Genomic DNA, 72,089 nt, shown 5'->3' with positions numbered 1-72,089 from the left:
ATTGGTTAAAAAACAGTGTAACTATATAAATATGTCCTCACAATTTGTTACATCTTATTGATTCTTCGATAAAGGCATTACACCATTCTATGTGATGTGATAAATAAGACATTATAGACCTTACATTGTACCAATGGAGAGAAATGGTTATTAATAATATAATTGGAGGACTGTATTATTTAATTGTACAATTGCATTATTTAATTATAATTATCATAAATTCTTTGATGGAGAGGAAATCAGAATCAGATCTAAGAAGACTTCAGCATTCCAAGGATGATGTCAAATGATCCCCTTCATAGTGGATTATGCACTAATTTACTATGAGATATATTTCTTCTCCAGAGATTCCTTGTTTGTATATCAATTGTAGATTTTTGGTATGATATAAGAGTCTATATGTATATGAGATTGTTTTAAGTTGTTGTTCTCTTAATTGCAAGTTCATCTCCAGTGTCCTGCATTTGTACCCACCTCTTCTCATGATTTCTGATTTTGGTGGTATAATTGTGCATGGATGATTTCATATCTTTACTGTATTTATACCTTTATTGGTGAGCCTTGTCATTTGTGGAATTTTCGTTTCCTGTTGCTGTGTTTTCTTTTCTGCCTAGAGAAGTTCCTTTAGTATTTGCTGTAAGGCTGGTTTAGTATTTCTGAATTCTCTCAACTTTTGCTTATCTGTGAAGGTTTCGATTTCTCCTTCACATCTGAATGAGAGCCTTGCTGGGTAAAGCAATCTTGGTTGGAGGTTTTTTCCCTTCATCACATTAAGTATATCATGCCACTCCCTTCTGGCCCATAGGTATAGGTCTTATACATCTTTTGTCACATTTATTCTTAGCTATTTGATGTTCTTTATGCTATTTTAAGTATTTTTAAATTTTCATTTTCCAATTCGTTACTAGTGTATAGAAATATATTGAGAACATTCTACCTAAATAATCATGTGAAGAGATGAAGAAACTGAGTTTTGCTTTTTCTTTACAATCATATGTCCTTTATTTCTTTCTCTTTCCTTAAGACTTCCAGTGCTACTTGCATAGAAGTGATGGGGTTAGCTTTCTCAGTGTTCGAGAGAAGAGATCCAGTGATTCACCATTGAACATGAAGTTAGCTTTAGAATATGCAGGCTTTTAGAATATGCAGACATAGATTAGGTAAGAGAGTGCCCTATTTTCACTTTACTGGAAGGTTTATTTTGTTTCTAAATGATGAATGAGTGTTGAATTATGTCAGATATTTTCCTGCCTCTAATAAATGATCATATGGTTACTGTCGTTTTTTGACCTGTTGATGTGGCGAATTACATTGATTTTTAAAAATATTAAACTGGCCTCATATTCCTGGGATAAATTTCACTTGGTCATGATATGTCATTCTTTTTATGTTTCACTGAACTTCAACTTGTTAATGTTTTATTAAGGATTCTTGCATCCATGCTCATGAGAGATATTGGGTCTATAATTGTCTTTAGTTGTCATGTTTTTGTCAGGTTCTCACATCAGATACAGAGCTTCATCATAAAATGAGTTGGGTATTTGCTTCTATATTCTTCTCTAATGATCTCCATTGCCTTAGAAATACATCTTTATAAATTTTGTTTATTTGCTTTTTGTTGCTTTAAGGCAGTAACTCTCAAACCACCTAGAGATTTTGTTAAAACAAAAACAAGGGGAGGGGAGGTTACCTGAGTTTCTGATTCAGTGATTTTATGTAGAGATAAATAATTTGTATTTTTCGCAAATTCTTAGGTGATGCTGATATGGTTAAGCCTGCCAACCAAACTTTGAGGACTGTTTTCTAGGGATTAAAACATGTATCTTTAATTTGTCATAATTTACTTAGAGTTAATATTGTAGCATTTCACATAAAATGTATCAAATTTTCAACCAAAGTCTTTAGTCACTATTTTTTGTGCTATTGTTGTCAGGCGTCTTGTAGGTACTTAAGTAATAAAAATGAAATGTGATTTTATCATTACATAAAGAGTGAACTGTTTTTCAGTAAAATGAAGAGAGGAAAATATGTATCTTTTATATTTATCTCATATTTACCATTTTAGATTCTCTTCATTCCCTCTTATAGATCCATGTTTTTTTTTTACTGGTGTTATTTCATTTGGATTGAGAAACTTCCTTCAGGGTATCTTATAGTGCCCGATGTTGGAGCTCTATCAACTTTCCTTTATGTGAAAAATGCCTTCATTTCACCCTCATTTTTTTCTCTCTTTTTTTTTTAAGGGTCACACCTGTGGCGTATGGAGGTTCCCAGGCTAGGGGTTGAAGCAGAGCTGCAGCTGCTGGCCTACACCACAGCCACAGCAACACCAGATTTGAGCTGTGTCTGTGAGCTACACCACAGCTCAGGGCAATGCCAGATCCTTAACCCACAGAGCAAGACCAGGGATCAAACCTGTGTCCTCATGGGTACTAATCAGATTCATTTCCACCGAGCCATGATGGGAACTCCAAATTCACCCTCATTTTTTTTATTTTATTGCTCAAATGAATTTATCACATCTGTAGTTGTATAATGATCATAACAATCTGATTTCACAGGATTTCCATCCCACCACCCTCATTTTTAAAGATTATTTTTATTACATATAGACTTCCAGTAGAGAGTTGTAGCTATTATTGTTTCTACCACATGCCATTTCATTGTATTTCATTGCAGCTTTACCTCAGTTGTCTCTGGGAAGAAATCATTCATTTTTACATTGTTTTCTTGTGTATGTGGGAAAGGTGAGCTCGTCCCCCTACTCCTTCCACCATCTTGCCTCCAATCCCACATTATTTTCTTGTATGTAGTATATCTTCTTGTTTCCTCTGGCTGCATTTAAGATTTGCTCTTAATTTATGTTTTCAGTAGTTGTCTATGATATTCCTACATGATCTTTTTTAAAATTATTTTTCTTGGGTTTGTCAAGCTTCTTGAATTTATGAACTGATATTTTTATACAAATTGAGGAACATTTTGGCATTGATTATTTATTTATTTCTTCATGTACATGCAGTTTTCTTCATCCTCTCTCCTTTCCTTTTGCATCTCCAATTACGCATATATTAGCCTATATGACATTGTCCTACAAATCAATAAGTCTTTGTTAATTTTTCCCCTCTGTTTTTCGATTGGATCATTTTTCTTGACATGTCTTCATATCCACTAACTCTTTCTTCTATAGTTTACAATATTTCAACTGTTAAGCCTGTCCTGTGTATTTTTCATTATAGAGTTTGTACTTTTCAGTTCTAGTTTATTCATCCTTTTTATAGTTTCCATTTCTCTGTTGATATTTCTCATCTGTTCATTTATGGCTGTCTTTTCCTTAGCCTTTGAACATATTTATAATAGCTGCTTTCATGTTTGCATCTGTCTCATCTAGGATATCTAGAGATCTGTTTTGTTTTTTTTTTTAGTTACTTTTGTTACGTGCTATAGTTGCCTTTTCCGACCTCTTTTCATATTTCTTATTTTTGTATTGTGTGATGAACCTTGTGGTTGATTTGTTGTAGGGACCTAAATTATGTCATCTTCTTTTAAAGAATGTTGAGTTTTGTTCTGGGAAAGAATTAAATAATTAGGAGATCTTTTAGGTTCTGTTAGGCTTTGTTCAATTCCTTTCTAAGGAGAGGTCTATTTTGGTTTTCACTTTAATCTTATGGTATGGCCTTAATCTCAGATGATTCTTACTCTAGAAGTGTGGCCTTTCCGGGTTCTCAGCTGAACGCCCAAGTACCCAATGAGGTTTCCCCACTCTGCATGCACCAGAGCTTTCGTGTTTCTCAGCACTACACAACTTCCTATTTCTCCAGTCAGTTCTCAGCCTTGCAGCTTCTCTCTACAAGACTTTCATGAGTCTTGCCCTTGCTAAATCCCAGGCTAGTCTTTAGCCGAGGACGCATGGTGAATTCTACACAGACTTTTGGAGCTCCCTCCTTCCAAGTACCCTAAAACATTCTAAAGACTTCCACAGTCTGGAATTCTGATCTCTATCTTTTCAACTCAGCAAAATTGCCACTCTAGTTGAGCTCCAGTTTTCTACACTCCAGCAGGAAAATACCCCCAGCAGAAATTCATGGAGGTTCACCTTGTGTGTTTCTCTTATCTTGGGTATCACACTCTTTCACTGCCTATTGTTAATGTTTAAAAACGGATACTTTGGAGTTCCTGTTGTGGCTCAGAGGAAAAGAATCTGACTAGTATCCGTGAGGATGCAGGTTCAATCCCTGGCCTTGATCAGTGGGTTAAGGATTCGGCATCGCCCTGAGCTGTGATATAGCTCACAGATGTGGCTTGGGTCTGGTGTTGCTGTGGCTGTGGTGTAGGCTGGTGGCTACAGCTCCCATTCGACCCCTAGCTTGGGAACCTCCATATGCCACAGGTGCAGCCCTAAAAAGACAAAAAATAAAATAAAAAATAAAAACAGATACTTCATATATGTTGACCATCTTAATACTTGTTTATGGTGGGAGGGCAAATCTGGTACCAGTTAATCCATTATAGTTGGGAGCAGAAGTTTGAAAGTTGTTTATAGCCTTAAGTGAAGATTTTATGGAGTTGCCATTGTGGTTTAGTGGTTAACGAATCCGACTAGGAACCATGAGGTTGCAGGTTCGATCTCTGGCCTCGCTCAGTGGGTTAAGGATCTGGTGTTGCCTTGAGCTGTGGTGTAGGTCACAGACGCAGCTTGGATCTGGTGTTGCTGTGGCTCTGGCATAGGTTGGTGGCTACAGCTCCAATTAGACCCCTAGCCTGGGAACCTCCATACACCAAGGAAGCAGCCCTAGAAAAGACAAAAAGACAAAAAAAAAAAGAAAGAAAGAAAAGATTTTATGACTAACTACAAATGTGTCTGATGGAAACAATGCAGTAGCAACTGAAGTCTTTCTCACTGGCCCCTTCCCTCATACACACACACATACACCAATCATCTGCAGATTCTGAGCTCTGATTACCACTGGGTATGCCAGTGTGGCTAAGCCCTTGTTTCTGATGGCCTTTTAAATATTTTCATGAATTGCCAGTAATGAAAAATTTTAGAAGACTAACATAAAAATCCACTGTTTCTACTTCTTTCTAAAAATGAAGATCTATGGAGTTCCCATTGTGGTGCAGCGGAAACGAATCCGACTAGGAGCCATGAGGTTGTGGGTTCGATCCCTGGCCTCTCTCAGTGGGTTAAGGATCCGGCGTTGCCACGAGCTGTGGTGTAGGTCACAGACGCGGCTCAGATCCCACGTTGCTGTGGCTGTGGTGTAGGCCAGCAGCTACAGCTCCGATTCGACCCCTAGCCTAAACTCCATATGCTGCAGTGCGGCCCTCAAAAGACCAAAAAATGAAAATAAAAATAAAAATGAAGATCTGGGGTGGCTCAGCGGGTTAAGAATCCAGCGTTGTCACTGCTGTGGCATGGGTTGGACCCCAGGTCAGGGAACTTCCTCATGGTGTGGCCAATAAAGTAAAATAAAATAAAATAGATCTGGAAGCACTAAATGAGCAGGGCAACAATAGCTTGGCACAGAGTCGTGCTTGCCTTCTCTGGAGAGGATATGTGTTTTTGTCTCCAGCCAGTACCATTTCACTCAGTTATGTTGTCTGCCTGATCCCTGTAGCTATTTATATATGTGATCCTGGCATGTGGGCAGATAATCTTACACATAAGTAGCATGCCCACGATATCCAGTGTGATCCACCCCCATCACTGCCACATTCTCCATGAAATCTTTATTCCATGAATCACCCAGTTTGCCCAAGCTCCTTCTGGGGGTGTAAATCTCCCATTAGAGAAAAGAAATAAAGGGACAGGGAGCAGAAGCATGGAGTGACGTTCAATTTGGCCAGTGTACCCTGGTCTTCATGCAGGTGGAAGTTCATCAATAAGCGGTCAGGGGCCAGCCATACTGTCTGCACCCATTCTGATTCCAAGATTAAGATGTGTTTATGCCTTTCAGCCAGCAAACCTCTCTCTTGCTTAAAAGCTTCTCAGATATTACTTTCCTGGAAATTCAATTTGGCCCTGCTCTGAATTTTATACCCATAGTTTTGCTTGAAACTCAAAGAAATGAAAAACCATAATTGTTTTGCTTATGCAATAGGGAAATGGTCTTTGTGTTTTATAATCAAAACATTGTTTTTCTTGAATTTATTGTGTGTATGTGTTTTGAGGGATAATCATATTAACCAACATGTTTTGGATACTTACTGTGTACTAGGAACTCTGCTAAGCATTTTCTATGAAAGATGAAATTTTATCTTCAACAACATTCTCGTGAGGTAGGAAGGAATGTTCTCTTCTTCCTGCAGATGAGAAAGTGAGGCACAAAGAGGTTTTAAATACCTTGCCTGAGATCAAATGGCAAGTAAGTGGGGATGCTGGAATTTGAAATCTCTGAATTGAAAGTGAAACCTCTGAACCAGGTGCCCACCAGGTTGTGCCCTTTGACCCCCCGAGTGTAGTGGTTACCAGCAAGTGCACCCAAGCCCCTCTTGCAGTGCAGATTCCCCACCCACCACTCTAGCAAGCCCCTGGTTTGCACAATCCAGAGGGGTCTTTCATACCTAGCGTTATATTCAAGTACTCACTGTGCCAAAGGAACCCCTTAAAGTGCATGCCTCTTTTGTGTAGAAGTCAGCAAAACTCCAGAGCGAACCACAAAAGGTCACAATGAAATGTGCAAATCACGTAGGAAGTGAATTCCACCCACCACGCTCCACACTGACTTTACAGCTCATCCCCTTGTATTGACCTCATGGCTCAGAAAGCAGCGGGGACAGAGGGATAAAGAAAACCTCTTTTAGCGTTCTCAGGGCCAAAAGGCATAGAAAGCCTTGGCTGAGGAAACCAGGTAAATCCTGAGGGCAAGTCCTGCATTCTTCTCATGCAGAGTCATGAAACGTGATATTGGGAAGGCCCCAGGGAGATATTTCTCTCCAGACCTCTTATTTTACAGACTGGGGAACTGAGGCCCAGAGATGAGGACTGACTCCCTGGCTACTAAGGAACAGTAGAAGCCAGCACCCAGGCCTTGTGACTCCCCAGTGTGGTGCTCTCTGCACAGTATCAACAAACAGTGCCTCTGCTCCGCAAGACTGAAGGGTCGGCTCCGAAGGGGACTCGGCTCCATCTTCTGGCTGCAGGAGCAGAGGGAGAACCCTGTATATGCAAAGAAGGAGCTGGCAGGGGAAGAACAGTGATGATTCAATCAAGAGCCAAAATACCAAGTTATTAAAAATAGAGCTAACTTTTCCCCTTCTATCGCCACCCAGACTTTCATAGACATTTCCAAGCTGTCTCCCGATAGATGCGAAGTGAAAGGAAACAGAGGATATTGTTTTCTTTTACTGGTTCCTTCTCTGATGATGAGTGCCAAGAAGCAGAGAAATTGCAATGGTGAGGGTCCTGAGGAAGACCCACTGCCAAGTAGCCCCTCACTGTTTCAGTACTTTGACATGGGGCTTGATCTCCTTTACATGTAGTGTAGTGTCCCATTGTCGTAAATGAAGAAAATGGGTTAGCAGAAGTCAAGAGATTTTCCAAAATTCACATATCTGCCAAGTTCAGAGGCAGGTCCTAGAACCTGTGCATTTCTTCTTTCTGTTAGATGTGAAACCATCAACTAGAACATGATAAACTTTAAGGGCGTCATCAGCCTTTGCCTAGTAGACAGAGCTGGGATATTGTCCAGCCATGGACAGATGTAGGCTCCCTAGTTGCATGACTATGCTCAGCCACTCGACTGCTCTAAGCTTTCATTAGCTCATCTGCAAAGTAACAAAAATAATAGCTGCCTTATGGGACTAATATAAGGATTACGTGGGTATCCTTATATTATGTAAAGTGGTTGTCGTGTGATAAATGTTCAAGATGTGAGAGCATGTTCTGTCCAGTATGCTCTGTCAACACTCAAAATATTCAAGAATAACCAGGACGAAAGGTCTATAACGAGTTAAAGTTAAATCAAGAATCAACAGAAAGGAGTTCCCGTCATGGCTCAGTGGTTAACGAACCCAGCTAGTATCCATGAGGACTCGAGTCCGATCCCTGGCTTTGCTCAGTGGGTTAAGGATCCAACGTTGCCGTGAGCTGTGCTGTAGGTTGTAGACAGAGCTCAGATCCCACACTGCTGTGGCCGTGGTGTAGGCCGGCAGGTATAGCTCCGATTCGACCCCCAAACTGGGAACTTCCATGTGCCGTGCATGTGGCCCTAAAAAGACAAAAAAAAAAAAAAAGAATCAACAGAAATACCAAACCATGACTGCAGTATGACCTCTGATCAGACTTTTCCACGGCACAGATACTTATTCCCCTCCTTTTATGACTTTTCAGATATTCCTCTCAGCATGCGATAAGGCAGAAAATGGTTTTTAATCTTTTCCAAGCCTCCCTTGTTTAATTCCTTCACAGAACTTTGCTTCTCCTAACTTTGATATGCTGATTTAGTGTGTGCATGGGTTTTAAAGAGAGAAGAGTTGAAAATAGCAAAGACCATAGAAGGGCCTTCTCCTGAGGCTGTAGACTTTGATACACACTGTGTTGGTCCTGCTCTCAGGTTTTGGAAATGGGAAACACAGTTCCAAATGGTTGAGTTCTACGTGTCAATGACTCATCGAAAACTCTAGTTAAGGATAAGCTCATCTTTCATGGGCTTGTAACCACAGAAAGGACCATAAATAAAACTATTTAGTCAACTGCCCAAACTAATATAACAACTTGCAACTAGCTTTCTTTTTTTTTTGTCTTTTTGCTATTTCTTGAGCCGCTCCCGTGGCATATGGAGGTTCCCAGGCTAGGGGTCTATCGGAGCTGTAGCCACTGGCCTACGCCAGGGCCACAGCAACGTGGGATCCGAGCCACGTCTGTGACCTACACCACTGCTCATGGCAACACCGGATCCTTAACCCACTGAGCAAGGCCAGGGATCGAACCTGCAACCTCGAGGTTCCTAGTCGGATTCGTTTACCACTGAGCCACGACGGGAATTCTGTAACTAGCTTTTGTAGTAGAAGACCTTTTGGTATAACCTAAGTAGAAGATCCTAAAGGAAATCTAAGTAGGCATTTCAGTTTTCAGAAGAAAATTGAAGCTTAAGGAGGTAAAGTGACTTTCCTGACATATTAAAGGAAACCACAAAACCTGAGTTTTGAATCCAGATCATAAAGATACCTTTTAGTATCTTTAAAGACATCTTACAGAGAAATACTTTTCAAAATCCTTCCCTATGGAATTCTATGTTTATAAACGACTGAACAGAACAAAGAAGGTCATTTAAAAAATTAACGATCAAGTCTTTTAATTCTAAATGTCGTATATCATGTCTGCCTCGCCGCAATTCCGTCATTCTTCTAAGAGCCGTCCACTCACTGAAACGGTTGGGCTTCTATGACTGTATGTGTCCTGACTGACACTTTTACTGGACATAGCTGATTGGGTCAGAGATGAACAGAGGACCCAATCTGGGTTGATGAGAGTCTTCCCAAGGATTTCAGACCTAGGGTGGTAATCAGTTTGTTGGAAGCCTTGATTCCAAGGGAGGTACTATGCTTCTAGGGCTGGGCCTGCGATGTTCCACCATGTACAAAAGGAGCTGGTGCGAAGAAAGAAACAAATAAAACAGGCACTTGGAGAGAAGTAGAGGCAAGTGACCTGATGCTCACAGAAAGATTGGCAACAGTCCCCTTAGTTCTTATGGATTGTCTAATCCCTATTTCCTTTTTTCCTGGAGCCTAAGGGTTGTTGAGTTCTATGAGATGCACAAGGATCCTTTCCATAAATTCTTATTTTCACACATCTGAGGTTGTTACTTGTACTAAAAATCTCTTCACTGAAGCAGTATGTATGATGATTAAGTAGCCAAGGTTGTTATCGAGCTACCCCGGACCAGAAGTGTCTGGTTGGGAAGGATGAGTTTCTCATGCAGCAATCCAAGAGAGCAGAACCTCTGCCAGAATAGAGCCACAACAATCGCTTTGTTCAAGTTCACCTGCCGTGTAGTTCTATTTTTCCTTCCATGTATACGTATTCTCTCCACCCAAACTGGAAGCTTTTTTAGGGAGATGACTCCCCTTATTCATCTTTTCATCCCCTGTGGCACCTGGACTGTGATGCTATTGAATTTGCTGATGGTGTTCACGTAAAAAGAAAAAGGAAAAAAAAAAATGAAGACACTTTCTACTTCAACAGTTTTCCATTTGGGCAAAACTCCTCTTCCCTCGATTTAGGAAATAATCACATTTCTTTCTCTTTTTTTTTGTTGTAACCCATCTCTCTTCTCAGCTTGTGTCAATGAGGAGATAGGTTTATTTAGCCAGTAATTTCCACTGCAGAAAATCTTGGTCCCAGATTGCCCTGCAAAAGCAATATGTTCTGTTTTATTTTTATATTACATTATATTTATTTTAATTGCATTCTCCATCTGGTCAAAGATAGCATTAGGCACCCTAGATGGAGAAGAGAAACAAAGAGATCGCTAACCATGATAATAACTGGAATTAATATTTTAAAAAACTATCCAGGGGGACTGTAACCTCCAGGCATGAGGCAAAAAACAATAGCCCTCTTGTCAGAGAGCTCTAGAAGGATTCCGGAAGGGAAGAGAGATGAGAGATGGACCAAATCAGGACTCCCTCGTGTCCTGTGAGTGGCCCAGAGTGGACTCCTGCGATGAGCCCTCACCCGGAACCAGTGACAGGACAGTGTGGGCCACAGGGTGAAACGATACGTACAAGCCCTAAGCTATCTTGAGCATTTTACTATTTCCAAAGCAGTTTCGGCAGGACGTGAATGCACACTTTCAATCGCATGTTTTATTAATAAACTTTAGAAGAGACCCCCATGGGGGAGGTCATTTTCTTCTCATTTCAGATGTTTCTGCTAAACTCTGCTAGCAATTGGAGGTCTTCCAAATGCAGCTAATATTAGGTCAATGGTTCTGTGCACTAGAAACCAAATCCTAAAACTGGATGCCTGCCGTGGATGGCTGGGTGCTTGACTCCCAGGTTAGGATGTTGGAAGGGGGGGGTTATCAGAGATGCTGAATCATCCGTTCCTGCTTTTAAATCTCAAAATGATGAGACTTGAGGGGAGGGTTTCCACATGAAAGGTGGCCAAAAAACTGAGTGGTGACAGTCCCTGACTAGAATCCATTTCCCCTCCCACTCCCTGCCGTCTACCACTTAGGATAGTTTATGTTTCAGAAAACAAAAACCCATTTGAAACTGGCTTAGGCACATAATGGCATTTGTTGGTTCACAGACGGACAATTCAGGGGTGTCCAGCCTCTGGTGTCGTTTGATGCAGAGATTCACCAGATTCTCAGGGGCTCCATTGATTTGAAAGCCTTTTGTCCACTTATAGTGTCAGATCTTTTCTTCAGTCTGGTCCCGGGGTCAGGCTGCAGAAATGGTTGCACAGCTTTGAACATTACATCCTTTCTCTGTGCCAGGTAGAAGAGAAAGCATCTTTCCTCATCTTTAATAAAAGCAGGCAGGCTTTTCCCTCTGCAGCCTCAAGGTAAAGGCTCTTTGTATTCGATTGGTCCAGTTGGGTCCTGTGCTCATCTCTAAGGCAATCCTTATCCCTGGAGAAGAGGTGGATGGATTTTACAGATTAACTTAAGCTTATCTGAGCTCGTCGCTGGGTTACTTCCACTAGGAGCAGGACGTTTCCCCAGTGGAAATCTGGAATGCTATCATTATGAAGAAGGAGGAAATGGATACAGGAGCAAAATCCCAGGGACCTCCTAAAATCCTCAGAGTCACAACCAGTACCCCTGCCCACCCCCTGCCCTAAAGGTCCCCTTTCACCTGACGGCTACTACTCTGGATGCCAATTTTGGCATATTTTGCAGAAAAATGAAAGAATACCTATAACAGCAAAAGGTAGAAACGGAGAGCTGGTATTTTTCAGGCGGGGTACTTGGTGTCCTGGGAGGGTCTGATGGGAACTACCCGTGAAAGAGCCTGCTAGAACAAGGAGGATGGGTTTAATAATTAGAATGATTAGAAGGCTGTCATGGACACAATTGGTGCCCCACCCAGATCCCTTTCACCAGGCTCAGGGGGCCTTCCCCAGTTGCTCTGAGTGGTGGCTGCTGACAGCTTGGACTCATCCTGTCCTACAGGGATATGCTGTTGGCTGATGGGAATTGCTTTGCTGAGAAAGTTAACCCCGTCTCCCTCCTGCCCCAGCAACCAGTCAGTGACTAACTGGGTACCAAAGCCCCGCCCCCCCCCTTCCTCAAGCTGAGGCAAATGCAGTAGAGCAGTTTGTCTCCTGAGCCCCCTCCCAGGGGTAGGTGTTGGCCAAGACCACTGTTCCCAGCTCTTTTCCCTTCCTCTGATGCCCTCGCCTCCTTACAGCTTCTTCTGGAAGAACAGCACCTCAATAAATTACACCATCTGATCTCTGTCACAGGCTCTGGTTCTAGAGAACCTGACTTAACGCAGAGGCCACTTGGTGTAGAGGAGGAAAAAACAAAATGCAGACTAACAAACAAATGGAAGTCAGGGGTCTTGGTTCCAGGCAGGTTTGATGAGCTAATGGGTTATGAAAATGAAAAGGAGCCTGATCCACTCCTGGGCATCCATCCAGAGAAAACCATGAACTGAAAAGATACATGTACTCCAATGTTCATTGCAGCACTCTCTACAATAGCCAAGACATGGAAACAACGTAAATGTCCATCGACAGAGGAGTGGATAAAGAAGATGTGGTATATATACACAATGGAATATTACTCAGCCATTAAAAGGAAAGAAATAAAGGCATTTGCAGCAACATGGTTGGACCTAGAAATTATCGTGCTAAGTGAAGTCAGCCAGTCGGTGAGACACTAACATCAAATACTATCACTTACACGTGGAATCCAGAAAAAGGACACAATAAACTTCTTTGCAGAACAGATACTGACTCGCAGACTTTGAAAAACTTAATGGTTTCCAAATGAGACAGGCTGGGGGTTGGGGAAATGCACTGAAGGTTTGGGACGGACTTGCTGTAAAATTTGGTTGTGATGATTGCTGTACAACTGTAAACGAAATAAAATTCACTGAATAATAAAAATAAAAATAAAAAAAAAAGGTGCCTGAAATCATTTAGAACCTTGCTGTTTCCAAGTGACAGACCCCCTCCTCCACCCAGAGTGACTCAAATGTCACAGGGAGGATGCACTACAGAGCATCAAGGTGCCACAGAGGGTCTCAGGGCTGCAGGCAAGACTCAGTAGAAGTCAGCCCTTTGAATTATTGGCCCCAGCTGCTCCTCTCTTCCCCTCTCTCATCTCTGCATCTGCTTCACTGTTTCCTTCTCTACTCCCTAGGCCATAAGAGGGGAAATCACAGCCATGCCAGAGTTCTGGATAGTTCTGTCTTGTACCTAGGATTGGACGGGACTCTACTGTCCCGATGTCTTGCTCCAAGAGAAGGATTTTAACTGGCCCACTGTATCACTTAACTGCTGAACCAATCAAGGATGGGGCTGCTGGAGGCTTGATCTGTCCCATGCTTGCATGATCATGAGGGAGCAGGCAGAGGTCGTGGCAAATTGTGCACTGACTCTTGGAACTTCTGCCTGGAAGTGACACAGGTCCCTTCTACTCACACTTCTTTGGCCAACACATGGTCAACACCTAACTTCAGAAAAAGGGAAGAAATGCAATTATATCACAAAGCCCAGAGGTGGAAAGTCATACCGATTTGGGTTGGCACTAATGAGTTCCACAATGGGATTTCTATAACAGTAAATATTAAAGGTTGATATTAAGTTGACACAAAGTAACTATGATAATTAGGAATTCTACACTGAAGGTAGTATAGAATTCAGTCCTTCAAAATTTGGGACATAATAAATTAAGTATAATCATCTGAAATTGCCAGAAGATAAGTCATTGGTGGTTTCATTCTGGGCCATGAGTAAAATGCTAAAATGCCTCTGATGCTTCCATAGGAGGTTAGGGGTGGAGTTCCTGTCGTGGCTCATCAGTTAACGAATCTGACTAGCTTCCATGAGGACTCAGGTTTTGATCCCTGACCTTGCTCAGTGGGTTAAGGATCCGATGTTGCGGTGAGCTGTGGTGTAGTTTGCAGACGAGGCTTGGATTCTGTGTTCCTGTGGCTATGGCATAGGCCCAGCAGTTACAGCTCTGATTTAACCCCTAGCCTGGGAATCTCCATATGCCACAGGCAAGGCCCAGGGGGGAAAAAAAAGCATAAGAGGTTAGGGATGGGGTTCTGGTGTCCCCTCCTTTTCTCTCTTCAACTATTTTCATCTGTTTTATCTGGGGGGAATGTGTGTGTTTGATGGATTTTGCTTCTCATCATGTGTTCCTCCTTCCTAGCAGCATCCCAATTTGCATCTGTATTACTTCCTTTATACTGTATGCAAAATGTCCTGCCCATCAGCCACAGAGATTCCTGGCTTCTTCTACCAGAAGCTCTCACCACTTGGTGCAGCTAAGCGTGTGACCCAAGTTTCATCAGACTCTCCTAGATTTTGACCCTTAGACCAGACTTTTGACTACAAAGGCAAAAGGAATGGTTGGCATTTATCCAATGCCACTCCAGTTCCTGCTACTTTGCATCATCTCAGCCTCATGCTTCCAATCACCTCCAGTCATATGAAAGCACTAATACCTTTCTAGCACTTTTCCTTACGCTTTAATTAGCTTATTAATTTCTATTGCCTACAATCAAACAACCCTGGGCAAATAATGTTTCACTAAGATTTGTTTTCATTTGTTTATTCTACTTTATTTTTTTTTCAGAGCTCCCCTGCTAAAGTATTAGAGTTTGGACCGGATGATGTTAGATGTTGTACCTAGTCCTGCTACGGAAGAGAACGCTTATTGCAGATCTGGCAGCTGACTCAATGCAAATGTTACCACCAACAGGAACCACAAAGAAACCTAGGTCAGTAATATGCTCTTGTACAAGATGTCTCAATAGCTTTCCCACCAATCATCCTGTGCTGGTCTCTGAAATTTAACCCTTTCTAACATCCAAATATTGAAAAGCTGCAGACTTGCACATCTGGAACTGAGTGATCTGAGTTTTGCTTGTGAATCTCACTCTATCCTTCTCTCTGTGTTGGAGGAGAAAGAGCATTGTCTCCTGCACCTGCCACCTTTGAGTGAGGTTTGTGCCATTTCTGTAAAATAGAGACACCATTTTTGGTGAGTGATGTGTATAATCCTGGCACCACCTCCTCAGTCTTCCTGGCTGATATTTACAAGTTTAAATATGGCTAATGATATAACAATCCTGCCAGATGGTCAATAGGCATTACATGGATTCAGATATTTGAGTATCAGACAAATGCTCGATGCCTTTGATTGAGACTCAAACGCAAAGTCTTTTTTGGAAAACACTTTAGGATGCATAAACATTCTAAGAAGTACGTAGAAGGATCCAGCACAGATAAATGTACCAAGAATGGATATGGACCATGTATTTTTCTCACCAGGCTTGGTAAGTGCTGTCTTACCAGGGCTGGGCCATGTCTAAGGGCTCTGTTGGTGTGTTCTATCTAGAACACCAGCTCTCACATAGGTTGCAGGGAGTTAATGTGCATGGCCTCCGTGATCTACCTAATTTCACCTATTTTGTTTATATGATGCTGCCTCCCACTATAAAGGTTTATAGGTCTTCCTGATCTTTTTCATTGTATCCATGGTCCACTGCATTCCTCCTATAAAGCATTCTTTGGCGGTGGTCGGAACATCCCACTGCCCGGGGGGAGTCTCCACTCCTGCTCTCTGTTGAGTCTCCATCTGTTTTGAGGTCCCCTCACCCTCCTTCTCCCTGCCTCCCTCAGTTGATTATGGATAATGCTCCTTGAACTGACATCACCCACACTAAACAGCCCTTTCTGTACTGCATGCATTTTTTCTCACTCCCTGCAAACTGGGCACGTCTTCCAACCCACCCAGAAAGCAGCTTGATTTTCTCTAGGAAAGACTGGCCTCTTGGAAGGACATGGCACCAGTGCGCAACACCACATTTTACCTGTGAATTTTGGTTTATTGGCTTTGTTTTCTGACTTTTAAAGCATTGCCTGGCTGGGCTAAAGTACGCACATTTCAAGTGCTGTCGGCAGAGCAGAAACACTGCCATGGTTTTATTTATTGTCTACTCTTGACAGGCTCTAAGTGAGGATTATTCTTAGCATTGGGTAAGAGGGTGCAATAAAGAGTTTCATGGAAGAGAGGATTTTCAGAGAATATAGGACAGAATTCCAGCAGAAGAGGGTTAAGAAAAACAGAAAGCAGCTAGTCTTGTACAAGAACGAAAAGGAAGCCACACACAGACTCTGGAGGGGTTCAAAGCCATTTAAAGACTGGCTTCTTTTCCTTTAAGTATTCTATCCTTCACACCAATTTCCCAAGCAATCCCCCTGGCTGATCCCACTGCTCTCTCACCCATATGGAAGTCTCTGGCAAAGTCCAAGGAGCTATAAACCAAAAAATGCAAAGAAGAGCCCTAGAAATAAAGATTCAAATCCCAAGCTATGAACACAGCAAGTAAATTATGTAACATTACTGAAGAGTCATTGCCGTCCTCCTGGCCCTGATCTTATCAGGCTCATTCATTCCCATAAGTGTTTTGGGGCAAACCAGCACCTCAGCCAACAGTCTCTTGCAGGGGAAAGGTGTATTTGTCTACCCTCCCTCTCATTCCTCTGTCTCCAGGTCTGTCCGGAGATGTCAGGTCCTGGGAATTACAGGATCTGTCTGCCTCACCAATGACACAGTCGGTGTGAGTAGCTTTTGTACATGTACATCAGACACGGCAATGCTGTCAACGACTGGCATTCTCTGTCCCCCCCCCCCATCCTCCCCATCACCCCCCTGCTGCTGTTCCCCTAATTTGTCTGGAATCTGGGGTCAGCCTTGGGAATAGCCCTGCTCCCCGGCCCTCACCCCCTTCCCCCCCAGCCCGCCCTGGGGAGAGACTGATTTGCTTGCTATGCTATTCACCCTGGACAAGGAGAGCTTTCATTTCCAAAGGGAAGATGTTTTATTTCTTCCTGAATTACAATAATGAAATATTTCTGGTAAACCTGGAAATTAAAATGCAGACAATACATGTCCTTCAATTTGCTTTTATTGGTCTTCGGAGGTGAGCCCAGGAACAGGTGTAAATATGTATCAGGGTAGCTCCTGGCCTGGAGATATTGAAACGCCACCGACAGCTACGTCAAGTGTCGCTGTCTGGTGTCTCCAAGAGCCCCCTCCCATCTCTCCCCACCCTCCATCTCCCTTCCATCTCTCTACCCTGTTTACAGTGACTTTGAGGCTGGTAAGAAGCATTTTGAGGTGACACTCGAGCAGCTGTGTGGTCCAGAATGCATTATAATGTTATGTCTCAATTACAATATTCTGTGGTTGATGCGGCGGGGAGGCAGGCACAGCCGGGATCCAGCCTTAGAGAGCACTGCCATCTCCTGGAAAGCCCTCTACACTCGGGGCCTGCTGTCACCGCTCCTCCAGTGCCACCAGTTGGAAAACAAAGCCTTCGTCATGGTCTTCTGTCTTTGCAACCAAAGACCTGGATCCACCAGAGCCATCTTCTCCTGCCTCTTCCAATTGGAAGATTCCAGTTCCCTGAAGGACACGAAAAGGTGTTGTATTGTCATCTTAATTAAAAACAAGTAACTAGGTTGGGGAGGCCACTGGTGATCATGACTCCTGCCTTCTGCTCCCAAGGCTGGTAACAGACGCTGCTTCCTGTAAATGAGTGCCTGGCACTAGTACAACCCTGCCCTCGGGAGCTTCGGCAGAAGCGGTAACCTTATTTGTACCATTAAGGACACGCCGAGGACAGAAGTCACCTGCTCAGGCAGAGCGTCAGAGAGGAGCCAGCCCTGACTTCGGTCGTGTGCTCCATGGCAATTGCTTATTGAGATGCCACCTTGCAAGCGCATTGGGATAACTAATGAGATATTTTCAGAAAGCACTTTAGACACAGAAAAGCACCTATGTGTTTCCATTTAAACTCACAGCATATGAAAGCCAGCACACATGGCTGTGTCTTAGAAGTACAGTGGATCTTCTAAGACACTGCTTTATTGATTAGAGCTGGTTCATTGTCAGGTTTGGGCTAGAAGAACAAAATGCATTTGAGAAGACATCAGCCCTATCATCAAGAACAAGAATAGGGTAACGGACTTCTCTACCAATAGCTTTCCCTTTGAAATAACAAATAAGCGATTATCTGCATAAAGGCAAATAAGAAAATATTCTCATTAACTGAATTAATTGATTTCAGTTAATTAACTGAATGGTCTAAATTCAACTAGTGTCCATCTGAATCAGTCATTCTTATCTTTTGGAAGACCCTTTGAAAACTGTGAAAACGCCTGTATCCTTTCCACAGAAAAGTGCATACACGGTCTGCATATGATTTAATAAACTTCATCACCACCGTTGACAAAGGCAGGGTGACCTTTTTTTTTTTTTAACGATTTTTATTTTTTCCATTATAGCTGGTTTACAATGTTCGGCAGAGTGATATTAACGGCACTCAATTTAAAGATGCCCTTTGTAGCTAGACTTCTTTGCAAGCTCAGGTTTAAGTTTTGGGCTCCCTGGTTATTTTAGGGAGAAGTAGGAGCCACAGGAATATTTGTAAATGAACTGACCCCTGGGTTGGTGCCTGCAAGAAAAGGTATCCCCTTCTCTTCCATTTCTTGGCCTCATACTAAAGTAGGTTTGAATGTTCATCCTTGGAAAATCCTGGGCTTGCAGAAGCACACATCTGAAAAGCCCTGACAACACCTTTCTCCAGCCTGGCTCCAGGAAAGCAAAGTTGAATCCAGGGCTCTGCCCTGGAGCCTATGTAGACACGTGTCCTTTTTCTCCACCCCTGGAGAGAAGCCCTAAAGAAAGTGATTTGGGAATACAACCTTCCATGTGGCAGGAGGGTACGACACCACCTCTTCTGACAAGGTCATGGTTGTAGCCCCACAACCCTCCCAGACCTGTTGTGTATAAAACAAAGACAAAATCCATGGCACAAAGGTGGGATGAAGTAGAAGAACTCCACTGAAATAGCAGTAAAATATGGACACTCAGGATTCATTTCAGGGATTCAGGCTTCTAACCCAAGGCCTGTATCTTTGGTTCTTTGTTTTTCTCTTTATCATCAGTTCCTGGAAGGAAGCTTTTTCCCTTCCCTTCCTGATCTGTTGGCAGAGGCCGTGTGGTCACCTGGGTAGTTTACCATTTGAGCTTTCAGTGAAGTTTCACCCTCCAGCTTCTCCTCTGCAGGTCACTGGGAACCACCTTTGTCTCTGTTCCTGAAAACTATCCTTTAAGTGTCTCTCATACTTACACAGAACTTTTAATTCTTTTGGAATTTCACCAGTTTAAACCTCATCTCTCTCCACTTGGCAGGTGGGAGACCTGAAGCCCACGTGGATAAGAATAATGAACATAGGAGTTCCCATCGTGGTGCAGTGGTTAACGAATCCGACTAGGAACCTTGAGGTTGTGGGTTCGATCCCTGCCCTTGCTCAGTGGGTTAACGATCCGGCGTTGCCGTGAGCTGTGGTGTAGGTTGCAGATGCGGCTCGGATCCTGCGTTGCTGTGGCTCTGGCGTAGGCCAGTGGCTACAGCTCCGATTAGACCCCTAGCTTGGGAACCTCCATTTGCCGCGGGAGCAGCCCAAGAAATGGCAAAAAGACAAAAAAAAAAAAAAAAGAATAATGAACATAAACTCCTGGCACATGGTAATGATAGGAACAGGTAAGTACTCACTGGTTCTTGTGTATCAGGCAGTTTAATTAGCACTTCATATGCATGGGTTCATTTATCCTCCTCAGCAACCCTATAAAAGGTCCACTTCTGATTTCTTCTTTTCAAATTATTTGAGAGGACCTTAAGACACTGAGAGAAGATTCAGTTAGCTATTGTTGTCATAATGCTGTGTAACAAACGACTACAGGTTCTCTGCAGCAGAGAGCAGGAAGCACCGAGTTAGGCTATGCACCTCTGGGTTTACAGGAGGCTGGCTGCCCTAATGAGCTGGATTCAACTAGGGTGGTTCTGTTCCTTGTATTTTTCATCCCTTTGGGACCAGTGCCCTGGCTGGGGTATGTGCTTTTCATAGTGATGGTAGAGATAAAAATAACAAAGTAACATATTTGGCCTCTTAAGACTCATAGCACTGGGACATCTCTCCACCTACATAAAACTTAGCCAGAGCAAGTCACATGGGTGAGCTTAAGGTCAAGCAATGGGAAGTATATGCTGCCCTAGACACAACCATGGCAAGTGGACGTAGAAAAGGGTCAAGAACTAGAACCCAAACTGGCTATGGAGCAGGGTTAGAATTTGAACTGAGGAAGCCTGGCTGTAAAACCTAAGTTCTTAGCAAAAGGCCACTGTTGCTTTCTTAAAAACTTCAGTTTGTCCCTCCCCAGTCTGGTTGGATTAATGTAGACAAACAAATGCAAATAAGCGAGGAAAGCTATTAATGAGAGGAAATGGTGGAGTTCCCGTAGTAGCTCAATGGTCAAGGAACCCAACTAGTATCCATGAGGATGAGGGTTCAATCCCTGCTGTCACTCAGTAGGTTAAGGATCCTGTGTTTCTGTGAGCTGTGGTGTAGGTCGAAGATGCAGCTCGGATCCCGAGTAGCTGTGGTTGTGGTGTAAGCCGGCATCTATACCTCTGATTCAACCCCTAGCCTGGGAACCTCCATATGCCGTGAGTGTGGCCCTAAAAAGACAAAAAGAAAAAAAAAGAAGAAAAGAAAAGAAAGAAATGATGGAAGAGTAAGAAATGGGACAGAGAAGGAGGATGTGACTATAGCGCTCAATCACAATTATCAGTATTCACTATTTATTGAATACTTGCTCAGATCTTACATCACCATTTCAGAGCCAACAAAATGTCCCATTGTATCTCCTGATTGTCTATCTTGGTGTATGTCAAATGTTTTGAGGATCAAAGTCATGTTGAAACAGTATTCGGGAGATGTATCCCATCTTAGTAGCAAGCCTCACTTTGGACAGGTCAGAGGCACTAGGCTCCTTTTGGAAAGGATGCGGGGCCAGAAACAGCAGGATCTGACCAACGAGAAACAGCAAGCGCAAAGCCAAGAGTCGGGAACCAGATGCAGACAAATTGAGGGGACCAGTATGATTGGAAGAAGATAAAAGACAGTGGATAAAGAGTAGATGACTGAACACATAAGAAGTCTTTGCCTACCAGGGGCAGACAATCGCATTTCTCTAAATTTGGACCTCAACTCAGAATAGATTACAGGTGGCAACTGCAAAAAATCTCACGAGAGAGCAACCCTTGCCAAGACCAGGCATCAAAACACCACCCTCCAGCAAGAAGCCAGTGAAGCCTGGAGAAAAGGTCAGGGCGAAAAGAGGTCAGACCTACTCCCCAGGCATCCAGTACTTTCCCACTGGGTTTATGACATTCTCCTTTTCATCCCTTCTTGGAAAGCAATCTATTTGGATAACCTTAGACAGTGATCCTTTGGTCTCCATTTCATTATCCTCATAACCGAAATATTTAAGAAGCTGCTGACCCCCACTCTTTGCTCCTCAGTGGATATGTGTGTGTCTCATCTCTGTGACACAGAAACCATCTTATCGAAGGAAAGGGGAAAAGAACCCAGATGGCCCACGGAGGACCAGAAGTGAACTGGGTCAGTCCAAGATAAAGGCAATAGGAGGGAGAGGAAAGAAAGTTCTTGCAAGAAAGAGACAAACTCTTTCTTCCTAGTAATATCAGGGAGGCTTGGGTCTCTGAGTAAGTGCAGTGGCCCAGGAGGCTTCCGAGAAGTGGATGTGTTTTGGAAAGAGTCACTCGTCTGTACTCTGCCTCCCTCCCCCCTCCTCCACCCCAGACTTCCAGGCCAGGTGTCTTTTTGTTTGTTTGTTTGTTTGTTTAATGGCTGCACCTGCAATGGAAGTTCCCAGGCTAGGGTTCTAATTGGAGCTGTAGCTGTTGGCCTATGCCACAGCCACAGCCACAGCAACACTAGATCTGAGCTGCATCTACGACCTATGCTATGGCTTCCAGATCCTTAAGCACAGGGCGAGACCAGGGATCGAACCCACATCCTCACAGAGACCGACCGTGTTGTGTTCTTATCCTGCTGAACCGCAGTGGGAACTTCCCAGCTGTCTTTCTTAAGGGACAAACTCCTCTTCAGCGATGCCCCTGGGAAACATCTTACTGATCCCAGAGTGACAGGATGCTGAGAAACCAGAAGCTAAAAGAGAGAGTACTGGGACTATCTGACATACCCTACACACGGGGGAGGGCAGCTCCAGCTCAATATACTCACAAGTGCTTTACTTTTGATTGTTACTCTATGGTAAGTGGAGCTCCCTTTCTGTGTTTTGGAATTTCCCATGAGAGCAGGGCTGGGGTAGTAAAAGTAATAGTCTTAACTCCTAACATTCGCTGAGCATTTGCTCTCTATCTGGGGAAGATGGTCGAGGGTGGACACGTGACTTTGTCCTGGAAAACCAACCTCATTCAAAGTGCTTTACAGGAGTTCCCATCGTGGCGCAGTGGTTAACGAATCTGACTAAGAACCATGAGGTTGCGGGTTCGATCCCTGGCCTTGCTCAGTGGGTTAAGGATTTGGTGTTGCTGTGAGCTGTGGTGTAGGTCACAGACGCAGCTCGGATCTGGCTTTGCTGTGGCTCTGGCGTAGGCCGGTGGCTACAGCTCCGATTAGATCCCTAGCCTGGGAACGTCCATATGCTGCCAGTGAGGCCATAGAACAGACAAAAAGACAAAATAAAATAAAATAAAATAAAATATGGAAAATTACTATTCCTGATAATATCTTTGGAGTTCCCATATCCTTCTCTTCATGAAATCCCTCTATATATTTCTATTAGACAGATCAATAAATTCCCACTTTTTACATGTAGAACAGACTCGTGGTTGCCAAGGGGAAGGGGGAGGAGTGGCATGGATGGGGAGTTTGGGGTTAGTAGATGCAAAATTATTACATTTAGAATGGATAAGCAATGGGTCTTACGGTACAGCACAGGGAACTCTGTCCAGTCTCTTGGAATAGACCGTGATGGAAGATAATATAAGAAAGGAAAGGTATAAATATGTATGACTGGGTCATTTTGCTGTACAGCGGAAATTGGTACAACATTGTAAATCAACTATAGTTTAATTTTTTTAAAAAATTCTATTTTTGGTTTAAAGCCAGCCAGGCTCTTTGGGGTTCCGGTGCCTTGTATCTGAAGAAAAATCTGCCTAAAACACCTGGGTTCCTTGGAAGCAGGCACACCCCTCAGCCCTAGAGCTTGAGACCTCCATTTGTTCAAGAGCAGGATTCTGGGGATTTCCTCCAATTGCCAGGGATGGCGGCCAACATCAGATGCTTGACTTTTTATTTTACGAGGCAAAGATCCAGAGACAACCAGGTGTTTCTTGACTGGGAATTTTTTCCCAGCCTCTTCATCCCCACTCTGAGAATTGGTTAGGTCAGGCTTGTCCCTGACTCCACTGCTCCCCTACAAGCCCCTGGCTCCCAACTGGGCACCTCCACCCCATCCCACCCTGTGCCATTCTGCCTCAATACTTTGAGGATGTTTTTAATCGCTAAAGCATAACTGAATGGGAAATCCATGGCTATTATCAGGATCTCCAATGAAAGAATGTGTCTTGCATAGAGCACAGATAATTTAAGCAATCAGAAACCCCAGACAAGATGGCAAAGTAAAAGGACTTAAGCTTACCCTCTCTCATGAAAACACTCCAATTACAGCTAACCGCTGAACAACCATCAATAAAATAGACTGGAAACTACCAAAAAAGATATCCTATATCCAAAGACAAAGAAAATAATTTAAGCAATCAGACCATTTGCAAGTACTGCTCCAGCTTTAAGACAAGTAGGTGAAACCTTCCTAGCCCCTACACCTGACGTGGCTCCTGAATTCACAGTTCTTCTGTTCTCAGCTCTGTGCTCGGGGCCTTGTGTGAAGCGTTTATTTACTCTTCTTTATTTTGAACTAGACTCTAAGATCCTTGATGGAATAGATTTTTGTCTTTTTACCTTTTACCCCCTTTTACCCAAGAAAATAAGTCAAGGTACTCCCTGCCTACCCAGTAGCATCTTTATCTTAACAATAAGCCAACTGCTCCAGTTTAGTGGTTTCCAAAAAGTGTTTCCTGGCGTTGCAACATCACCATCACCTGAAAAGTTGGTAGCAATGCAAATTCTTGGGCCCCACTTGCTGACACAGAAACTGAGCTGAAGCCCGGCAAGCCACGTTTCACAAGCCTTCCAGATGATTCTGATGCTTGCCAGCACTACTGAGAACAGCTGCCCTAGTCTTTTGCTCTTCAGTGTGTCCTAGTCCAAGTACCAGTAAGCAGCAGCCTTGCCTGGGAGCTGGTTAAACACACAAAATTTCATGCTCCATCACATATCTACTGCTAGTGGCCTGAGAATCTGTGTTTGAACCCGCTTTCCAGGCGATCGGTGTACGTTAAAGTTTCAAGAGCATCAGATTACCTGGGGATCTTGTTAAATCCAAGGTCTGATGCCTGAGAATTGGAATTTTTAACAAGTTCCCAAGTGAGACTGACGCTGCTGGTCCGTGGACCACACTCTGAGTAGTGAGGGCCCAGAGAGAAAACAGAAAGTGCTCCATGACTGCAGGGAAATTCGGGGCGGGGGGGTGGTTAGGGCAGAGAAACATCCAGATCCACTCACTGTTCATGCCTCTCCCCAGAGTAGGCTGAACAGTGCTGTTTTGATCTGATTTTTATATCATGCTTTAAGGAAAAATTTTAATTTGAAATAAGAATTCTGCTGCAAAACAAATTTAAGCAACTGCATTACAGGAAATAGTCAACCTTTAAAGTGATAGACTTGTAAACCTAATTCTAAATTAAATGTCATAGGGTAAATTAGTGTGTGTGCAGGAAGAAGCTGGTGGATATTATTTTTTTCAACTTTTTTAAAGCTTTACTGAGTTTCTATTTTAAATTAAGACTTCAAATGTGAAATTGAAATGAAGGGTGGCTTGTTCCTGAAGACTTGATTTTTTTTTCCCCCCCCATTGGTCAAGATTTATTTTTTGCAACCTAAGGGTATGATCATACTAGTTTCTGTCTTATACCATGTTTCTTGGCCCTGGAGACCTGATTTAAAGTTGGGAAACAAACCTTACGTTTCCACTGACACTTCTACGCCACAATTTTGCATTTCCTACTCTCTGCCTGAAGTGTGATGACTCATCATTTTTCCATTTTGCTTCCCTTTGGGCTCCAGGGATCTGTAGGTCTGTATTCAGCATTGCTCTGTTATACCTTTTTTGATAGGGATGAGATTAAGTTACTTAAGACAAATTCTCATGTTCTTATCATACCACATTTTTTCTGTTCAGCCACTCACCGTAATTTCAACCCTTCTTTTCCCACGTCTCCATACTCAAATAGACCCCATATGGAATCTTTCTGAACAACCTTTCAGATTTCTATCTCTTTGTTTCCTGTTTTATGGCCACCAACTCAACCGAAGTCTTCTTCAATTACATGGGCACGATATATTTTCTGAATTGTTTGCCTTAGATGTTTTCCCTCCAACCCTCTCATTCTAATTCATCCTTCCAGACTAATCTTTACACAACAGGTGTTTACCATCCCTGTGCATGGGTGCTCCCTGCAGCCTATAGGAATAAGGTCAAAACTCCTGTCTAGCATTCAGGACCTTCATCCAACTGATTGTGACTTGACTTTCCACCTCTCCTTCTCAGGACTCTCTCTACCTCATCAACTGGATTTTTTTTGGTGGGGGGGGGGGAGGTTCAACAGTGAATACATATTCCTTCTTGCCTCCTCTTTGTTTATGTGGTTGCTTTTGCTCCATTTATGGAAAGAGAGACAATTGTTCTCTCTCTCTTTTTCTTTTTTTTTTCTTTTTCTTTTTCTTTTTTTGCTTTTTGGGGCCATACCCGCAGCATATGGAGGTTCCCAGGCTAGGGGTCAGATAGGTGCCGTACCTGCCAGTCTACACCACAGCCACAGCAATGCAGGATCTGAGCCGAGTCTGTGATCTGCACCTCAGCTCATGGCAATGCCAAATCCTCAACCCACTAAGCTAGGCCAAGGATTGAACCCACATCCTCATTGGTGCCAGTCAGACTCACTAACCACTGAGCCAAGACAGGAACTCCAGATTGTTCATTTTTTATTTACACCATTTTTAGAGTTGACTTGCACCAATATATGTTTTTTAAAAGAATATATTCTCAGGAAAAAAACCTATTAAGAGGTCCAGGGGAAAGGAACACACAGGTAGGAAAGGAGTTAATACACTCACCATTTAAGCTCTTTGCAGCCTTATTTTTTATTGTTATTATTTTAAATGAATGACTCCTTAGAAAGAAATAAAATTTCTTTTTCAGAGTAGCTAAGAAAAAGACTACGCAGTCTGATTATGGCAGAGTAGAAAACTGTTGTAAGTGGCTATTATTTTCTCATAAAATCTTACAATAACACCAGATACTTCAAAATTTACAAGTCCGTAACGCCTAATCTTTTTTTACTGTGCCTTTAATACAGATCAGACTGGAAATGCCTATGTTTTCCTAAAGCGAAAGTCTTTTATGGAACAAGATTCCACATGTTCCAGAATGATAACACCTTCAAAATAAAAATATTTTTGTGGAGTTCCCGTCTTGACGCTGTGGTTAACGAATCCGACTAGGAACCATGAGGTTGCGGGTTTGGTCCCTGCCCTTGCTCAGTGGGTTGACGATCCGGCGTTGCCGTGAGCTGTGGTGTAGGTTGCAGACGCAGCTCGGATCCCGCACTGCTGTGGCTCTGGCGTAGGCTGGCGGCTACAGCTCCGATTGGACCCCTAGCCTGGGAACCTCCATATGCCACGGGAGCGGCCCAAAGAAATAGCAAAAAGACAAAAAAAAAATTTTTTTTGTCCACATAATGTCATCCCCAGGCATATTCTGAATATTAAATAATAGCAATACTTTTGTTAAAGATCATTTTAGGAAATTAAGAATGTATTATATTTTGGTAACAATTCCCAAGGGAGTTGTCCTATGTTGGATTCCTCAAAGGTAGACACAGAAGTGAGGATTCATGTACAAGTGACTTATTCAGGAGGTTCTGTCAAGAGAAACTGACTCAGGACAAGGAGAGGCAGGAAGCCAAGCATGGGTATAACCTCAGAGAAATTTCTTTGGAAGGTGACGTCAACCTATCCTATAGTATCTCTGGGACATGAGTTACACTTTGGAGTTTTCCCCAACCTGTTGCAAGAGACTGTGCTTTCATACTCCTGGACCCATCAGTTACCATCCAGGCAAGGGCTGGGAGTTTCTGGTGGTGGGTGGAACTCCCATCTAACTCTCTGAGGCTACAGGCAACCTATATGCCACAGCCCAAGGGCTGTCATTGGAAAAGATCACACAGGTGTGAGCTGCTGGAGGCAAGCAGAAGGGACATTAAGAGATGCACGAAAAGGGACCTGAAGGGATATGGATGAAGTACCATCAGTGGCCACTAGTCAGTACTTCTAACATTCTAGAACTAGAAGATTCCTATCCCAAGAAATTATTTCATCAGTGAACAATGATTAAGAAGAGGATGGGAACTAGAGACTCTCCTACTAAGTGAAGTAAGTCAGAAAGAGAAAGACAAATACCATATGATATCACTTATATCTGGAATCTAATATGCGGCACAAATGAACCTTTCCACAGAAAAGAAAATCATGGACTTGGAGAAGAGACTTGTGGTTGCCAAGGGGGAGAGGGAGGGAGCGGAATGGATTGGGAACTTGGGGTTAATAGATGCAGACTATTGCCTTTGGAATGGACAAGCAATGAGATCCTGCTGTATAGCACTGGGAATTATATCTAGTCACTTATGATAGAGCATGATAATGCGAGAAAAAAGAATCTATACATGTATGTGTAACTGCGTCACCATGCTGTTAGTAGAAAATTGACAGAACACCGTAAGCCAGCTATAATGAAAAAAAATTGTATATTAAAAAATATATATATGGGAGTTCCAGTCATGGCTCAGTGGAAATGAATTTGACTATCATTCATGAGGATGCAGATTCGATCCCTGGCCTAGATCAGTGGGTTAAGGATCCGGCATTGCTGTGAGCTGTGGCGTAGGTCAGAGATTCAGCTAGATCTGGTGTTGCTGTGGCTGAGGCATAGGCTGGCAGATGCAACTCCGATTCGACCCCTAGCCTCGGAACCTCCATATGCCATGGGTGCAATCCTAAAAAGCCAAAAAAAAAAAAAACCAACCAAACAAAAAAAAACCCAGTGTGACCATAGGCATGCCTCTTACTTTCTCTTTATCTCAGCTTGTTCATCAAATTAATAAAAGTACCTAACTGAGGATTCTTATGAGTGTTACACAAAGTAATACACATAAAGGATCCTAATCACAGAATTAGTATCAAATTCATAATTATTAATTTAATATTTTAAACTCTTTTGTATTTAGTATTACAATTTTATATGTTCTTGGGCAGTGGGCTTCTCTTAGTACCATGGTAACTTTCTACCAGATTCAAATTATATGTAGAAGGTAAAAATAATACCAGGTGATATGAAGAATATATTTTCAGTAATGTACAAGGAGATTGCTAAATTGCATAAGAAAAAGAAAGGAAACAGGAGCTTGGTCATACATAATGGAAACAAAGATAAATTTAGGCACTGATATAGAAAAAAAAGTTAGAGCCAGAAGCTTGGATCCCACCTGAATTTATCATCTTGCATTATTTTAAACTCTAAATTCACCTATAAGTCAAGAAGATGTCACTCCTTTGTAGGAATGGTTACAGGGGGGAAAAAGCATCAACCAAATTTGGTGGAAATTTCTTTCCAACTGAGAATGAGTAACGAGTAACCAACTGAGTAACCAACTGAGAATGCAACATCTTCAAACTTGGGAGCAAGGGAAACCCGAGTAATCCTGCTGTTCATGGTGTTTCCTGGGTTGCAGGTGTTTATAGCCTGTCTCCAACTCAGGGCTTTCATGTCTTCTAACACTTATGAAACAGCCACAGCTAACTTCCTAGCTTTAAATTAGGATAAAATCAAACCCCTGACCCAACAGAACCTCAGTGCAGGATACTTTCAGGACTGCATCGGTTGCATCAGTTGTGACGTTTTCCCAAATTATTTCCATTTAAGACCCAAAAGTGGACAGCATCCTTGAGAAAGATCAGTGTGACCATGCATCACTGTTCTAGCCTTGCCCTTAGCCTTTCACAAAGAAGTAGCCTTTCACGGAGTTCCCGTCATGGCTCAGTGGTCAACAAATCTGACTAGGAACCATGAGGTTGCAGGTTTGATCCCTGGCCTCGCTCAATGAGTTCAGGATCTGGCATTGCCATGAGCTGTGGTGTAGGCTGCAGACACAGCTTGGATCCCGGCATTGCTGTGCCAGTGGCGTAGCCTACAGCTCCGATTAGACCCCTAGCCTGGGAACCTCCATATACCACGGATGCAGCCCTAAAAAGACAAAACAAAACAAAACAAAACAAATAGCCTTTCACTTCGGAAGAAACAAACGTGTCATGGCCCTCAGTTTTGCATACCCTCAGAGCCATGTGAAGACCCCCGAGAAAGCTATGATTGTGTCTTAGACTTCTGGAAGGATCCCTGTGGGAGGTTTCAGGCATGCTGAGAGCTTACATTTCCATCTGTTCCCTTCCAACCTTATTGGGCTGTGGAATCAATCTTTAGACATGAATTAAGCTTTGCAGATCAGAGCTCCTATAGTACGCAGAGGTCCAAATTGCTAACAGACCGCCTTAGGAAGTAAAATGAGGGCGAGATTAAAGCTGATAACCTGAGTCTCAAGCCACAGCTACTCAGCTTTCATCCTGAACATGGCAGTGGTGGCCATGCTAGTTTTCTTTCCGCCCAGGCTGACCACTGAGGAAACCCAACCGTTTTCTCCTGACAATGCCACAATTGTGGAGCTGGCATTTTTATGTAAATAGCTGTGCTCTGATTCATTAAGCCCCAGGGCCCCTGACATTTTCCTTTCTGACCCTTATCAGCCACACACGGGCAAAACATGAAGAAATAAAGAGGACAAAGAAAGGCAATAAAAGGGTTACAACCAAGAAGTATATTGTGACCACGACCAACAAGGAAATTCGGAAATGGGTGTCTGAACACCAAAGGATGCCCTGTCAGCCGGTCACAGCGACAACATTTGTTCAAAGCCTGACAAGTGCTTAGTGCCATTTCAAGGTGTCACTTAGAGGTACATGGGCAGTGACAGCCATGGATGCTACCAGAAGAGCACATAGAGTAAAACAGACAAGACGGGGAGTTCCTGTCGTGGCGCAGTAGTTAACGAATCCGACTAGGAACCATGAGGTTGCGGGTTCGATCCCTGACCTTGCTCAGTGGGTTAAGGATCTGGCGTTGCCATGAGCTGTGGTGTAGGTTGCAGACGCAGCTCAGATCCCGCATTGCTGTGGCTCTGGCGTAGGCCCGAGGCTACAGCTCCGATTCGACCCCTAGCCTGGGAACCTCCATATGCCGAGGGAGCGGCCCAAAGAAATAGCAAAAAGACACCCCCCCCAAAAATAAATAAAAAATAAAAAATAAATAAATAAAACAGACAAGACGGTCCAATTAAGTCTGAGTATCTGTAAACACACGATCTGGCCCTTGCTTACCTCTCTGCTTACTTTTCATTTCTCTTATGGCACCTGTCACCAGCTGCACTATTTAGTTTATGTATTTGGGTTCTTGACTATCACAGCTCCTCTGCGTTGAGATTTGTCTGGTGTGTGGCTGTGTCCATTCCAATCAGTCTCACCCCCAGAACAGAAATTCCAGGAGCACAAGGACCATGTCCACCTTATTCACCACTGTAACCCCAGAGCCTAGCAAAAGGTACCTTGTAGAGTTTCAAAAAATGTTCTCGAATAAATAAATACCATACTAAACACGTAAATAAAACCAGCATCAGCTATCTAGAGAGATCATATAACTCTGTCTTCTGAATCCTGCTGCTAACACAATTACATGAAATTAAGTACGAACTTGGGTTAAAGGCACGAGCAAAATTTTCAAAGAATTTAGATGGAGGGGAAAACAAACAAACAAACAAACAAAACCACCTCTCTAGACCCCAGGGCAGCTACCCTGAAACTGACCACAGATAGAAAAGTGAGCACAGCCAAGATCAGCAGAACTTCCTAGCCAACCTATAGGTTTGTGAGCCACTGAATTATGGAGGGGTTTGGTTTGTAGCGTTATTGTAGCAATCACAAATATTACACTCTTTTAAAATAATAAAAATTCATTACCAGCAGAACAAACATTAAAATGCAAAGATAATTCATCTTTATTGAAATAGAAGTTATTTCTAGCTATTTGGTTCCTCCAGAGCCACAAACACCCTTCATGCAGCCGTCCCCACATCACGTGGGCTGAGGGGACCCGAGGAGGATGCACTTAGAGGAGAGACGTGAAGGACATTAGCAAGCTCAGCACCACAGCAGTAGTCGTCACCTTTTCAGCCTTGCTTGCGGACCAGTATTTCTCGTATACATCATCCAGGACTGAAAGCACAGCCTCCATGGTTTCCTCACAGGTGGCCTGGATCTGAGCCTCTGGCAGGACAAATCCATAGGTCCCATTGTCCCTCAGCTCAAATGTGTATGAGAAGGGGATCCCGATGTCCCGGGCCCAGTCTCTTGAAGACCCGGAGGAGGCATCTACAAATGAAAACATGAAGGCCGAGTTACACGCTGTCCTGTGAAAGGACAGCTTTCTATGGCCATTTCATGGAATAAAGGTTCAATCCAGCAAAATAAATCCACTCTTTCATATTAGGATTTATGGAGAGCTGTCTTCTCCCTCTCCTTGATATTAAGCCCCTGTAGGGTAGGAATTACATCTTGTTCAGCTTCTGTCTCCACTCGCCACCCCCACAATACCTGGCATTATGCCTGGTACATGGCAGAGGTTTGGTTAAAGTTTCTCAGCTGAATCAAAGACAAGATAATCTAATATTGGAAGGTAAGGGTGAAGTGACATGTAAAGGAACAGAAACAAAATGTCCAATAGGAAAGATATTAGGAAAATATCATCTTGCTGGTCTTCCAGGGGCTGGAGGAAGTGGAGGTTGGGGATGCAGAAAGCCGTGCACTCTCCTTTCAACTACATTCTTTTTTTTTTTTTTTTTTAAGTCTTCACTCCAGCCCCACCTGCTTTGCTTTCTTAGCCTGATGGTCCTCTGGGAACTGAATCAACTGACCAAGGGTCCCTGGAAAATGTCTTTCCCGTTAACTCCTTTGCCTTCTCACCGCCAGCTCCTTTTAACTGAAGCCAGAACAAGTTCTGGTCTGAGCCAGTTTATTAATTTTTGCTTTTAGCTCACACCTTATCCCTAGAGAGCACAATTCTGGATCTGTACAGACTCCCTTTTATCCTTGGTCATTTTGATTTGCACAATTTCCTGTTGATCCAAGGAACTCTTCTATCCTGTTCACCCCACTCCCCAAAGTCCACTGACTTCTTTTGTGCCTTAGATACTATTGAAGAGGTGAAAAAAAAAGATACTTACATAAAATATCTGCACTTGATCCAACTCTATAATTGGTTCCATGCTTTGCTTTCAATGCATTTGCTGCCTTCTGTCCAACTTGGAGCTGTAGGTGGGAAATGCAGAGACAGATATCTGGTGTTAAAAATAAATCCAACAATCCAGAGGGTTTGCTATTCTGTCCAACTCCATCCTCAGAGTTCCAGACCATCTTTCTTATTTCCCATTGAACATCTATACCTAGGTAGCTTGCTGGTACTTTAGACTCAACATACTCAAGACCAATTCCATCCTCTCCCCCACTAAAAAGGCTGCTTTGATTTTCATAGTTCCGGTCTATCATGTACCCCCAACATGTGAAAATCCTATAGTCATCTTTGACTCTTTTCTCCTATAGTTACCAAGTTGTATTTCCAGGACCATCACTCTCTTTCAGTCTTATTACCTCTGAAATGGACTATCGTCATCTTCTAACAAGTTTTCCTTCCTCTTGCCAATCATTAATCCCAGTGGATCTCCCCTGACTTCCAGGAGAACCTTTGTAGAGCAGGACGATATCATGGTGCTGCTGAAAAACCTTCAGTAGCTCTCAGTTGCCCAGTGCATTTATGCACACTTCTCAGTCTAGTATTTGAGATCTTGTACAATATGGACCTAACTCACTTTCCCAGCATCATATTCTCTAGATCCCACCCTAGAATATAATCAAAGTCAAGTTCTCCCATAGGTCCCCTGACATGTCCCATGTTCCTCAGCATCTCTGACTTTTCTCAGAATATTCCCTCTACCTGGTATGCCTTGCCTCTTGCCTTTCACCTCTTATCTCTGTCTCTTGAGATTCTATGCAACCTCAAAGGAACTTCTCAAATGCTAACTTCTCTGTGGGCTTTTCTTGATTGCCCCGACTGGATTCTCTCTCCTCAGTTTTTTCCTCCCATAGCCTTTTTTTTTCATACTTCTCATATTACAACCCTCTTATTTTTCCTTTAAGGTGTTTGATACTTTCTCTTGGGCTCATAGAATTTCAGAACAGGAAACGACGCCCTTTCCCACACCTACTACCATGTTGCCTTATGGCCCTGGAAATTCCTCCGAGCTAGATGATTTCTAAAGTCTCAGCCTTGCTCTCTGCAGACCCTTTCCTGAGGTCAGAGTCACTCACTGAGGTCCTAGTATATTGATTGTGTTTATTGGCCTTCTGATAAATGTCCTTGCATACCCTTTTGACAGTCTAAGTAATCCCCACTCTAGACTCCCTAATGCTATATCCCACCCACCTGATGGTATATTACACTACTTCCCATTAGGTTCTACCCAAACACCAAAATCTCCTCGGCCACTCCCTGCCTGGACTATGATCCGCCATTGCCCTTTAGTGTAGCCTGAGTTCTGACTAGTTACAGGTCTAGTTTTAGATTCTGTGCCTCCTTTCCTGGTCCTATGCTGTCCAACTGAATCCAAAGGTGTGACAGGGTGGTACCTGGGTAGAGTGGGGTTAGGCACCAGGAAATTCAAAAGGAAGAGTAGAAGAGGCAGTTAAGTTGGGGTGGGGTGGGGAGAGGTCATTTGCTGCAGTGGTAGGACTCAGAACGTTCTGTGTGTACTAAGATACAACATTACACAGATTTTTGCCTCCTTTCTACTCACTACTAAGAATTTTACCTCCTCTCTCTTTTTGTGAAGATTCTAATCTGCCTTAGTACTTGGGCTTGCATTGTCCAGAACTGAGATGATGGGTAGGAAAGGCTAAAGAGGTACAAAGAATAAAGCTGGTTTTAATCATTTACATTGGGAAGAGGTAGACGAACTGTTTGTAGAAAGAAGAGGAAGTTATAAGAAGGAGAAGAGAGTCAGAAAGGGGATTTCTGGAGAGAAAAATTCTAGTACAGAAATAAGGATGAAGAGTGGAGAGAAAGGATTCAGGGTAGCTGCTACGTGTGAGTGAAAATTAAGAGCATGAAGCCTGGGGCAAGAGTTGCTAGGATTTACCAGCTATAATCCTTTCAGAAGTTCTTCAAGAGTCTCTGGTAGAGCTATGACTTGCTTTTCTTTATTTCTAATTCCCATGTGTTTCTGTGTTTCTTTGAATGAAACTCCATGCTAGCTGGTCCATGTGGGGTCTTAACTGTTATTTGGGTTACATGGAGCAGCTCCAGGCTACATTTTGTATTCACATGATTCCTTGCATTCTTTTTTTCCTTTCCTGCACCTCACCCCAGACCATGACTTTCTTCCCATTCCCAGCCTGTACTTATTTTAACCTATAGAGTTCCCTTTCCTCAAATCCTGGCTGTGGAGTGGGAACAAGTCTTGCCAGTTTCCTCTTCTTTATTGAGAAAAGAGTCTTTGTTTTTTTTTTTATTTTTATTTTTTAATGATTCCATCAATAATTACTATGGGCAAGAAAATAGGGTTAAGAAACATAACATATATGGGAAGCACACAGTTGTGATCCTTAGCTCATGGGCTTGGTCCTTTCTGATAAGATGAAATGGAGAGCCCCTAGACTCTGCCTTCTCTCTCTAGGGGTGGAACACCTGAGTATTTTTCTCCTCCTTTTGACCCTATACTACAAGGCCATTCAGAGCCAAATACGCTGCTGTCCTTCTTCTCAGCCTAAAGGTATTTTCTAGTCAAAATAATAAAAGTCCCTTAGCAAGTAGTACATAATTTACATTGCTGAATTATGCCTGCTTAATAACCTCTTTGCTGGGCTCAGAGAATTTCCTATAGGTATATATTCACAAGCAAGCTCTCAAAAAGATTGATTATGGCCCTGGCATGTGTGTGGGAGGATGGAGCTTGGAATGGGATCCAGGGGTTGATATGGAAGGAGTTCAAATGGAAAGAATGTCAGCATTTGAAACATGAGACTTCTGATAGCTATTCTAATTTCCAGAGTGTTGAGAATGAGGCTATAAATAGTGATGTTTCCGCTACTTAGTGATTGCCAAGTTGTCTATCATGCAGTATAATATTTATCATGATTTCTACAAATTTTGGGTTTTGTAAATATATAGAGATTAATTACTAGTCTCTCGTGGCTGTAAATAGTACCAGAAATGGAAATCTCCTTGAACAGTTGGTGTGATTCTGTCTTTGTGAACTCTATCAAAGCTTTCCACCAAGAACCTAAAAATGCTGCTGACTAACCTCAATGCGTTTGATACACAGTGGCAAAATTTTCACAGGCTGAATGTTATGCTAAGTCTTCAGTACCTGAGACTGTAAGAGATACAGAATTGAAGAAGTCTTTCTCAATTCAATTTACCAATCTCTATGTATATCACTAAAGGATTGTCAGTCATTTCCATCTTGGCAGTCCACCTTCCAGTAGCTGTAATATCAGTGTCTCCTCTAGCCTCTGGCTAGAGGACTCTAACCAGACCGCCAATTAGCAACACAAGAACCCGTGGCCTTTGAATACAAGCCTTGCAAAATGGCCCTGTAGTATCTGTTTTTCTGAACCAAATAAGAGAATAAAATTCCCTAGAAAAATGTTAGGGTATATAAGCCTCTTTTTTCTGCTGGTGGAAGGCCTGTCCCATCAAAGATCTAGAATGGTTTGTATTTGGTGGCTCATTTGTGTTTGTCACAGAACCCTTTATGCAGAAAGTAGACATCCATGGCAAATACCATCACAGGAACTGGGAAATAAGGTGGATTCTAGGCTTCTTGACTGATATCTCTGTTTCTAAAAATTACTGAATAAATACAACTTCTGGGGCACAGAAATGAGGAGAAAATAGGACAAGTGGCCTGGACATCTAAGTCATCAGAAGCTGCAAACCTTCCTGAGCAGAGGTGGGCAGTGTTATTGGTCAGATGAAGGTGGCCCGTGGAGTCCGAGGGCATGAGTTCCAACCCAGGCTCCACCATTTGCTGTCTGGCAAAGGCTTTAGAAAAACAATGGATGCAAGATCTTAATTTCCACATTTCCCAGGTCATGAGGATCAGAAGAGATAATGGCCATGAAATTTCCTTGTACTTTTTAGGTCTTTTTTTTTTTGTCTTTTTAGGGCTGCAATCACAGCATATGGAGGTTTCCAGCCTAGGGGTCCAATCGGAGCTGTAGCTGCCAGCCTACGCCAGAGCCACAGCAACATGGGGTCCGAGCCACATCTGTGACCCACACCACAGCTCATGGCAACACCGGATCCTTAACCCACTGAGCGAGGCCAGGAATTGAACCTGCATCCTTATGGATGCTAGTCAGGTTTGTTAACCCCTGAGCCACGACGGGAACTCCTCCTTGTACTTTTTAAATTTCCAGGTAAATGTTAGCTATTTCCCACATTTTGCAAAATAAACAAAAATTCCAGGAAAGATATTAGAGGTGCTGCTGGGTATTTATCTGCTGGGGGAAGTGCTCCCTTCAGCATAGTGGTTTTTCTTTTTTTTAGTGCCTGGAACTGTGTTCTGTGGGAGAGGGCCAGGAGGAATAGCAGGGTCAATGGGCTGCCAGGTTTCTGTGATCTTAAGAACGGAAAGAGCTTAAGCCTCATCCAGTTCAGTGTGTGCTGATAATGAAGAGCTTGTTTTAAACAGAATGTCTCAAGATGTACAGATAATAACAAGTACTGGTGAGAATGTAGAGATAGTGGAACTCTTGCTCATTATTGGAGGGATGGATATGGTGCACTGGCTGTGGAAAAGAGGATCAAGTCTTCTCAAAATGTTGACAATTGAATTACCATATGATTCAGCAGTTCTACTTCTGGGTATACACCCCCAAAGAATTGAAAGTGGGATCTCAGAGATGTTTGTTTGTCCACTATGGTCATAGCTGCATTATTTCCAACAGGCGAAAGGTGGAAACAATTCATACGCCCGTTGATGGATGAATGGCTAAATAAAATATGGTGCCCACATACAATGGAATATTATCCGGCCTTAAAAAGAAAGGAAATTCTGACACATGATGAAACAGGGATGAAGCTTCAAGACATCATGCTTAGTGAAATGAGCTAGTCATAAAAAGAGAGAAACTGTTGGATTCCATTTATATGAGGGACCTAGAGTGGTCAGACTCACAGAGAAAGCAGAAGGGTAGTTGCCAGGGGCAAGGGGAATGTGGAGTTATTATTATTATTATTATTTTGTCTTTTGTCTTTTTAGGACCACATGGAGGTTCCCAGGCTAGGGCTCAAATCAAAGCCTACACCACAGCCACAGCAACGCAGGATCTGAGTCACGTCTGCCACAGTTCATGGCAATGCCAGATCCTTAAAACACTGAGTAAGGCCAGGGATTGAACCTGAGTCCTCATGGACACTAGTTGGGTCCGTTAACCACTGAGCCACCACAGGAACTCCTGGGAGTTACTGTTTAAGGGGCATAGAGTTTGTATTATGCAAGATGAGACTTTTGCAGATTAGTTGCACAATAATGTGACTATATGCAACACTACTGAACCGTCTTTTTAAAAATGGTTAAGACAGGACTTGCCATCATGGCGCAGTGGTCAACGAATCCGACTAGGAACCATGAGGTTGCAGGTTCGATCCCTGGCCTTGCTCAGTGGGTTAAGGATCTGGTGTTGCTGTGAGCTGTGGTGTAGGTCCCAGATGCGGCTCAGATCCCGCGTTGCTGTGGCTCTGGCGTAGGCCGGTGGCTACAGCTCCGATTCGACCCCTAGCCTGGGAACCTCCATATGCCACGGGAGCAGCCCAAGAAATGGCAAAAAGGCAAAAAAAAAAAAAAAAAAGAAATGGTTAAGACAGTAAACTTTATGTTATGTATCTTTTACTACCTCAATATTGGAAAGAAAAAAAAAAACAAGACAACAAATATAACAATTCTAAATTGACCCCTTTTTTGACTTATGTCTGTTGTTCTCAGGTTCACAAGAGGGCAAAGAGCCCAATCCTTTCCAGCAATGCTACCCATCAGGGTATGGGTAAACACAGCTTCAGAGAAGGACCTGGAAAAGACAAAGCCCCTGCTTGAATTTCACTGGCACTTCCCCTTTCAAATATTCCTAAGCAAACACTAGAGGCAGAGTTTAGAAGAAAATAAAGCATTGTGTTTAGGAGAGAAGAGAGCAGATACTATTTAGCCATGTTATTTTAGATATGCCATATTCCACTAACAGCTGGCAAATTCTTTAAAGCACGGTTCAAAAGCTGTAATTGCTGAACAGAGCTTCAAGAGAATTTACAGAAATGAAAGCACATTCCTGCAGATTATTAACATAATCATCTCATTTGTATTATACACGAATACCTAAGATGTCTCCCAACTTGACACTTTCCGAAACAGGTAGTTAATTAATGTAGGTAAAGCAGCATTTAACCTGAAGCCTTCCCAGCAGGCATCTGGCAAGGTGTGAAAAGCAGGAGAAAGAAAAGGAATTGCAGAGGGAACAAAAGCGGGGCTAGAGCCAACATCCTGGAACCGGAAACCAGGAAAAGGCAGGGTCCCGCTAAGGCTTCTAAAGGCCCTGGCAGTATGGTCTCACCAGTTCTTCATGGTTACTTGATTTATTTTTGGTGTAGCCATAAGGCAAGAGGATGAGCTGCCCGTAAGAGTGCATGGTCAGGAAGCAGGCAATGTTCTCCTTCCTGCTCTCGATGAAGCTGGACACAGCTTTAGTCTCTGGTTCGGACTCGGGTCCCGTCCCGCAGAATGTCAAATCTTGGCAGTTGTGAGATGCGCCGACACCTGAAACACACAGGAAGCTTTCAGGATCTCCATAGGGCAAGACATCTGTGGGTGGAATTCAAGGCTTGCCTTTCCTGGTCTAAGTTAGTCCTGGTTAAATAAATCATTCAAGGAGGAACTGAGAAGGACAAGAGCGTTGATGTTCAGACTCCATGCTGATGGGGCCCAGGAAGGAAGATGCAAAACGGAGCGGCCTTTGCAGTCATCTTTCACTTAAACCTTTGCAGGGCCCTGAACCTACTGGTCAGGAGCCAGTTCTTGGGTTCTGGGGTCAGACCCTGTCATATGCTTGTTGTCCTAAGTTTCTCTCTTCCTGTCTTACTGGCTTGAGTCTCATTAGAGCTGTTTTGCAAGAAGTCTGTCCTCACCAATAATGATAAGGACCATCAACAGAGCGCCTTTCTTGCTGGGCCCTGGGCTCTGCCCCTCCTACGCAGCATCTCATGGAATCCCCACAATGACCTGCTGATAGGATGGTATTACTCTGGGCCACATTTTAAAAATAAGAGAAAACTAAAGCAGAGAGATGAAGCAATGTTTCCAAGACCACACAGCTGCCAAATCTGAATGTTACCCTTTGCCATCTGGTCTTCAACCAGACTGCCCTTAACCAATCCTACCTCTATTTGTTTCCAATCCTTTGGGCATATTGAGATTCAGAAACATGAAAATGCCTTCAGGAAAGGAAAATGTGTGTCTCATTTACCTCTGCCCTCCTGCTGTAAAATCATCTGCAAGGATAATTCTCTGATATTTCTTTTCCTTATAACAAGTCATACGGTTTAAAACAAAGTGATGGATTTCAGGCATATTCACACTGGTCCGGGTCTTTGCCCATGTTTAGCCAACCTCACCCGAAGAGAGTCCTGAATTTGACTGTGGCTGTTCTTATTATGTAGATACTATCATCCCTTTAGAGGGAAAAACACTGCTCAGGAAGTCCAGAGATCTCTACAAAACTGAGGTTTATTTTCAAATTATATATATAAATAGTATGTATACTATACTCACATGTGTGTGTATGTATGTATAAATATATGCATATACACTAATTCTAGTCATTGACCTCTTTTTGGGTTTCTCTGCTCCATATTTTGTTGTTTATTCATCAATTCATCTGCTAAGCATGTACTTACTGCACCAGGATGCATTGAAATTTCGATTGAGATCTGTCCCAAAACACGTGCCATTATCATGAGGTGAACGGGATTTCCTCCAAAGCCGATCCTGTGACAGAGAAACACAGGGATGCTGCCATTCTAAAGTCTCATAAATCACAGTGCAAGTGATGATGGGTGGTCCTTGAACATGAACAATAGTTCCTAAGATTGTCTGGAAGAACTTCCCAACATTGCGAAGCTTGTGTGTGTAATTTTTAGCCTCGCAGATGGGCTAGCAACCCCCAAAACAGGAACATCTGTGCAGCCCAAAGCATACATACGTGTAAACCATCAAACTGGAGGAAGTCGTTTGGCCTTTTCCCTCATGAGCAGATTAGCAGTGCCTGGTGGACGTGATCTGCTTAATCAGGAAAAGCTTTAGAGAGTCATTTTTTTAGGTCCAAGTGATAAAGGATGAAAGGGAAATAGCTTGGCAGATGGAAAGAGGCTGTTCCAGGTGCATCAGAGATGGTCTCTGCACATTTCTGGAAGCAAAAGACGGATGAGTGGAGATAGGGATAAAGACACGTTTCACCAGATGAGCTGGTGGGGGTTGGGCGCGGGGAGGGCTCAATTCACACAGCAGCGCAGAGAGGTGGTTGCAGAGAAAGGGGGCTGGGCGGGGGGAGGAGAGGCATTCATACTCTCTAGAAATAGGGGCTCTTACTGGGGGGATGGTATGCTTTAGAAACATTTTAAAGAGGCGGTTCCCTCCTAAATAAAAATCTTAACGAGATGTTTCCCCCACTGGGTGTACGATCACCATAAAAAATGAAGGCGATGTGAGTATGCAGAGATCATGTGTGCCCCTCGTGCTTCTAGAACCGATTTAAGGTGGATACAGGGTAGTGTAGGAATTTTATACCCACCAACTCCTTATCAGGTGGCAGGCAATCCATGAATTTTAAAGAGAAGGAGTTGGAGAAGCATTAAGTCTGGCTGACAAAGTGGGAGGATGTCAAAAACACACAAATAAAAACACGCTCTGGACTTCAGAAAAGGCCTTCCTCCTCCTCAGTCCTAAACTTGACTTAGAGGGTTGGCTAAAAATGTTGATTTCTCTCCCAAATGAGGTTTCTTCCTTTATATGGCCACAAAACATTTTTATAGCTGCAGTGACTGAGGTCAGAAAAATGAGCCAGAGTCAAGATCTAGTTCACGTACCCATCCCAGGACCAAGCTTGTACTCACAGTTGTCCAAGTGTAGACGTAACCATCTATGTTAAGAACTGGAAGAACATAGAAGTCCAGGTTCTTAAGGAGCCTTCTTATCCTTGAGTTGTCTTTATAGTTTTGTAGAATCTGGACATTGAATAGAGAAACATTTGGAATGATCCTAGGAAAAGGTCTTTTCTTTCTTAACTTTCTAACAATTTCAAGTTAATTTTTTTTGTCTTTTGTCTTTTTTAGGGCCACACCCATGGCATCTGGAAGCTCCCAGGCTAGGGGTCGAATCAGAGCCATAGCTGCCAGTCTATGCCACAGCCACAGCAACACAAGATCTGAGTTGCGTCTGCGATCTACACCACAGCTCATGGCAACACCAGATCCTTAACCCACTGAGCGAGGCCAGGGATCGAACTCGCAACCTCATGGATACTAGTTGGGTTTGTTACCACTGAGCTGTGGCGGGAACTCTCAACTTAATCTTTGACTGTACATTCAAACTCCGCCCTTCACCCTCCCACCCCGCCTCAGTTGTCCGTTCGTTATGGTGGTTGTTCTGAAACTTCAGCCTGCAGCAGAATCACCTGGAAACTTTTAAAGAGGACCTTCAAACACAGGCTGCCTGGTTATACTCCTCCTCCTCTACCCTCATCCCCAATTCACTAGGTATGAGGCAGTAAGGTGGAAACCAAGAATTTGAATTTTTTTTTGTCTTTTTTTTTAAAAGGGCCACACCCACAGCATATGGAGGTTCCCAGTCTAGGGGTCTAATTGGAGCTACAGCTGCCAGCCTACACCACAGCCACAGCAACGCCAGATCATTAACCCAGTGAGCAAGGCCAGGGATGGAACCCTCAACCTCATGGTTCCTAGTCAGATTCATTTCCACTGCACCATGATGGGAACTCCAAAAATTTGCATTTCTAACAAGTTCGCAGTTATATTGATGCTGTTGGTCTAGGAACCACACTTTGAGAATTACTCTTTGTGGGTTTCATTATGTTTGAGTTTATAAAAGACTGACACATAAAATATTTTCTATTAATTTAAAAGGCTTTTTATTCCTTTAAAAGAGGAATATATAATTGAGGATATATAATTGTCGTGAGACATGTTTCTACAATATTGTCTTAGCCTCTTTGCTGAAAACTCTGTCTTGTCCTGCTTTACTTTACCCCATCTTCCTGCTTGAAAAACAGTTGCAGTGACGGGGAATGACTTAAGCTTAAGAACAAAGACCTAAAGGCATAAGTTATTCATACGGTCAGCTGAATGAGGACATAATGCGTTGGTCTAGGCACACCGGACCTGTGCAGATAGGCACGCTGGTTTGCCCAAGCATGATATGTCCTCTAAAGAATAAGAGAGAGAGGAACCTCACAGCGCCAAGTAGTTTATAAGGGGTCGTTAGCAGAATAGGCATTAGCAAAGAGAACCAAGGTGCAAACCTAGGCACTCCAGGTAGCCACAGATAGGCATGCCTTTTTCGGAAGCCTAGTGAGGATTCTCTGGAATGCTATGCATAGATAGCTGATGCCAAGCTTCCTCCAATGCTAATGATTGTTAAATGCCTAAAGGTCAGAGTGAAAGCTTAACCATCTACCAGCTATGTGACTTTCAAAATAATAAAAGAACTTATAAAACAATTAAAAAAAACCCCTATATCCTCCACCTATAGCTCCCTCCTCACTTGACGTCATCCTCAAAAGCACAATAAAAGCAGTGTGGTTTCTTGAGGCGGTGCTCTTGGTCCCTTGGACCCTGAGTCCCTGGGTTCCCACCTTAAGATAAATGTCTCTGTGTCTTGTTTTATGTTCACTTTTTTCCTTAAGTTTCACAGCACCCCTTCTTCAGCCCCATCCTGCTGAGCTGGTCTCGGCAGGTAATATGCAAGAATTCACTGTGCTAGGTATTTTCTACATATTAATCTCTTTTGTAATTACAGTGTAGTTGATGTACAATGTTGTACCAATTTTTGCCATACGGCAAAGTGACTCAGTCCTATGCTGATCACGTTAATCCATAAACAGACGCCTTTTATAAGTATATGTATATGACCATATGTTTGTTATCTTCTCGTTGTGTACCAATTCTATCCTTTTAAAATACGTCCTGCAAAGGATGTTTAGATATCTTTCCGTCTGACTCAACTCAGTGCAAAAGTAGTCAATTCATACACTTTTTGCAGGTTAAAAAACTAGGGGTCCTAGGATGAGAAGTTTTGCACAAGATTATTAAAAAGAGAAGCACCAGGATTCAAGCTCATCTGACTTCCAAGATGTATTTTCTTTTCCATTTAGATTTGTTTACCATCCCATAAAAATGATTTGGGATGCACTAGGAAGAGAACAGAAATCCAACTCCATTTTCAGCAAAGCAGGTTATGAATTCTGTTTCCCTTGGGTCAAGGAGCAACTCAGGGGAGAGTTGTGTTGCCACCATCTGAGAGACATGTGCTCCCGAGTAGCTGAGACGTGACTGGTATTTTGTGGGCTGGTTAACCCTTATGAGGAGATCAAAGACACTTACTTCTTTCACAAACCACTGGCAGAAAGCAGGCGCAATCCATTCCCTGGCATGAATTCCGCAGTCCATCCAGAGAATCTTCTTGGGGTTATTGGATGGTTGGCTGATCTGGAGGGGACATTCGTGCTCTGTTACCAATTGCTCATAATTGCAAGCCACTGCGCCAAGTTATCAGGTATTTTATTCCCCTTGAGGTGCGGGTCTCCTTACAGTGTGTGCTTTCAGGCATGTGCTAAGGATGCTGGCAGAGATACCCATCCATGTGACCCTGCTGTGGGCTCCTCTTGCTCAGCTGTAGTTCTTAGGACCACATGCTGGCTCCCCTTGTCCCCTCTCCCCCCACAAAGCCTGGTCTTCCCTAGACCCTAAATTATTACCTAACTTTAAATGCAAGTGTAAGCCCCCAAACTGAGAGGCTAAATCTCCAGAAAGTTTATAAAACCTTACCACGTAGGGTTCCCTTGGAGTGGTAAAGGGCACACATGGCAGTGTGCAAGAATCCAAGGTAGTAAAAATGAACCCCAGTCTACACTTGAACTTGAAACTGGGAAAGGATCCAAATGTACAATTCCCTGCAATACTTAGGAAGTTCATTAAACTTTCCTTTCCTTGGAGACCCCTCTTCTCCCAGCCAACCCCATCTTCTTTCTCCTCTCGCCATTTGTCATGCTTGTACATCAGGTCAGCCTCACTCAAGCAGGAAAAATTCCCTCCTCTCTCAGAGGTGGGGTAGGTAGGAGTTAACCTGAAAATTAAAAATTAGGGATTGTCTTTGGTGGAGAAGAAGCTGTGAACATGCCCATGTTTGAAAATCTTGACCGCTTGGGGTTTGTAAATGGCCTTGAAAGCTATTGGGAGCTGGGCTGATGAAGGTTCTCCTGCTGTATCTATGAGACACTTGCAAATTGAAATAAATACAGGGACGTTCCCATGTGGCTTGGCAGGTTAAGGACCTGACATAATTCTGTGAGGATGCCAGTTCAATCCCTGGTCTTGTTCAGTGGCTTAAGGATCCAGTGTGGCCACAAGCTATGGTGCAGGCCACAAATGTGGCTGGACTCTGGTGTTGCTGTGGCTGTGACATAGGCTGCAGCTACAGAACCAATTCAACCCCTGGCTCAGGAACTTCCATAGGCTGCAGGTACAGCCGTAAAATAAATAAATAAATAAATAGCCAGATTTTATTATATTCAAAGAAGTTTCTCCTTTAAGCCTCACCCATCTTTAAAGCAGCTCACATAATTCCCAATCCACCTTTTACCTTAATTCTCTCTCTTGCAATTACCCCTTTTATGATTATATGTATATGACCATATGTTTATCTTTATTGCCTCCTTATTATATACCAATTCTGTTCTTTAAAGGATGTCCTGGGCAAAGGATGTTTAGATCTTTTTGGCTGACCCAGTTCAGAGTTTGAAGGCCTACCAGAATCAGGTAGGGGAGTTCCTGTTGTAGCTCAGTGGGTTAAGGACCTGAACATTTTCTCTGTGAGGATGTGGGTTCGATCCCTGGCCTCACTCAGTGGGTTAAAGATCTGGCATTGCTGTAAGCTACAGCATAGGTTGCAGATGTGGCTCAGATCTGGCATTGCCGTGGCTGTGGTATAGGCTGGCAGTCAGATTATATTTCAGAACCAGTAATTTCATTGCTGTTTTTTTTAGAGCTTCACCTGTGGCATGTGGAGGTTCCCAGGCTAGGGGTTGAATCAGAGCTGTAGCTGCCGGCCTATGCCACAGCCACAGCAACGCCAGATCCGAGCCACATCTGTGACCTAAGCAGCAGCTCATGGCAGCGCTGGATCATTAACCCACTGAGCAAGGCCAGGGATCGAACTCGCATCCTCATGCATACTAGTCTGTTCTTTAATGCTCAGCCACAGTGGGAATTCCCAGAGCCAGCAGATTTTTTTTTTTTTTCTTGTAGTTGTAGATAACTCTCAAATTTGGGGATGTGCCTTGGCAATTAACCCATGTACAGAAACTAGTAAGAGGGCAGTGACAAAGTAATGCCAGTTCTTAATGCCAAAGTGCTTGGGCAGTGATTCTTGAAGAGCAGTAGCAGCATTGCCTGGGAACTTGCTAGAAATGTTCTGTGGTTCTAAAACTTGAGTGTGCATCCAAATGACCTGGAGGAGGTTTGTTAAAATACAGATTGCTGGGCCCTCCCCCAGAGTTTCTGATTCGTAGACCTGTGGTTTTGCCTGAGAACATGCATTTCTAACAAGTTCCCAGATGATGATGACACCGCTGGTTCAGAGACCCCTCCTCTGAAAACCACGGCTCAGGTGAAGTGGCTGTCACTCCTGCCTACACATTAGGATCACCTGGGGAGCTTTCAATGTGTGCCAGGGCCCCAGCACACTTTGAAAAAGCAGTTAGCTCAGAATCTCTGTGGATGGTGCTAAGGCATCTGTATTAAGCAGCCAAGATTGAAAATTCACTGATCCCAAACTGAGAGCCAAGAAGGCCTGGCCCTGTGGAAAAGTGGTTGTTATTCAGCCTCATGTCACTTGCAAAGAGGCAGAGAGCCTGGAGATTGGGTTATCCCTCTGACTGTGCTATGACCTGGCTGTGTGACCTCATCCAAGTCACTTCACTTCTCTGGGTCTTTGTTCCTTCATAAAATGAAAGAACCCAAAATAAAGGTTGTGCATGATGTTCAGACATTTTTATGAAAAAGAAAAGTTTAAAAAAAAAGAGCAATTTTCTAAAACCTCAGTGCACACATGAAAAGTGAATCGGCTCTAGGTGAAGAATGAGTGGGGGTTTCTCCCTCATGCAGCAGCCCCTGACCCCGACCCCCCCACCCGCAGTGGGAGTACTGGAGCACCCGGGCCTGCACAGAGCACTGGCAGGTCAAGGAATGTCTAAGATCCTTTCCAGCCACCGCCCACCAATCTAAGTTCCTGGTGGGAAATGAGGGGAGCCCAGCCTGAAGAAAACGAAGGAGTACATTCTTACTTTGGGTTTCACCCAAGTGCTCCAAATTTTCTTCGCTCCAGAACATGATTCCACCCAGATGATTAAAATGTAGTGTAAGCATTTACAAGTTTTGAATAGCTAAAAATTTTAAATTATTTTTTTCTCTTTTGGCCTCACCCTCAGCATGCAGAAGTGCCTGGACCAGGGTTCAAACCTGTGCCATAGCAGCAATCTGAGCCCCTGCCATGACAACACCAGATCCTTAACCCTCTGTGCCACAAGGACAAGTTTTGCCACTACAGTGACAATGCCGGATCCTTAACCCATTGTGCTGCGAGGGAAATCGTACAAGTTTTGAATATTAAGAGCCTCATTTGGGGTGGGAAAGCCAAAGTCTCTCTGCCCTACCTCTTTTAGCTGTCCATGTTTCTGACTAGAACCCCTGAATGGTACACAAAAATCCTTGGGGAGAGCAGGAGAGACCCCTGTAATCCTCAGCCTTCTCACTCACCTTCAAATAATACATGGGCCGGCTCTCATAGGTCATTCCTAGGAAATGCTGTGTCACCACTTCCGGGTAATTCTCCCTTATCTGACTCATCCACTGATAGATCTGAAACAGCAGGGGAACACTGAGGTTATCAGGAAGATGGTCCTTTGCTTGCCTCTAGGTAATATAATTGCTTCTTTCATCAAGATACTGAACTCTGAACTCTTCATTTCAACAGCTGTGTGCTAAACAAACTAGAAAATTAAACCAATGAACCGTCTCCATTCCACGTTCTTTAAAGATCTACTCTGCCACCCAGGCTTGGGACACCCTGTTGAACTTTACAAATAAATGATTGAGACGTATCAGTTTCAACAATCCACTATAACACGTTTGAAACACTGTACAACCACACAGCCTTTGCATAGCTGCCAGACTTCCGGACTTTGCTGTGGCACTCAATTACGCCAGCAATTTCAAGTCAAGCTTACTGTGTAGATCTTCTTTAGACTTGATGAGTCCCCAAGACATCCTTGGCTAATGTTCATGGGTCCAAAGTTAGAGAAGAGCTGGGCATGCCCTTCACTGAACATGCCAGCCGAAGTTTCTAAATCAAGCCCCCGTTAATAGTTTGGGGTTCTATAAGGGAGAATGCAATAAGGAATTCACAAAGATAAGTCAGCAGCATGTGACAAGATACCTTCTACACTCATTTATGTAGAGTGCAATCAGAATAAGAGTTAACGGCAAATGATAATAATCAGCTTGGCATAACACATATTCTACTGGAAAAAGTTGTGTGTCTCAATTGACGTTCATCTTAGCCTGGACTACAGATGAATGTATTGTTATGACAGTAATAATACTGACGTGGGGGAAGAGACCGACGATTCATTGTGTGGGTATCGGGTGTGCTTCTGTGATGGGACGGGGCCAGATGCAGGTGCCTTGGGTCTCGGGAGAGATACAAATAGCACATCACAGCAACGGCTACTGTTTTTTCATTGCATAATCAGCAGTAGCGTCATTTATTTACGCTCACAACAAAGCTGCAACATAGGTACGGCTACTCCTGTTTCCTGCATAAGGAAACTGAGCAACAAAGAGGTTAAGTGTCTTGGTCAGGTTCACAGAGCAAGTGGCCAAACCTGGTGTGACTCATCTCTAATTCCAGAGCATACACTTCTCATGGGCCTTACTGGACCTTGCTCCAAAACTGAAGACACTTCAGTACTTTGGGATGATGGTTACAGAAGAAAATGTAAACTCTTTCTCATACTCTTTGAAAGGAATTCTGGGAAATATTAATATAGTCCCCACATACCAAGGACATAAGTGGTAAAGCCTGGTCGGAGGGCCACTTGTGCATTTATATAAAAAATGTAAATGTGCATATCCTTTAACCCAGTAATTCCATTTTTAGAAATTTATACTTTAAAAGAAGTTTCGCATAGACACACGCCACATATACGTGTGTGTATATATAGTTTTACTATATCCAGTTTCAGAAACCAATAAACTTAGAAGCAATATAAATCTCTCTTTAAAAAAGAGTGTTCTGCTTTTGAGAGCTTCTGCCCATGTTCCTTGCATCCTCCCAGAAATATCATATTTTCAGCTGAATGTCATCTGCTCAGAAGGCTTCTCCACCAACATGTTGGTCCTGCCCTGCTCAAACCAGCTAAAGACAGTGAACAGCAGTGCCTGTTAATTCTAATCCACGTTTACAGGAGCAAAACTGACTGTCGTGTTCTTTTCCTCTTTTTCTCTGTGTCGATGATTTGCCTTTTTGTTTCCTATCATGAGGCTTTGGATCTTTAATGGTGATGGTCAGGGGATGATGTTTGGGAAATCCGTGGACCTCAGGGCACCAGCAAATCTCCGTCCCACGTTTTGAGATTCTCTAGTCCGTGGGTATTAGCAGTGAACCATCCCTCACCGATTCTCAAGTAGGTTGTAACCATCCCCCAGCCCCCTCCCCCCACCACGTGTCCCCTCTCACCTCCCCCATGGGGTGGTATCTGTCATAGGAATAAGTCTCCAGGATTCTCCAGGGACTCACGACCTTATCCACGACTTCTTGTCTGTGTTGGGCTGGGAATCTGCGAAGGGAAGAAAGACAAAAGGCAATGAAGAAACCAGGATATCATGAGGGTTGGAAGGTTGATGAAAAATATAGTAGAAAGCAATGTGCACAGCATTTTGAGGAAAAAGTCAGGGTTGGATTCTTGCCTCTGTGACTAATTATGAGACCTTGGGTACCACTGAGTCCGTCAGAGTTTCAGTTTTCTTCATCTGCAGGTTGAGAACAGCCACTCCAAGTTTGCAGGGAGGGGGAGTTCTCTTGTGGCACAGCAGGTTAAGGATCCAGCATTGTCACTGCCAGGGCTCGGATTGCTCCCATGGCTAGTGTTAGAACCCTGACTCAGGAACTTCCACATGCTGCAGGCTTGGCAAAAATGAAGGAGGGAAGGAAAAGAAAGAAAGAAAGAAAGAAAGAAAGAAAGAAAGAAAGAAAGAAAGAAAGAAAGAAAGAAAGAAAGAAAGAAAGAAAGAAAGAAAGAAAGAAAGAGAAAAAACTTTACAGGGAGGCTGAGATAATTTAGCAAGATTAGATAAAAACACTTTTTTTGTTGTTTGTTAGGGTTTTTTCTTTTTTGCTTTTTAGGGCCACACCCGAGGCACATGGAAGTTTGCAGGCTAGGGGTCGAATCAGAGCTACAGCTGCTGGCTTACACCACAGCCACAGCAAAGCCAAATCCGAGCCGCATCTGTGACCCACACCACAGCTCACGGCAATGCTGGATCCTTAACCCACAGAGCAAGGCCAGTGATCGAACCCACATCCTCATAGTCAGATTTGCTGAGCCACAATGGGAACGCCAATAAAATATACTTTTAAATCTGTTAAAGAAAGAATAGTTAAGATTTATTGAACTGAAACCTACTATGAGACACTCACTGGTGTAAGCAATTCGAATCTCATTTCCTTCTCTCGAAAACTCAAAGTATTCATATCATTCCCATTTCAGAGGTGAAGAAATTGAGTCACAGGAGAAGTATTATTAGGATTTAAACCCTGACAGCCTGACTGAAAAGCCTGAAATATCAATGACAATACTGTATATAATCGTAAGAGTCTTTCTACAATGATTTGTTTTCTAAAAACAAATTTTGTCTTTTAGAGTAGTTTCAGGTTCACTGCAAAATTGGGTGAAAAATACTGAGAATTCTCATATTCCTGCTGTTCCCTGACCACACAAAAAATCTCCCCCACTATCAAACATCCCACACGAGAGTGGTACATTTTTTCATCATGAATGAACCTACACATCATTATTTCTTAAAGTCCGTAGTTTACATGAGAGTTCACACTTGGTGTTGTATATTTTGTGAATTTGAACACACGTATCATGCAATGTATCCACCATCACAGTGTCATACACCACAGTGTTACTTCCCTAAAAATCTTCTGTGATCTGCCTATTCAGCTTTCCCTCCTGCCCAGCCCTGGCAACCACTGATCTTTTCATTAGTTTTGCCTTTTACCAAATGTCATATTGTTGGAATCATCTTGTATGTGGCCTTTTCAGATTGGCTTCCTTCCCTTAGTAATATGCATTTAACTTTCTTCTATATATTTTATGGCTTGACAACTCATTTCTTTTTAGTGCTGTGTCATATGCTATTATCTGGATGTACCACAGTTTATCCATTCCCCTATTGGAGGACATCTTGGTTGCTTCCAGGTTTTGGCGATTATGAATAAAGCTGCTATAAACACCTGTATACAGTGTTTTTTGGACGTAAGTTTTCAATTCATTTAGGTAATACAAAGAAGCATGATTGCCGGATCATATGGCAAGAGTATGTTTCATTTTGTAAGAAACGACCAAACTGTCTTCCAAAGTGGTTGTGCCATTTTGCATTCTCTCCAGCAATGTTTCCTATGTTTATTTGCCATCTGTATGTTTTTTTGGTGAGATGTCTGTTCAGATTCTTTGTCAATTTTTTGAAAATCAGGTTCGCCTCTTTTCATATAGTTTTTTTTACATTTTTTAATTGAAGTATGGTTAACTTACACTGTTATGTTAGTTTCAGATGTACAGTAAAGTGATTGCTATGCACACACACATTCTTGGTCAGATTCTTTTCCATTTTAGGTTATTTTAAGATACCTAGTATAGTTCCCTGTACTATACAGTAGGTCCTTGTTGTTTACCTATTTTATGGGTAGTAGTCTATTTTCTTATTGTTGAGTTTTACAAGTTCTTTATCCATTTTTTTTTTTATCCATTTTGGATAATGGTCATTTATCATATATGTCTCTTGCAAATATTTTCTCTCACTTTGTGGCTTATCTTCTCCCTCTCTTGACATTGTCTTTTGAAGGGAAGAAGTTTTTTAATTTTAATAACAAATAAGTTATCAATTATTTATTTCATGGATTATGTCTTTGGTGATGTATTTTAAAAGCCATCGCTACACCCAAGGTCACCTAGGTTTTTTCCTATGAGTTTTACGGCTTTTTATTTTACATTTAGGTCTATAATCCACTTTGAGTTCATTTTTGTGAAGAATATACGTCTGTGTCTAGATTCATTTTTGTGTGTGTGTGCATGAATGTCCAGTTGTTCCAGCACCATTTGTTGAAAAAATTATTTTGCTCTGTTGTATTGTCTTTGTTCCTTTGTCAAAGATCCGTGGATAATATTTATGTGGGTCTCTTTCTGAGCTCTCGATTCTGTTCATTGATTGATTTGTCTATTTTTTCATCAGTGCATACTGTCTTGATTTCAGTGGTAACCAAGAAGCTTTATAGTAAGTCTTGAAGTTGAAGAGCGTCAGTCCTCCAGCTTCACACTGACTTCAACTTGACTCGTCTGCGTCTTTTGCCACTCCAGATAAACTTGATTGAAATCCATAAAATAACTTGCTGGGAATTTGATTGGGATTGCAGCGAATCTATAGATCAAATTGGGAAGAACCAATATCTTGACAGCATTGAGTCTTCCTATGCATGAATATGGAACACTTCTCCACTTATTTAGTTCTTCTTTGATATCTTTCATTAGAGCATTGTAGCTTTCCTCATACATACTTTGAATATACTTTGAACTTACTTTGTTAGATTTATACTTACATATTTCTTTGAACATACTTTGAGATCTTGAACATACTTTGTTAGATTTATACTTAAGTATTTCATTTTCGGGAGCGATAATGTATTTTTAATTTCAATTGTTTGCTCACTGGTAGTGTATAGAAAAGCCATTGATGTTGTACATTAACTTTGTATCCTGCAACCTTGCTATAATTGCTTATTAATTACAGCAGGGCTTTTTTTTTTTTTGGTCACTTCTTTTAGATTTTCTACACAGATGATCATGTCATCTGCAAAGACAGTTTTATTTCTTCCTTTCCAATCTGTATCCTTTTCATTTCCGTTATTTGTTTTATGGCATTAGCTGGGACTTCCAGTGGAATGTTCAAAGGCAGTAAGAGGGGACATCCTGGCCTTGTTCCTGGTCTTAGCAGGAAAACTTCTGGTTTCTCACCATTAACTATGATGTTAGCTGTAGATTTTTTGGTAACTATTCCTTATGAAGTTGAGGATATTCCCCTAATTTACTGATAATTTTTTTTTTATCATGAATGGATGTTGGGTTTTGATATGATCATGCGATTTTTTAGTTTTAGCTTATTAATGAAATGGAGTACATTGATTATCAAATGTTAAAGTAGGCTTGCATATCTGGGGATAAATCTCAGTCAGTGAACATGGTGTATAATACTTTTTATACATTTTTGGATTCAATTTGCTAATTTTTTTGCGGGGGCGGGGATGCATTCACAGCGTATGGAAGTTCCTAGGCTAGGGGCCGAATGGGAGATACAGCTGCTGGCCTACAGTACAGTCACGGCACCACCATATCTGAGCTGAGTCTGTGACCTACAACACAGCTCACTGCAATGTTTAACCCAGTAAGCAAGGCCACGGATCAAACCTGAGTCCTTGTGGATACTAGTCGGGTTTGTAACCACTGGGCCATGATGGGGAACTCCAATTTGCTAATATTTTGTTGTGGATTTTTACATCTATGTTCAGGAGAGATATTAGTCTTTAATTTTTTCCCTTATAATGTCTTTGCTTGGTTTTTATATTTTGGTAATGCTGGCCTCAAAGAATGAATTAAGAGGTATTCCCTCTGCATCTATCTTCTGTACAAGATTGTAGAGAATTGGTATAACTTTTTTCTTAAATGTTTTGTAGAACTCACCAGTGAACCCATCTGGGCTTGGTGCTTTCCCTTTTGGAAGGATATTAATTATGATTCAATTTCTATTATAGATATAGGCCAATTCTATTCCCCATTTGTATTTATATTTATGTTTATATTTTATTTATGTTTATATTTTAAGAGTTTAATAAATCTGTTCAATCCCTCTTCATTATGCCAGATATTGTGCCAGCACGATCATGCTCATTATATAATTTATTCTACAACCCTGTGACGTGTTATCATCCATGTTTTACAAATAAGGAAACTGAGGCTAAGAGGAATTAAGTAATTTGGCAGTCACAGAGCTAGTAAGTCCTACCTGCTAGTTCTCTATCTCTAAGCCTCACAAATGTTTGATGAATGTTTTAGTTCCCTAACTGAAAGGATTTTTACCTTAGCAAAAAAAAAACAGTGTTGTATTTTCATTATGAGAGTTTACCAGTTGATCATTCATTTACCCAATAAATGTATTTAGAGTGGATTACTATGTTAACAGCACTAGGATATGATCATTTTATAGAGCTGTAAACTTTTGGATAGTGACAAAGAAATGTGTTAGAGATCCAATTAGCTAATGTTTCAATGACTTATCTATTTTCCCATATTTTTTTCTCTGAAAATTCTGTTATTTACTCTTCCTTAAGTCATCATTTTTTTTAAGATCTGTAAACTAGGAATAATCATACTTTCTCAAAAGATTGTTATGAGGATTAAATAAGTTAATTCATGTTTAAATATAAGCAAATTTCTAGAACCTAGTTAATACTTAATAATGTTAAAACAATGGTAGTTCAAAGCAAAGTAAAAACTATTTCGCTGCAATAATATTGCAAATAAAAATGACATGGAAAATAATTTAGCCGTCTGACTGGTATGATCTTCAAACAATACCAAACTACAGTAACTAGACTGACTAAATTTTAATTTTTTCATCTGGTTCAACTAGCAGCAGAGAGGTACCACAATCACCTCCTCTGATGGAAATCAATTTCTCTGCCCAATTCCATGACTTTAATTGCTATTAATATTAATAATATTAATAATCTGAATTTAGCAAAAGCTCTTTATTTTCAAAATTGTAAACATTTTATTGTTAAATGAATTTTACCTTATTTATCTTGTCTAAATGAAAATCTCATAAGATAGGATTGTCCAAGTAATTAGTTAAAACAATGAAATGAATTTTTGAAGGAGATTACAAGAAACAAATGTTATTAAAATTGTAATAGTTGAGGAGCAATATGTTTCTCTGTGTTATTCAGGAATTCATTTCTGATGTTTATTCATTTATTTGATTTTTTTAAAGTAAGCCTGAGTGCTTCATAATGAGAAATTTCAATATAAAAATATATACAAGTGTAAGCAATATGCTGAGGCTGACTATCCACAAAATATTATCATTTTATAAAGAAAACATATCCATCCATCGGTGTGTGTAAATTCAAAAAATTCAATTTACGCATAAATTTTCAAGAGCTCATTTCATATCCTTAATCAGAAAATATATATTTTATAATAACACCAATTAATCCTTATTGGGCATCAAAGTATTTACATTATTACCATATTTAATTCACTCAACAACCCAATAGGCAGGTACTCTTGGTACTCTATGCAAAAGTGATAATAGGTCATAGTAATAGTAATAGAAAATAGATTTCTTTCTTACAGAGCTTGAAATCTACTTAAGGGAATGGAACATAAACACATGAAAAGCAAAATAACTTAGCCGTTAAATAATAAAACAAAGTACGATAAGCTAGAGCCTAATTACCATTTAAATGGTGCACTAAGTGTACCTAGGACAGGAGAGGGAGAATTCCAAACTGAAGCATATCCTGTAATAATAACAACCAACATTTTATAAGCAATTAAGTATGCCAGCACAGTTCTAAGACATATGTATAATCCTAACAGTAATCCTTAAGGTAAACGCTCTTATCCCAGGTTGTTGGGGTTTTTTTTCTGAAGATTTTGTTACAGAGGCTAAATTATGTTGTTATTATACCCTAAAAAATAAGCATTAAATATTTACTAGCCTACTTTTAAAATTGTATATCTCCAATTTGGACTACAAAGAGAGCGAAATAAGTATCAGCAATATAAAGTCACTAAGAAGTAATTTCAGTGCTTTCTCAGAATGGCTAGAGGAGAGGAAACGCAGCAAACAACAAGCATATCTTTTCAGCCCTTCCTTCTTTTTCACCCTCACACTGGTTGTCCCGCCAGGAAACAAGATGATTTGAGACGCTTTCATATGCTGTTGGGACCAGGGATGGTGGCTGACCAGGGTGACACTGTTCCTTCTTTTGCATAGTTCAGCAAATGTTAAAGTCTTTCTTTATCAGAGGTATTTACTCAGTAGGGTAGGAAAGTGAGTACACTAAAAAACAGCCCTGGCAGCTGATGAATTCCTGTTTCAACTGGGCTGGTATTCCCAGGCAGCTTCACAATAAGGAAGAAATAAATGCAAGGTAACCAGACACCAACGAGCACCAAAAAGCACCAACAAGCACCAACAAGCACCAATATTTGGCTTTCCCCCAGCTAATGTCTGCAAAATGTGTGCCTATGATGCCTAAGCCCATACTGAATGATGGGGTCCATGTAATATGCAAAAAAAAAAAAAAAGTAAACCACAGGATTTGAGTGAAAACCCCTGATATTAAAGGTGTTTATCATTTTAGCATGCAATTGAACAAAAATACTTAAACCTCATAACCCCAAATACTTAGTTCAAGTAATGTTTAAACTATATACTTAGAAAAGGCAGTTCCCTCTTTCTAGACATTTTTGTGGGTGATGCATAATACATGCAGAGAGGGAAGGAAAAAGCTGGCTAATCCCTCAAATTACCACTAGTCTCATCTCACCAACCAAATGAAAGGATTATGGTACTTTGTGTATTCTTTTAGAATAGTAATTTATAAAATGTCTAACAAAGAAAATGATCCTTGGGGGGTACATTATTAATAAATACTGCAGATCAAAGATTGATGAAATTTTGACTGGAATTAAAAAGAGGCAAAAAAAAAACCCTGATGAATATTGAGGCAAATTTTGTATTTGAAGTACTTAGAAAACAGTTATATGAATATTACATGATAGTAATGTATTTTTAATTTTTTTTCCTTCTTACAAAATTAACATATGCTTATAAGGGAAGAATTTAGGAAGCAGAGAGAAGAAAAATAGAAAAGAGAAGGAAGGAATAATTCTCCATAACTCCATCTCCCTGAGTTAATCACTGTTGATACTTTGGCTTATTTCCTTTCAGTCTTTTATCTGTGGATATTTTTTCATAAACACAGTACAGATTATACCAATATATAATTTTGTTTTCACTCCTTTATGTTATATATTCTACAAGAGACATTTTCTTAAACTGCTTCAAAAAACATTATTTTTAATGACTGCATAATATTTAACAGTAAATATATATTACATAGCATCATGTATTTAAATATTGTCATCTATCCTAGATACTAAAGCTGTTTCCCTTTTTTTTATTTTATGATTTTTATTTTTTCCATTTTAGTTGCTTTACAGTATTCTGACGATTTTTAGCTAAGTAATTCTGGAGTTAATGACTTTTTGCATAATTCTTTTTGTTCACTTCTGATTATTTTCTTGAGTTTTATTCCAGGAATGGGATTAGGTCAATGAGGATGAATCTTTTCAAGGCATTTGATTCACAGTGCTAAGTTCCAAATGATTCTACAGATTTATGCTTTTATTGGGAGTATGCAATATATATGACAGGCCACTTCCCTAAATGATCAAGGGAAAGATTCCAAAGCTTGTCATCTTTATTAATTATAGATTTTTCTGGATTACTGTTATATCACACAAAGTAAATGAGGAGTATCAAAATGGCAGCTAACCTATGTTTTGAGTTGGAAAGAGCTGTATATAAGTCCACATCATTTTATTATCAGTAAATATAAGGCAAATGAAAACAGTCAACAAGGACCAGGACTAGCAGATTTGAAATGTTTCCCTCAAGTGCTAAAATGAGGAGCTGCCCACTCGAAGCCATCTTGAGTCCAACTGTCTGAGCCAAACTACTTCCATATTTAACCTGGGCTTGGTTAAATTATGGAAGTGGTTTGGCTCAGAGAGTGAGGCTTTTTTTTTTTTTAAATAAAAGTTTTATGCCTCTTTTTTGTAAAATATTTGCAAAATGAAGGATAATTGAGGGAAAAGGAAAAAATTACCAATTAACAACAATAAAGTCCATTTTGGTATATATTTTTTATTTTTCTAAGTAGGTTTTTTTTTTACATTTTGTATTCTGCATCTTTCTTTTAGCATAAAGCAGCCCTTTCCTCATGCTATTAAATTTTTAAAATTATTATTCTAATGATAAATAATATTCCATTGTCCTATGTTACATATCAACATTTATATAACCTAATATGGGACATTTAGGTTGTTTCCAAATATTATAATATTTATCTTATAAATAAAGCTACATCTCAGTGCATATGATTCTTTCCACAGTTTGTTTTCTCAGTATAAATTTCCAGAAGCAGGGATACTAAGCCAAAGGATATGTAAGTTTTAAGGCTTGTGATGTTTTTGAGCAAGTTAATTTTTTTTCAAAGCCCTGTGAATGTAAGTCTTTGTCTCTGATTTATACATGAAGACTCTCGGGAAGGAAAATAAATGCAGTATATTCATGAAGCCAAGTAAACTAATGGAAAAACACAACGTGACAAGGTCCAAACAGCTTTAGGCATGGATACTGGACCCTCTCCATACATCTAAAATCAGACTGTCAGTGAAGCTATGGGACAGGCTGAAGTCACACAGTTAGTCTGGGTCAAAAATTGGAGAGGATTTCTGTTTTGTGAGAGTGAGTTTGTTGCAAGATTCATTTAACCATGGAACAAAAGAAGGAAACACTATTTATAACCACGCATGCCTGATGAGCTATACCAAAGGTGCAGAATAATAAACTGTGTATGAATAAAGGAAGATACACTTTATATGGAAACTATACACACAACACACACACAATATTTAATAGGTATTATATATTCACAGAAATTATTCATTATGAATAGGGAAAGAACACAAAAATGGGCAAATGACAAGAATGAGAAATTTATAAATTATTAAAGTGAGTAATAAATTAGAAAAAATATTTAACCTTATAAGAAATCAACAAAATGTAAAATAAGTCAGTTGTGGGTATCTTTTCACTTGACAAATTGGCAAAGGCTTAAAAAGTGCTTTCAGACACTGTTATTGGAAGTGGAAACTGGTACAACTTTTCTAGAGGGCAATTTGGCAATGTGGTGCAAGATTCTTGCATTTTCCTCAGCTTCTAACCCAGGAATTTCACTTCTTATGATTTATATTAGGGAAACAATCAAAGCTTTGCCAAAAAAAAAAAAAATTATGTAGTTGGATGCTCATCATGGCATTATTTGTAAAAAAAAAAATGACAAAGTTGAAATCAGGTCTGCCTTATAGGATAGCATTGATGAAATACTATTAGTGATTGCATTATGTTTTAAATAAACTATGAATGTCACAGGAAAGTCTGTATAATACAACTTAACTGAAAAATCCTGGCACTAGTACTATATATATAACTAGCTGTCTGTCCATCTATCAAAAATATAAACAGTAATTATTTCGGGTGAAATTATTTGGTAGTTTTAAACATGTTAAGCATTTTATCAATAATTAGGATAATGTGATTTACCAATTGAGGAACTCTATAAATGAGGGATATAAAATTATCATTACAATTTTTTTCAGTTACGAAATATGACATTTTTATTCTTATTTATCGTATGTTGTGCTAGGAAATATGTTAGATATTCATTCATTTATTCAAAGATTGTTCGAGTAATGTTCAAGGGTAAAACTTCAGTGATTATTATTCTCATCTCATCGTGGTGTATATGGGTAGGAAGAGAGGGAAATCCAGCTGCATTGATCTTGAAAAAAAATCTTTCCATTTAAATGATCTAAATCATACCAGTCAGCCCCTCCTCCCACTTCACACTCACCTATCATATCCCAGCCCCCCAGGAACCAGCATCCCCAAGAGATAAAATGTTCCAAGCAGAGGCTTCATTCTTCTGCAAAGAGAACTAGAAAATCCAGTGCTTCTCCGGCAGGTCCGTGGATCAGGTGCCTCTGAGAGTGCATAAGGGCATAGACTCCCACATTCAAGATAAGATAAATCAGTTAGTAGATGCCTCTATAGCAGACATAATATATGACTAGTTGTTTCATTAACTCCATGTCTAGAAACAGTTTTTTTTTTTTTAAATAGTGGAAACCACTGCCATTTGATTTTTTTCTCCTCTAAAACCAGATTTACACAAGCCCTTGGCTCTGCCAGATCCAGAAAAGAGTTTCTTCCCTCTGTGAAGTTCTCAGTTCTAGAACTCCCCATCACCTAGATTCAAGAGTGGACCACTTCCTGCTCTTTCCTCCACACAGGTCACCGGGTATAATAGGTGGTATGTCTTCTGCTCTGGTCATGGTGGGTGTGGTTGTTGTTCAGGATTTTCACTCCTCTCCTCCATCTAAGGCTTTATTTGGGGTCAGATATCTTCTCTTATTCTGATGGACTCTATCACCGGCTTCTTAAACAAACCCAGGTCTCTCCATATCTGAGCAGTGAAAATATTTTAAATCCTTTCCCAAGTGGATTTTCCCACACCTTCCTGTCACTTAAAGGGCTCTGGCGGACACGGTCCCCAACCCCCATGTGTTTTCTGACAAGCCCAGGATATGCCTTGAATCTCAAAGAGTGACCAGTAAAATAAAGGCTCAAGTTAAGATCGCTGCTAAAAGTCTAATTGAGCAAGACAAGCTGTAGTGCAGAGAAGTAGAAGATTTAAACACAGTTCTTAGCATTTGGAGATCCGTCTAAACATTTTGCCCTGTAGGATCATCCATCTGTTCATTCATTCTATAAAAATATAATAAGTTACTATGTACCAGCCACTAGTACAAAGATAAATGCTTATAAAATGAATGAGTTCTTTTATGGAACTCATGGTTGAGTTCAGAGAACAATAAACAGGTTCACAAACAAATGGTACAATTTTAAGTCAAGGGGGAGTTCCCGTCATGGCGCAGTGGAAATGACTCTGACTAGGAACCATGAGCTTGTGGGTTCGATCCCTGGCCTTGCTTAGTGGGTTAAGGATCCGGCGTTGTGATAAGCTGTGGTATATGTCACAGATGTGGCTTGGATCTGGCATTGCTGTGGCCCTAGCATAGGCCAGCGGCTATAGCTCCAGTTAGACCCCTAGCCTGGGAACCCTCCATATGCTGCAGGTACAGCCCTAAAAAGCAAAAAAAAAAAAAAAAAAAGGCAATTTTAAGTCAGTGGAGTCAAAGTAAAGAGAAATATAGGCCAAGAATATATTGAGATAGAGAGGCCATCCCCGGCTGATTTAAGACAGTTTTTGAGTTAGGTTCTAAATGATATGGTTCATGCAAAGGTCTGTAGAAAAAGGGTTCCAGGGAAAGGGGGTTCTAGGGGAGAAATAAGCTTGATGTGATTGAAGAACTGGAAGAAAATCAATGTTTAAGTGAAGTGGGAGTGATGGCAGATGAGGTCAGAGAGATAGGCAAGGGCCAGATCTTGTAGAAACCATGGGCCAGAGTATGGATTTTGGATTTTATTCTAGGACATCATTGAAAGTGTTTCGTTTTAATATTTTAAGAGATTACTCTGGCTGCTGCTTAGAGAGTAGGCAATTGAGGGACAAGAATGATGACAGAAAGACCAGCTGGGAGCTCCCTGAGTATTCCAGAAGAAAGGTGATTGTGCCTCAACCTAGCCTGTCATGGTGACGTGGAAAGCCATGGGCACCCTGGGGATTTACTTTAGAATCAGACCTAACACATTTATTTATGGAATGAATATGAAACATGAGGGAACTGGGGAACTCAGGAGCAACTCCTGGGTTTGGGGGCCAGGAAATAGAATGAATAGTGGTGACTTTTTATGAGATGGGGGAAATCGAGGAAGGAATGCTTCCAAAGGGATGAAAAGTCAAGAATTCGATTTGGTGCTAATAATTTTGATCTGCTTCTTGGTCACCTAGGGGATTGAGAAGGCTGAACCTCAAAGGGAAGTTGGAGCAAATTGCACACACTTGTGACTCTTATATTTGTAAGAGATGGTGTATGAAGCCACATGGAGGAGCCCTTCTAGGGTCCGAGAAGAGAGGAACAAGACTGAGGCTCGAGTCAGTCTAATGTTTAGAGATCTTGGTAGAAGAGAGGAATCCAGAAACGGAAATTAAGAAAGAACAGCTAGGAGTTCCCGTCCTGGCGTAGTGGTTAACGAATCCGACAAGGAACCATGAGGCTGAGGGTTTGGTCCCTGCCCTTGCTCAGTGGGTTGACCATCCGGCGTTGCCGTGAGCTGTGGTGTAGGTTGCAGACGCGGCTCGGATCCCGCACTGCTGTGGCTCTGGCGTAGGCCGGCGGCTACAGCTCCGATTCGACCCCTAGCCTGGGAACCTCCATATGCCGCGGGAGCGGCCCAAGAAATAGCTAAAAAGACAAATAAAAATAAAAAATAAATTAAAAAAAAAAAAAGAAAGAACATCTAGGAGTGCCTGTTGTGGCACAGAGAAAACAAATCTGACTAGGAACCATGAGGTTGCGGGTTCAATCCCTAGCCTCGCTCAGTGGGTAAAAGATCCGACGATGCCCTGAGCTGTGGTGTAGGTCGCAGACATGGCTCAGACCCTGCATTGCTGTGGCTGTGGTGTAGGCTGGCAGCTGTAGCTCCAATTCAACCCCTAGCCTGGGGACTTCATGTGCCGTGGGTGTGGCCCTAAAAAGCAAAAAAAGAGAAAGGACAGCTATACATTTAGGTCTTTAATCCATTTTGAGTTTATTTTTGTGTATGATGTTAGAGAATGTTCTAATTTCATTCTTTTACATGTGGTTTTCCCAGCACCAGTTATTGAAGAGGAACTATATCTAATCTTTTAGGATAGAACATGATGGAAGATAGTATAAGAAAAAGGATGTGTGTTGGAGTTCCCGTCGTGGCGCAGTGGTTAACGAATCCGACCAGGAACCATGAGGTTGCGGGTTCGGTCCCTGCCCTTGCTCAGTGGGTTAAGGATCCGGCGTTGCCGTGAGCTGTGGTGTAGGTTGCAGACGCGGCTCGGATCCAGCGTTGCTGTGGCTCTGGCGTAGGCCGGTGGCTACAGCTCCGATTCGACCCCTAGCCTGGGAACCTCTATATGCCGCGGGAGCGGCCCAAAGAAACAGCAAAAAGACCAAAAAAAAAAAAAAAAAAAAGAAAAGAAAAAGGATGTGTGTGTGTGTGTATAGAGAGAGCTGGGTTGCATTGCTCTACGGTAGAAATTGACACTACACTGTAAATTAACTATACTTTCATTAAAAAATGAAAAATGATTTTTTTGGTCTTTTTTTTGTTATTGTTGTTGCTATTTCTTGGTCCGCTCCCGTGGCATATGGAGGTTCCCAGGCTAGGGGTCGAATCGGAGCTGTAGCCACCGGCCTACGCCAGAGCCACAGCAACGCAGGATCCGAGCCGCGTCTGCAACCTACACCACAGCTCACGGCAACGCCGGATCGTTAACCCACTGAGCAAGGCCAGGGATCGAACCCACAACCTCATGGTTCCTGGTCGGATTCGTTAGCCACTGCGCCACAACGGGAACTCCTGAAAAATGACTTTAAAAGAGAGGGAGAAAGAAAGAGAGAGGAAGGAAGGAAAGAAAGAAAGAAGGAAAGAACAGCCAGTGAGTTTTGGTGGAAAACTGAGAGACTGTCTTGTCCCAGAAGCCAAGTGAGAAAAACATTTTAAGAAAGTGAGCGTTACCAACTGGGTTGATGTTTTTAAGAAATCGCATCACGGGAGAACTGAGAACTAGCAGTCTTATCCGGGAGGACAGAGGCTCCTGGAGACCTTGAGAAGGGCACTTTCAGTCAGCACAGGGCATGTATATAGGGACCAGAGCCGTCTGGAGTTGGTTAAAAAGGAAAGGGAAGTGAGGGAGTGGAGGCTGGGAATAAAGAAAATTCCAGCAGGATGCCTGCATTGCTTAACGGAAACTTAGTCATCGTCCTTTATCCCCTGTCAGTTTGGAAATCTTCAATTTGAATTGTGCCGATATTCTGAAGGAGGAGTTAAATGCGACATCTGTGATCCTCTTTCCTTCATCCAAGTGCAGGATAGGACCGCCCCCTCTGTAGTCCGAACCCTGAAGTGAGAGTTTTCATAGAGCTGTGAGTTGTCCCCAGAGGGAGAGAGGAACAGAGGAGTTCAGGGTGTTGTTTTTTTTTTTTTTTCCCCATTCTTATGCTAATTGGAATGGGACCCAACTGCACTCAGGGATGCATGGATTGTTTAAATGAAAAGCAAGATTAAAAAGGCTGTACAGTAGGACCTCACTGCTTATCCACTCTAAATGTAATAGTTTGCATCTACCAACTTGAAACTCCCCGTCCATCCCACTTCCTCCCCCCTCCCCCCTTGGCAACCATAAGTCTGTTCTCCATGTCTGTTGAGTCTATTTCTGCTGTGGTAAGTTCGTTTCTGCTGTGTTTTAGATTCCACATATAAGTTATATCATGTATCATATGGTATTTGTCTCTCTTTCTGACTTACTTCACAGAGTATGAGAATCTCTAGTTGCATCCATGCCGCTGCAAATGACGTTTTTTGTTCTTTTTTATGGCTAAGTAGCATTCCATTGTACCACATCTTCTTTTTTTTTTTGTCTTTTTGCTATTTCTTGGGCCACTCCTGTGGCATATGGAGGTTCCCAGGCTAGGGGTCGAATCGGAGCTGTAGCCACCAGCCTACACCAGAGCCACAGCAACGGGGGATCTGAACCACGTCTGCAACCCATACCACAGCTCACGGGAACGCCGGATCATCCACCCACTGAGCAAGGGCAGGGACCGAACCCGCAACCTCACGGTTCCTAGTTGGATTCGTTAACCACTGCGCCACGACGGGAACTCCTGTACCACATCTTCTTAATCCATTTACCTGTCAATGGACATTTAGATTGTTTCCTTATCTTGGCTATTGTGAATAGTGCTGCAGTGAATATAAAGGTGCATGTATCTCTCTTGGGATACAACATGATGGAAGATAGAACAAGAAAAACAATGTATACGTGTATATATATATATATATATATATATATATACGTGTATATATATATGTGTGACTGGGTCGCTGTGCCATACGGCAGAAATTGACACAACACTGTAAATCAATCATACTTTAATAAAAAAATGAAAAAACGCATTAAACAAAAAGATTAAATAGGCTTTTCTCCTTTACTGATATGTAGTCCCATGCAATTATTCTGAAGAAAACACAAATAAAATAAGTACAGGAAAGGGACAGTCAAATAATACATACAAATTCTTAGTGGAAAGCTGCAAATAATGTTTAAAAATATGTTGTGAGCACTTTGGGCAGTACTACACAGGGTTTTCCTAACAGTCGCCGATAATTGGATTTTCCTCAATCCCAGGTCCAATTTCACTGTAATATGTGGTCTCCTGCTAACCCCATGGCCAAAGATTACCTTTCTGCAACATTATGGAATTCAAGCAGTAACCTAGAGCACTAGGGGCCGATGAACTGGAACCATGGACTCTTCACTAACAGGGGTGAATTATTATCACATCTTTTCTGGTGATTAGATTATTCCTTATCATTGTGTTTTATAGCTTTCTAGTTAGTCATCTCAATGCAATTTATTCACAATAATAGAATTTTTTTATTATTGCTGTTTTATAGTTCCTATAGCAGTAAAATTTATTCTCAACTCTATTATTACAATATTTGACTACTAATGGAATTCTTGTTTTTATTTGATTGTGTTTTAAAGCTATAACAATAAAATTCACTCCCAAAAATATTACTGCAAGTTTTATGTTCTCTAAACTACTTGACAGAATGCCTGCAAACTCATGTGGTTCTTTAAACTGCATGAGAGAAAGCCTGCCAAAATGTAAACATTGTTCTAGAAAAAAAAAGGGGAAGGGGATTGGTTCCTATTATGGTGAGACTTGTATTCTTTGATAGAATAAGTAATAGGATGAAGGAAAAGAAAAGAACCTTAGAGACTGCTGGTTTAGGGGAAGATTAAATTCTAATTGGCAGGAACATTTGTTTTAAAAAAATCAACCTCTTTTTATTACCTGCCAAGTTCTAGATGATCCCACCATCTTTATCCTCCAAAATAATGTGCTCTCAAAATAAGGCCCATGATTTCTCATGGCTCATTGCCGTATTTGTTGGAGAGAGGCTGCTGTGAAATATGATAGCCAAAGGCCAGGGTTATTTTGAAGGTAAACAGCTTCAGTGACTTCAACACTGGAAGGCATCTTATTGCCTCTGCTGGTCCTTAGCTGTTCTCATTGACCTTGAACTGAAGGGCATCACCATGAACCCTATCCCTTGCCATGTACCTTTTATGCCTGGAACACTGAGTCAAAGGGCTATAACATAAAGGACATAAAGGATACTCTATCCAGCGGAGCAAAGTACCAGTAGAACTCAACCAAGAGGTGTGTCAGACTGGCGGAAATCAGGGCTCAATTCAGGACTTGGTCTCAGATGTATCAAACATTGATTTATGGTCATAAGCAGGCATGGAGGCAGACTGGGTGGAGATATAGGCTAATTGTCACTCAGAGGTGGTGGCCTTGGTAGCCGAAGAGACAAAATCTAGATGTGGTTTCTGAGGCAGCACCAAGGAGATTGCTGCTGTCACCTAAGGCAATACATGAGTAGATGGGTAGATGGACGAACGGGTGGGTGGATCCATGGATGCTTGGATGCATGGATGGATGCATGAATCTATATCCATGTTCTTGTCAGATGGCATAAATCCATTGGCTAGATAGATCCACCCTCTCATGTATACAACAGGCACTTACCTTTCCATGACTATCTGCTTCCCTTTGCCCAACTGTAGCAGTTGTGGGAGTGCCCCGATTGCGATCTACTTTCAGGAAAGAAACTGCTGCCGATCTCTGGCTGTGGGTATCTTCAGAATCTGACTCGGGATTCAAGCTGAAACTAAGTACTACCTGGACATCCCCAACCAATGACTGAGCGCAGAAGTGGCAGAAGGGCTCTGTGTTATACTTATGCAGGACTCTTTTATGAGCTGCACCACAGACAGGACCAGTCTATCCAATCCTCCTCCTTCTCTCTCTCTCTCTTTTTTTTTTTTTTAGGGTTGGAGGTGAAGCATATGAAAGTTCCCAAATCGGAGCTGCGGCTGCCAGCCTACACCACAGCTCACAGCAATGCCAGATCCTTGACCCACTGAGCAAGGCCAGGGATCGAGCCCACATCCTCATGGATACCAGTCAGATTCATTTCTGCTGCACCACAACAGGAACTCCCCAATCCTCCTTCCTTCCCCCTCTCTTCAACAGGTGTTAGACCTGAATCAAGATTTGGTGGGTCCCCTTGCCTTCTGCTTCCTCTGCCTTTTATCTTTCACAGAGACTACCCCCTATACATCTTTTCCACTTCCAGCTCCATCTTGGCATCTACTTCTCAGATGATCCAGCAAACAAACCTTCCAGACTCCAGGACAAATGAAAATAAGCAAATACAATTGGCCCTTGAGTCATAAGGATCTTTCTGGACATTGTGAATAATTAGATACAGAAGCAAAACTGAGATTTGAAAGAACAGGAGCAGTCCTGCCTGGTCAGGTCTTATCAGGCTTCAAAACCACAGCCAGCAAACTACAGAAAATCCTACACTAGCTAAATAGCACATTGTATTCGTTAACTGGCTTTAAAAAAAAAAAAGTGTTTTCTATCTCATTGTTTGTTCACAGAACTGTATGGCAGGTCCTCAGCCTTTTTGTTTTGTTCTTTCTTTTTTATGTGAAAGTACCTTCTATTTAGATTATCAGGGGGAAGAAGGAGGCACAGGAAAGAAATAGGAGGTCTCAAGTGCCAGGAGTGCAGCTGGGAGGGTGAGGAGGCTACAGAGCACCCTAGAGGGGCTTGGGTTTCCTCCAGAAACCCCAGCCACCTGCTGAGGACGAGATGGGCATAGAACCAAGGTGTGGTAAGGGCAATTAGCTTGGGAATTAGTCCTTTGGACACTTTTCCATTTCTTTCACAGTGGGATAGTATTTCATTCCACAACAGCCACCAACTGGTTTTCAAAAACTGTTTTTGATTTCCTTTAGTTTAAACAAATTGAATTAAAACACACACACACACACACACACACACACACACACACACACACTTCTGATTTATCACCACAGGGGCTTTGCTTCCATCCATCTCTCAGGGATTTATTTATTTATTTATTTATTTATTTATTTATTTATTCTTTTCAGAGCCACACCTGTGGCATATGGAAATTCCCAGGCTAGGGGTCAAATGTGAGCTACAGATGCCAACCTATGTCACAGCCACAGCAATGACAGACCTGAGCCACATTTTTGACCTACACCACAGCTCATGGCAATGCCTGATCCTGAACCCAATGAGCAGGGCCAAGAATCATACCCATATCTTCATGGATACTGGTAAGTTTCATAACCTGCTGAGCCATGACAGGAACTCTCAGGTATTTAAAGGGAAGGCAAAACATCAAAACAACCTAAGTGTCTGTCAACAGATAAATTGATAAAGAAGATTACATGTATAACATATACTTACAACTATACACATAATGGAATGTTATGCAGCCATGAAAAAGAAAGAAATCCTACCACTTGCTACAACATGGATGGAACATGAGGACACAGACTAAGTGAAATCAGTCAGAGAGTGAATGACAAATAATGTATGATCTCATAAATATAATCTAAACAAGCCAAACTCACAGAAACAGTAGAATGGTTTCCCCAATGCCCAGGGTATGGGCATTGGGGAAAATGAGGAGATTTTGGAGAATACAAAATTCCATTTAGTGGACGAATAATTTGGCCAGGGGGATTTAATGAGCAGCCTGATGATTCTAGTTAGTAATATTGTGTGATGTACTTGAAAGTTGCTAAGAGGGTAGATCTTAAGAGTTATTACCACCAAAAAAGAAATGGTAAATATGTGACGTGGTGGAGGTGATAGCTAATGTTGCTCGCCTTAAACTTGCACAATGTTATGTGTCAATCATATCCCAATAAAGCTGGAAAAAATATAATATGTAGGTAAAGGGAAGGCACCATAATTAGCAGAGTCTTCCTCCTCGTCTCTGGATTTTGCCTCCGGGTCATTGCCCTACATCTTCTTCCTTCTGATTGCTATATTTAGCAAAATTATTACAGATCATTACGGAGTATTACATTCATTGTCAGAATCTCGGTGCCCATTAGGTGGGCCCAGGGCAGAGCCCTGGCTTAGAAATCAGAAGCCTTGGATTCTAGCTGGTTCCAGCACTTACCAGCCGTGCGATTTAGGGCAAACCTCACCTGTCTTCCTTCATAAACAATTATACTGGTCTGGCCTCCCACAGAGTTGTGGAGCATGTTAAATGAAAGGATGTTTGTGGAAACTTACAAGAACCATCCACAATGTGTGGTGTAATTACTACTGACACTAATAACAAGAATCTGTAACTAGATTACAGTTCTACATGGGATTAGTCCAATGTGATAACCACACTACGTAGAAGAGAAAAACAAAATTCCCCCAAAAGAAAAATGTGGCACTATTTTTTCTTTTACCATGAAATGTCTAAATCTAAAGTTTGCTGTAGAGGCTTTTCATGGGATGGGGAGTAGCGGGGCTTCTCAGCTTTGTATATATTAGAACAGATTTTTGAAATGCATTTCTGAAATGCAGCATCTGTGGAAAATAAGCTATATTTTAGCTGCTAAAATCAACTGTATATGATCTGTATAATCCTAGCTTTATGTTTATAAAATAAGAACTTTTTCAGCATAATTAACTTCTTATATTGAAGTATCCCTAATTTAATTTCATTCCTGTTCCCTCAAATTTTCCTATTTCTCTAAAATAATTTCTTGGGGTTCCTGTTGTGGCTCAGTGGTAACAAACCCAACTAGGATCCATGAGGATATGGGTCCAGTCCATACTAGAGAAGGAGGCCAGAGGAGAGCTCTGGGAGAAATGCCTCCAAGACAATGAATTTTGGAATATCAGATATGTTTGAATCTATTGAGAACAGATAATCATGGCAGAAATTTTAGGGATAAAACTGATGTTTGGCACCTACAAAAGGGAGCAAGCAAAAACAAATCAATAGAAAGCATTTATTAATGCTAAGGGAAGAAAAACATTTTATAAGAAAGAAAATAAGGAGTTCCCATCGTGGCACAGTGGTTAACGAATCTGACTAGGAACCATGAGCTTGCAGGTTCAATTCCTGGCCTTGCTCAGTGGGTTAAGGATCTGGTGTTGCTGTGAGCTGTGGTGTAGGTTGCAGATGTGGCTCGGTTCTGGTGTTGCTGTGGCTGTGGCTGTGGCTTAGGCCTGTGGCTATAGCTCTAATTTGCCCCCTAGGCTGGGAACCTTCATATGCCACGGGCGCAGCCCTAAAAAGACAAAAAATTTAAAAAAATAATCAAAATGTGGGCTGGGGACCAACAGTACCAGCACTGTCTGACCCCAGCACCCTCAGAAAGACATTATCTCAGATCCCCACCCCAGACTCTCCATTGTAACCCCTAGGTGAGTCACATTTTGTTATGTCTGTATTTATTTATTGTGGATCCTACTGGCCTCTATAAGCATCTCCTTAATACCCTAGAGGAATGTCATCTTCCCACTGTCCTGGCTCTTCTCTCTGCAAGGAGCACTTCTCTTTGAGAGAATCAAAGAGCCGGCTCCTTTCTCCATTCATTAGAATGACGACAGGGACTTTGACCATCACATTAACTGCCAGTCCCTAGAACAGAGCCTGGTACACAGTAGGTATTTGGTAAAAATATGATGAATGAGTGAATTCTATTTTCATGATTATACAATGTAGTAGCAACATTTAAAAGTTATCCAGGAGCAGACTATCCACTCTAGCACAGTGGGTTAAGAATTCATCTGCAGTGCCTCAGGTCACTGTGGAGGCGTGGGTTCAATCACTGGCCTGGGAACTTCCATACACTGCTAGTGCAGCCATAAAAAAAAAAAAAAAAATCCAAGAGTTCCCTGGTGGCTCATCAAGTTAGGGATCCCACATGGTTACTGGTGTGGTACAATCATGCCTCGGGTGCAGGAAAAAAAAAAATGTTATGCACACACCACCCATCCCTAATCAAGCTTTCCCTCATTCTCTTAATAGCAAGTCACAGAAGCCCTACCAGAGAACACATGTAAGTTGCTTAGTATGGTACTTCACGAAGTTGATTTCATTTTAGAATCATCTGGAGATTTTCCTGGCACCTCCCTCTCCAGACCAACTAGAATTTCTGATAATGGGGCCCAAGCACTGGCATTTTTTACATGTCCACAGGTGACTCTAAGGGGTGGTCAGGTTCAAGAACCTCTGGCACCCATTACCTTCCATGTCATGAATACCAAATAAAATTTAGCCTTGGTTATTATTTTTCATACCCAGACCTTGTCAAGAAGCAAAAGTCTCTGAACAGGCTGTGGTGATTTCCACCATATCTTATCTCAGTGGTGTCCTATCCTCTCAAAGCAGGTTCTAGCTCCATCTTCTCTGGATTTTCCAAAGTCCTAGCTCAGAACTCACACCTTTTAATCTGAAACCTTTTATCAGTTACTCCAACCCTGATCTCTTTCTCCTCTCAAAACCAATGGCAATCTGAAGTCTCTATTATAAAATCTGCTGACTTGCCCCATTCTTTCATTTTGTGTGTAGGTTGCAACTACTTAATGTGTATCAGATTGGTTCATCTCTCATCCCTCCAGCCCAGTGCTAGGGACATCCTAAACTAGATACTTAAAAGGGATACTTTTTTTAAATGTAAAATCAAGACTTTCTGATACAATGAACATGGGTCAAGGATTTTATTTAATAAGACATTTAATTTATGAGGGACCCAGGAAGATGTTAAAGCCAGTCCAAAGAAGAGTTTGAAGAACCACAAATATGTGGGCAATAAGGAGTGTTGAAATGAATTTACAGATAGATGCAAAATTAGTCACTTGCATTCCACTGAATGCTGTTCATTTCTTTTTATGGACGAGAATCATTTGGCTTATTACTCATTTCCTACAACATACAGAGTTACCAAGCAGTTCAGAGACAATGAAAGCCAGAGATAACCCCAACAGCGTCCTAGACAGTGTCTCATTTTTCCACTGCAGATGTCTCATAACTTTTGTGGTCCATTTCATA

General features: G+C 41.7%; 1 protein-coding gene across 1 annotated transcript; it reads right to left on the bottom strand.

Annotated features, from left to right (window-relative positions):
* Positions 1-31,355: 31,355 nt before the first annotated feature.
* Positions 31,356-59,930, bottom strand: CPO (carboxypeptidase O). Its single transcript, XM_047770471.1, has 9 exons — positions 59,815-59,930; positions 49,507-49,606; positions 47,526-47,627; positions 44,094-44,198; positions 41,589-41,699; positions 40,374-40,464; positions 39,035-39,237; positions 32,596-32,680; positions 31,356-31,744 (listed from the first exon to the last, which is right to left on the bottom strand). The coding sequence occupies exons 1-9, from the start codon at positions 59,880-59,882 to the stop codon at positions 31,482-31,484; spliced, it is 1,128 nt and encodes a 375-aa protein (XP_047626427.1). The 5' UTR covers positions 59,883-59,930; the 3' UTR covers positions 31,356-31,481.
* Between the last annotated feature and the right edge of the window lie 12,159 nt (positions 59,931-72,089).

The sequence above is a fragment of the Phacochoerus africanus genome, chromosome 3 (assembly GCF_016906955.1).
Source record: "Phacochoerus africanus isolate WHEZ1 chromosome 3, ROS_Pafr_v1, whole genome shotgun sequence".
NCBI classification, from domain to species: domain Eukaryota; kingdom Metazoa; phylum Chordata; class Mammalia; order Artiodactyla; family Suidae; genus Phacochoerus; species Phacochoerus africanus.
The sequence above is the reverse complement of the archived record's forward strand: the minus strand, read 5'-3'. Positions and strand labels throughout refer to the sequence as shown.

Coding starts and splice junctions, on each gene's coding strand:
- CPO (XM_047770471.1), bottom strand. CDS start 59,882: ATGAAGCCTCTGCTTGGAACATTTTATCTCTTGGGGATGCTGGTTCCT. Junction 49,607..59,814: donor GGGGGGCTGGGATATGATAG/GTGAGTGTGAAG, acceptor TTCCCTTCGCAG/ATTCCCAGCCCAACACAGAC. Junction 44,199..47,525: donor GGCCCATGTATTATTTGAAG/GTGAGTGAGAAG, acceptor TGTCCCCTCCAG/ATCAGCCAACCATCCAATAA.